Below are 71325 nucleotides of genomic sequence, written 5' to 3'. Positions count from 1 at the left end.
AACTACTTGCAATTGGAATACAAAAGCCCTCTGGCAAAATTTAAGTATAAAAGTGTAGTCATAGTTCTTGTTTACAGAGATAGTTGTAGAAGCAAGAAAGAGAAACAACAGCCTCAGGCACTGACAACAAGTTCTTTCCATCTGGAAACGCTATGCACATAAGGTAAGCTGCTTTACAAGGTAAGCAGAGGAACAGATTTACCATGGTTGTACAAACACACAACAAAAGATCACCAGAGGATATACATGGGGAAATAAATAATAAGTGCATAAATGTCTAAGTGTATTTTTTGTATGAGAAGAAATCAGAGCATTTGGCAATGGCTAGTATTAAAACTAGGGAAAAAGATTCACCATCTTCCTACACTGAAGAGAAAACAGAACACAGATCCAGACCCAGTGGACTGCCTCCTGTTCAGTAGAAATATTTGTAGAGTTGTATCCTTTATGTGCCTTTAAATTCTGTGAAATTCTTCCTCTTCCTTTAATACATCATTCAAGCTTGGTAGCAGAGAACAGACCTTTCAACAAACAGCACACTTTCCTTTCTGCATAAATTAGGCTCATCTGGCTGGACAATCTTCATCCAGGGGCTGAAAAAACTGGTTTTGTAAATATTCGCACTCCACTATCAGTCAGAATCTCTGCTTTCCCCAGTTCTCTAAAATCATGTCACATCCTATTGAAGTGTTAAGTAGAAAGACAGAAAAATGCAAATTGCTGTTCACATTGAATGACAGTTTAGAGGGTTTGTGTAGCACAATTCAGAAGCTCTACATTATTTCACTGCTTGCACGTCTATCCTCTGCTACTGACTGCTCCAACTACAGTGCCACACACTCCTTCTCAGAAAACAACTACATCATAATTTGTTACTTGAACTCCTTTTTTCATAGCAGAGTACTTCCACAAATTTCCTCCCAACTAGTTCCTCTAATAAAGAATCTATTTCCCTTTTAATGTCCAGCCCTTTGTATGTTATACGTACAATTATTACATTATATTCTGTGGTTTAAAAATTAATCATTTCGATACATCAACAAGGAAAAATACTATTTTGTCCTTTGTACAAAAAGAAGCCTTTCTGAAGAATGCCTGTGCAGATCTGATAATGCTCCTAGAACAGAAAACACATCACATCTACCCAGCAAGAACAACAGTTTCTCAGCTGCCCCTCTCTGTTGTTTCTCCTCTTGCTGACAGTAACCCCTCTGCTGACACTGTTCACTTTCCCTAAATTGCTATCTGTATTACCAGAACTGGCTTCCCTTTTTTCTGTATGTGCTCCCTCTCCACAAAGCTCTCCCAGTCACCACCTTCAACCTGGTCTCATGAAAATGATTTTATATAAGTAATTCTGTACTCTACATTCAGTACATTCTCCAGCTTACATTTGCCTATGCTGTTTATCTGGCAGACCAAACATCTTGGAATATAAAATGTAACCCAAAGGCCTTCCATATATGATTCTCTGTATTTTCTTGCTGTGATGATTTACCCTGGAACTGCCAAACTAAAGATCAGCTCAGACTATGTATTCACTACTGACCAAAAAGCTTTTCTCTGAATTTTCTTTCTAAGAAACAAAGAACCAGAATAGCACTGAGATTCTGACACTATGCTGCAACAAACATGACTCTATCAGTTGGCATGAAATGTAGATGAATGGTTTGAAATTGATGCTGAACTGGAAGTGTGTATTACACACCAGCTTTAAGCCATATGAACCAGTCAAGTAATAATTTTCAGCTATATTTACAGCAGAACTGAGTTTTAGTTCAAGTGCTTCAGATGGCCAGAGGCCCATAGAGATGCCAAACTCCTGCCTTTTTGTTCCAGCTGGATGGCCTTGCAGGGCACTGAGCAGACTCTGTCAGTGGCAGCACAGCCGTGCTGTACAGCAAGCTTCACACCACAAGAACTATTTCTTCAGCCTATCTATTTTGACATATACTGGGCTAATTTAGGTGGATTTATCATTAATTAACACTACAATGAATACAGCAAAGTCAAACAAAGTTCAACTGCCTACAAATAAAATATAAAATAAGGCACTGAATATGTTCACTGCTAACCAACTGAAGATTCATTCCCAGTGTCTATTTTTCAGGCAGTTGAAAAAACATTCAAGGAAGTGATTACATGAAACAATAATGAAAATATATTCAGAGCAGTTGATGAAATAGTTCCAGAGAAGCTTTATGTTGTATGTCTAGAAAGAATGTATAAGGTTTTGTCTTAAAGTCTCAGTAATGAAACAAAAACCTTGGGAGAAGGATTGTCATATATTTGTAAATAAATAACCTGCCACTGTAAGGTGAAAAAAGGCATTTTATAAGAGGAAAGGAAAACATTATAAATGCTGAGATCATACTTCTAGATCTTGTTTCAGCAGCATCCCATGGCATACATGATAAGCTTAACCAAACAGTGACTACATTTTAATTTAATTTCTACAGTTCTTAGCAGAATTCTCAAGACAGTGGAATAATCAGAACATAGGAGGGTGAGCAGTCCAGAGCCTCCCCACAGGAGATCCCTCACCCTGCATTTTAATCACTCAGGAATGTAAGAATAGGTAATACTATATGAAATACATATATAAAATCACTTGAATCCATTATAATGCTGTCTGCTTAAGATGATTCCACACTTCTTTACTTCTAAATCTTTCACGAACTCTATCTGGTATTATCAGCAAAGCTGAAAGGGGCAAATAAAGCAGGGGAGAGAAGCATAAAAAAGGCCATACCATTAACTCAGATATAATGAATAGTCACTTATGGCACTTTAAACCATTCTTAAAATTCATGGAAACTTTGCTGATGTGAAGTTTCTCTCCTACACAGTCTTCTCTGAATTACTCTTCAGTGGGATTTCCTCTGTGATCAGCAGCTCTAATAACCAGGCACTGCAGAAGGTGGTCACAGTGATGCCTGACAGACTGTACAGATGAGAGGATTTGCAATACTGGAAAGGGGTAGGAGACCATTAGTCTCTTTTCCATAACCTTTCTGTCCTTTTGCTCCCTATGGGATGATTTTGCAGTGGCATAATGCAGGGTTTGTACACCCCATTATATGAGTCTGGAAGGAGCTCATGGGCTGTTGGGTACCTAATCAGCCTCTCCCAGAGGCAAACAAGAGACTTCAAAGGAGGAACAAAAAAGGAAGAGCCCTGCTTAATTAGTGCTTAGCTGAGAGGAGCAGACTTGGGGGAAGACACAAGGAGAACTGATTCCTGTCAGAGTCCCCTGGTAGAGAGCAAGGCCTGGCAAAAGCTGTTCCCTTCTTTGGCTGCCAATGCTCAGCTTCACCTTCCCTGAGCCACAGCACCACAGACACTGCCATGAGTCAGCAGTTCAGAGAAAAGAACAAAGAATCTGCTGTCAAAACACCCTAGAAGCAAACATAAATGGAACACTTCTGTATGTCCAGGTCTAATTTTATATACACTAAAAGAAATAGAGGTTGTCCTATCTTAAGCCGAGGGTTACATCCATGCTGTCCAACAGGTGTCCCAGGGCTGCATGGAGCAGCAGAATAAAGCTGCAAAAGGCTTTTAAACATTAATTTTGTGAACTTTCGTGCCTTTTATTATAAAAGACATTAAAAGATTGGGTTTTGTCATAACAGATGTTTTTAGGTCTTTTTCTTTCTTACATTTTACCTAAGAAATATCAGAAACCAAATCTGGTTTTTGGTGACTTGCCTGTGAGAGTGGACAATGTTCCAGGGCAAACTTATGTTCATAAGGAGCTCATAAATTATACTAAATATATAGGAACAAATGAATCCTGAATTTCTCTTACAGAACTCCTACTTCCCAGAATTGTGAACCACATGTGACACTTGGCATGTTATCAATATATTATTCAAAACAATAAATTTTAAAAAACTAGGAAAATTAAAAGGATAACCAAGAAAACTTTCAATGGATTTTTATACCTCTGCCTTGTCTTTAGCAGAAATGGATTATGAGAAAACACTGTTACAGAAGAATTTTTTTCTAAAAGATTTCACTGTCAAACCAGCCAGATATTTTCTGCTTAACTGTTTTATGTATGCATGTGTATACATGAATATATTTAAATAAAACCATTTTCTCCTTTTCCTTGGTATGATTAATTTTAATTTTAAATGTTCTTTCTCAATTCAATTTTTCTCTCTCCAACTGCATCTTGGATCAAAGTTGGGATAACTAGGTACACAGGTATTAACAGAATATACCATTTGAGTGTAGAGACCTCCAACATGAATATTTTCTCTTAGAAACATTTTAATTTCTGGCTTGCATCTTGCTGTGTTGGAAACAAAGTAGATTGATTTCTCACAATACCCAGGAGAACTCCAGGCATTGACAGCTGAGGAAAGGGACACAGAAGCTTTGGAGACATTAAAATAATAGAGACAAGAGTTTAAAAACAGCATTTATACAAACTGCTTCACATCCTATATTATGAAACCTTCTCACGTCTAGAGGCTACCACTTTGTTTTCAAAGACCAAATGAAGTGCACAGTCAGATTTATTATATGCTTCAAAAAAAGAGATATGTTCTCTGAATAAGGAATCCATGCTCTAATGCACAGCAAAACCAATGTACAATTTTCCTATTTCACATTATTCATACTGAATATCATAGAGGTGCACAAGCATTTCCATGCAGGTTAATTTATAGACAGGGAAATAAAACTCATGTTAATAACAGAAATCTGTAAAAGCTCAAGTTCTTAGAACAGAGGTTTTAAAAGCAAGCAGAATTTAGAGTGGCTGCTCAGGGAAAAAATGTTAAGGATGGATAAACTCTGGTGACAGTGTCTGTTTATTCTTTATCTTAAGATAAAGAAGATAAAGGCCTTAAAATGGGCTTTAGAGGGACACAATATATAATGTGACAAGTGAAAGAGCAATCCTAAGTGTGCAAGACCACAGGTTTCCTACTCTAGGAAAGCACATGGTTTGAAGGCATGCAAGTGGCTCTGCCATCTGGGCACAAATAACCTTGTGTGCCTCAATTTCCACTGCTGCAAAACTAACAGTGTTTGGGTGCTGCTTTTGGTTGGGATCACTAAAACCCCATGGTTCCACAATATAGTTTAGTGGGCATGGTGGTATTGGGTTAACACCAGACTTGATTATCTTGGAGGTATTTTCTAACCTTGATGATTCTATAGAGTTAATTTTCTTTATAGAAAGCCACTATATATGTGGTTTGGATTTGTGCTGAGAACAGTGTTGATAATTCAGGGCTGTTTTTGTTATCACAAGCAGCACTCACACAGAGCCAAGGGCTTTCCTGCTCCTCACCCACCCCAGCAGCAAGAGGCTCCCAAGGAGCTGGGAGGGGACACAGCCAGGACAGCTGACCCCAGCTGAGCCAGGGATATCCCATAATATGGCACCAGCTCAGCATGGAAATCTGGGCAGGAGGAGGAAGGGGGCACGTTTGCAGTGATGGTGTTTGCCTTCCCCAGTCACTGTCACAGGTGATGGAGCCCTGCTGTGCTGGGCATGGCTGAGCCCCTGCCTGCCATGGGGAGTGGGCAATGAGGCCCTTGGTTTGCCTCCCCTGTTAAACTGCCTTTATCCCAACACACTCAGTTTTCTCATCTTTATCCTTTTGATTCTCTCCTCCAATGAGTGGCCCTATGGGGCTGAGTTGCAAGCTGGGTTTAAACCATGGCAACTTATAAAATTATCTAGCAGAGGGTCCTGAGAATTTAGAGGTGATATCAGACAACACTGGTACAGACATAAGATGCATCATTCTGTTACTATTTACTTAACACATGGGACACAGATCAATAAGCAAAGATGTGAAGTGTTACTGTAATACTTTCTCATTATTTACTAGAAGCCATCTCTCCTTTACATTCAAAGTAATCCATATTTCTCAAGGATAATAGAAATTCTTAATTACAAAATGATGATTTAGTCAGTGCACCTGCCTTCTAAGCATAAAATACCTTCTTTACAAAGTATGTGCCTCTTTTGTGATTTCAAAGAACCCTGCAAATGTAGAGGAGTGTGAAGATCAACAGTCAGCAAACAGTTAAAAAGCTTTCTGATGATGAATGGCCCCCTTTGAAGTGGTCTACTTCAATATTGTTATTTCTGGAATTTCAAGCATGAACTCTATGAGCAGCCAGACTACACATTTCTATTCAGTGGCAATAAAAGTCAGCTAATTTGGTACCAACTACAACAGGATATTATCGTTTATGTATGGTTCTTATCTCATAGTTAAGGACAAATCTGCCAAATTCCACAAGATATTTCCTTATTAAAGGGAAGTTTAGAAATGGAGGAGCTAGTGTTAGAGTGCAGATCTCTAATTTTTTTCCATTGAAATGAAAACTTCACCCTTGGAAAATACACTTCAGTACTGAATATATTCATTAGCTTTCTGCATTTGATCCTAATTTGATGACAAAGAATTAAAAGGATGTCATATTATAGTAAATGCAGTTTTGACAATGGGTTCACTCATCCATTGTACTAAGTCAAAAAAAGTTCTTGTATTAAAACGGCTTAAAATTTTCAAAGAATCATCTCAAAAGGTGATTAATTTACATCTTAGCTTAAGAAAAAAACTCCTGTCACATTCATTTTCATTTTATTCCTTAAAAAATAGTCAAAACATATTTGCACATTGCAACACCAGTGAGTACTCCCCTGAAAAATGACAGTGCATAAATTACAAAGCAGGCTTTTTACAGCAAACACAGATCTGTGCACAAGTTAGAATAACATTCTCTTAATCCCTAAAGCAGAGCAGCGATAAATGCATCTTTAATATATTAAAAAGCTGTTACTTTTGCCTTTTTTTAAACCAAACTGCAGCGCTATGAGCTTAAACTTCTCTCATTGCATTGCTCCAGGCAGTGGATCTCTGAGCACACATGCTTTCATCCTGTGAATGTAGGTGAGAGAATAAACCAACGCCTGTTTGCCTGCCTTCAGCATAAAGGCATTTGTAGCTAGACAAGAACCTGTGAGATATCAATCATGCTAATGAAACCTGACTGCTCTAAAAAGGGCTGGCTGAGAGCTTGGCTTTCATTTGATAAATAAACATCTAAAGTTGTTATCTGCTGCAAATGCTTTCACTTGGGGTCCAACAGGAACTTTCTTGTTGTAACACTAATATTTAAAGTAACACTAGAATGCCCTGTATGTTAACTGACTCATAGTATTTGTCTGTAATAACTATATTAATATTAATTTCAGAAACTTCTATGCATTGAAAATATAAGCTTCTATAAATCTGACAGAAAAATATAGGTATACTTCAGTGCCTGAATAAAACTTCCCAACAGTTGTTTCAATTTCCTACCACACAGTCTAACTAGAAACTAATTAACATCAATAAGAAATCTTACATCTCTTAATATGTACCTATGTTTTGGTGAAAATGTAGTTGGATTATAAAACAGTAAAATAACAAAGTGATATTAGTGAGAAAACTACTGATGCACTCCATCCCTTGTACCTACTCAACATGCTGTATTTATATGGCAGTCAGCTCCCAAATAGATGGCACCAGAAGATGAAAATAGTTGCTTGTCACAGCATGCAAAGAAAAGGGAATTTTCTTTATCTTTACACACAGTGCTTTGAAGCTGTCCTGGTCCCGAGGTATCTCTCAATTAAATATCACTATTTCCCCTCTCTTCCCATCAAAAAAAAAAAAAAAAAAAAAAAAGATTGCAAACCCTTTTATTATGCCTAGGGGGATGGATGAAAAATTACAAACATTGCCAAATGTGTAACTAGAAAAACTGCCTTGAAGTGGGTGGGGGTGTTTAGATCTTGGCAGCTGCTGTGTAACCAAAAGCTTTTACAAAAGCTAAAGTAATTTAAGTATTTTCAGAGAGGCTCACTGATTCTGGTAGTTATTTTCCTGCAGACACCATAAGTGGATCAGCTTTTCACACAGCATTCACAGGGGCTGTCATCCAGAGTGAGTGCTCTGTCTGTCCTCTCAACAGGACCAACCCACAAAAGGACAGCATTTTAGAAACAATGCAAAATACATCCTTTAGAAAGCATGAAATGTAGCTAAGAACTGAAACTCTGCCTGTTTGTTTGCTAATTTCTTTAAGTCCTGTTAACCCAAGAAATCAGTAAGGTCTAGAAAGGTACCTTCTGTGGCTGACAGGGATACTCAGCACATCTTTACTGATGTTTCTAAGGGAAGCCATAGGCATTGAACACACTAAGATTTTTTTTTTTTCAGCTGCCTTTTGCTTAGAAAGCTGAAATTTCATGTCAACTCCTCACTTTCTCAGTTTTGAGGAACTAGAGGCCCAAGATGGTGTCCTCACACTATTATGCCTTGGGTGATACAATAATGGCTGGAAAAAGCCTCAACACTCAGCATCAGCATATGCAGAGAGCAAGAGTAGGGTTTCATGCTAGAATGGGATTTTGAAATTTTCTGGTTTTAACCTGTAATTCAAAAGAACTACAGAATGTGGAAGTCATCTGCATCTGGGCAGAAGTTGAACAGCACACCTGTATACACAGCCTGTGAAGAACTGCTAAGCATCAAGCAGGCTCAAGTTTTTGTTTAAAAGCCAAAGAGCAAATACAAAATGCTTGAGCACAATCAAGCAACAAGTGTTTTTTAAAAACACAGATTATGAATCTTTTCCTGATTTAATAATTCTGTATTTATAAATCATATATTCAATTGGTCAGGTGTCTTCTGAGATTCATATTGAGTCACAGACCAACATGCAATCAAATGAAGTTTTAAAAAAAAAATCACTATTTTTTACATATGATATGAAATGCACAACAACTCCCAAGGAGAATGCCACAACATAAGCAGAACACCCATATAACTTTTTTTCCATGCGCACAGAGACCTATGATTAAAGTCTGAGCTCCCATGGTTTTGATGCATACAAATATGTGTTACACACACTGTCTCAGCAGGCACTCATTATGTAGTCACAGCAAAGAAAAGTAAATGCCTCACTGAATCAGAAGGAAGAAGGAGATTTTTCACCAGTTCTGTTGAAAGGCAGCAACAACAACTTAAAGAAAAGAGGAATTATTGCATTTCCCCTTTTTACTCATTATTTGGGATAAAACAGTTTACTTGTGTAAATAGCTAAAACAGTAATTCAGCTAAAAATCATTTCCAGAAGCTATAAGCCTCAAAAATTCCTTACCATTCAAAGAGTAACTAAACAAGTATACAAGACTAACTAGGCAATGTAAAACCTGAGTAAATTATTAATTTAAGCCAAAAATAACAACCTGCCCTTTAACATTTTGGGGATAAATTTTATCTGTTCAGTTACTCAGATGTGCAGTCAGTGAAAGCAAGAGTTACTCCAGGAGATGTGGTCTAGTTCTTAACAGTATTTTTCTTCCATGGTGGATGTCAATTAACCCAAAGGTTTCAGACAGATTAAATAATACAGATTAATATTCAAAGTAGTCTAAAAATATATTACAGTGATTTCCTATGGTTGGGACTGTATATCACAATTTAGCATCCACTAAACTCTTAGTGGATACTAAATAAAAGTATAGAAGGCAAACTCTTCTATAAGTGAACGTCATTTATCTATACCTGATGGAAGAATTTATTTTTAAGAATGCAAATGCTGACTACATATTTAAATTAATGAAGCATGCGATATAGGTCAAGGATGAACTGGAGAGAATTTTTTTTTAGTAGTTTTAATGCTATCTGCAGCAGTTTTCACACATTCTTAAATTAGTCTGTAGGCATTTTGAAGGTTAAAGAACAGTGAACTTTGAGAACATAATCATGAAGTTCAATGTGAGGAACAACTTAAATCATATGCTGGAAGGGAGGCATTTCAATTTTGCCAGAGGCAAGGTAAAAAGCTCAAAAACAACTGTGTTAAACGGAAACTTGCTACATAAAAATACAGGTAAGAAAGAAATAGTAAGACTAAAGTTGAAAACTACACATTTCTCATATTTCTTTCCTGCAGTGGTTCTCCTGCTCAAGCTTTACAACCTACAGACTGAAAGACAAAGGGTGCAGTGACTGTAGAAATTAAAAAAGTATTTATCAATAAGGAAAACAACTGTAAAGTATGGAGTGGCATTTTGAAAATGTATCTCTGGGAGATCAAATGCTTCTCAGCACATCAGGAATGTCATCTACACCTATTATTACACACTGATTATTTCATAAATTCTTCCGCTTCCATCTTAACACTACTAGAGGTTCATAGTTTTCACCAAGACAAATACTGCCACAGAAACACAGCAGCTGGAACTGCACTGCTGGGTCATTGAGGCAAATTCTGAAACTCCAGCTACTAAGTTTTAGACAGCTGGATGGCCAGGCTTCAGCTCAGCTTATATTAAGTGTACAGCCAGTGTGATACCACAGGTGCCTACAATAAAGTATGTACTCTAAACATGGGCACTAAGTCAAGCATTTAAATAACTTCACTAGCAGTTTTAGGGCAACCTTTTTAACAGATGCAGAGTTAGAAAATATCAAGCATTTATCTTTCCCCTCTAGCCTTTTCTTCTTTGTAGTGGTTGAAATTCTGCCACTCTGCTGCTAACAGGATTTGCACAGCCAATGTTGCACCCAAGATCTCAGGCAAAAAAATCTCTCACCCATCAGAACTGTGGGGTTTTGCTGACTATTTTTGATGGTTTAAATTTTCTGTTGAATTTTAAACCCAAGTCTTCCTCTTATTAAAAATATCATTGCATAATTATTTCCCATTTTTAGCGATGTAAATTCAGAATTATTTCCTATCATCAGCTGCTACTGATCTGTCTTGCTAAATGCACTCCTACTTCAGATAATTTATTAAGAGAATACCAAATAGAGTCTGTCCCTCTTTCCACAGAAACATCTAAACTTCTAATTTAACATTTAAATGCTAAGATTACCAGCTCATGATCTGCAAATCACAATGACAAACAGGCTTTAAAATTATTTAAAGTACATTTTACAAGATAGCCCACTTTGACTTGTGAGATAGGTAACCTAAAAAGTGTTTTCTGTGTTTCCAAAGGATGTAAAACAAGATGATTGTCATTCTTTGAAGCTGTCACAAAGAACATACAGGAAATGCCAGCAATATACTATAATTAAACAAATATGAGCAAGTAAATCTCAATAGTGAGTGTATAAGACCAACAGTATTTCCTTGTTGCTGCAATTAAACCTTCTAGCAAGGTTACCATTCTTCAACTGAAGGTCTCTTCAATAAGAAACTCAGCCAACAAATTATTAAAACACTGTACCTGATTTGCATACAGTATGAGGGTAATGAGAGCAGTATCAGTCACTTTTTCCTTTCCACCCTTACAGGCACAAACAGCACTGGAAGTATCAGTCAGATTTAGACCACATGTTGATGCCACAAATGCCACCAACAAATACTTCCTTATAAAATCCCTAACATTAACTGGCTGCTATGAGCAGCTCCAGATCTTCAACTGTGGGCCATATGTGCAGGATGTGTTAATACAAAAAAACTTCCACTTAGTCTGTTGAACCAGCAAGTTTTGATTACTATTACAGCTGGATCTTTATGTACTAATTAGTTTCACAAATTCAACGTTGGCACATTACAGAAGAGTCCTACCTAGAGCAAACAACAAAAGTCACAGAACAATTAAGTTTGTTTGTTGGGGCTTTTTACTGCTGGACTCATCACAATCACTTTTTCTTCATTTCTGATAAGTCCATAGTCTTTGAATAGATTATTTTGATTAATTTCAGAAGTAATCCCAAGAATTTGTTAAACTTTAATAATCTGACACACTATTTTACATGTTACAAATGCTACACACAAATATTGGTATATGGCAACACACATCACTGCTTATTGAGCTGCTGCTCTGAGCCCAGAGCACTGACAGTGTCTCAAGGGTGTGTCACTTGAGGAGCCAGATGAGACAGAGACCCTCTGTCTGATCAGAAGCCCTTGTGCAGGTGTTCCGCCCTCACATCTCACTTCCAAAGACAGGACAAGAACAAGGCACAGGCACAGAACACAAAAGCACAGCTTTGGTTCCTTGGAAATGCACTCAACAAGCAAATCCTGCTTCAAACCCCCAAGATCTTATGTGCTTGAGGCACTGCATTGGGAAGATGCGCTCTAAAACCTTCTTTTCCCAAGCCCCATGCATTCTCACCTCCCTTGGGATAAAAGGCAGGTCATCATTTCCGGAATAAAGGCACTTGTCCTGCAGTGCCCTCCCTTTCTATCTGTCTATTAGGATAGACCATCTCAGACCTAACAGGAGTGTTGAAAATATGTTCATTAGTGCTCACATGACAGTTTCATAATTAGGTTACAAAGGAGATCTAAGGACTGCGAAAGGTAACATCATTAACATCATTTTTTTAGTTTGATCTAATTTCTGTTATCTCCTTTCTTGTGGTTAGTCACCAGGTTCTAGCCCCAAAACTGTTCTGCTGAGCCCTATCTACCTTTTTTGCTCTGTTTCAAAATAATCCATTTCAGCTCAGGTTTAGACTGCCACCATCAGCATTGCCAATACCCTGCTGTGCAGCTACAGCAATGATTTATTATTCAGTGACAACAATGCAGCAGAAGTGCTGGTGTTATGATTCTTCATATATATTATGAGTTCAATCAAATAATCTGCTGAAGATCTTTTTGTTTCTCTGATGTACAAAGACATTCTCTACAGATAACACAGGAGATCACATAGTAGAAGTATGAATCTCAGTAGGAAACTAGTATACTTTATTTCAAACCTGTCAACATTCTTCACGTATCTCCAAAAAAATTATTCATTGCACCTTCCTCCCACAAATTCTCCAAATTAAATCTGCTTAATACAGGAATGGGTGGGGAAACAAAACAAAGCACATTCAGAAAAGCATGTTAAGTTTTCTCCCATCTCACTACTTCTTTCACTTTTAATAACATAGTGTGCTGAGCTAAGGACAACATTCCAATAGAGGTACATAAATATTTGCATACAGTGATAAAAACATTTTCCCTGTGATTCTGAAAAAAAAAAATGCAAATTCAGGGCTCATTATTAACAAGCTGAAGATTACTAATTAATGATTTTACTTACAAAGAGTAATGTTTAAAAACAAACAGCTACATTCATAATTAACAGGAATAAAAAATATATGGATGAATCAATCATTTGTTGCTTTTACATATTGGCTAAAAATTGATGTGCTGCAGAATTACAGTTTGGAGTGGGGAAGCATCCACTCTGTGAAAAAACCTCAGTATTCATCAGCTGTTTCTTTATTCTCTTGTTTCTGAAGCTGCAGAGGAAATTACTACCTGTCTGTGGTAACTGGCCATTAAAACCGAAAGAACCCAAATTAGCTAAAATAACTGCTATCTTACTAAAATGGAAGCAGGCATTTAACAACATAAATAAAACAGAACTACAGCAACAAGTTCCTTCAGATGTCCAGTTTCTTTATGCAGAACACACAGTATGGGTGATGATGTTTCTGGTGGCTTGTGATGTATTGTACAACCATTTTAAACAGTGATACAATATGTCATAGACAATAAATTAGTAAATACTGTAGTGGCTTCACAGTCCTGCTCTTTCTCATCAACATGATTCCATAGTTCCTAAGGTTAAAAACTGTCATGACTTTAGATTTTAAGCACTCAGCATAGAAATAATTTATATGTGGGAATCTAAAGTTGCAAGACTTTATTACACTGCACTTGCCCTGTGCTATTTTCACAGGCAGTAACAACACTGAAGGCTCTACTGTCTTCAGCACTGCCAAAACTGATACATCAGACTTCAAGAAAGTTTAAATATTTATATCCAGAACTGTTCTTTTCAGGCTTTGCACAGATTTAACAGTATTTAGTTTTAACTCTAGTAATTTCTGTGAACACTTTAAATTTGCATGCCAGATGTTTAAATGCCACAGAGGATTATTATTGCAAATTTACTTATATAGATCCATCCCTCATGTATGTTGATGTTAACAAGAAAGTAAAGACACTTCTAGAGGAGGCAACACCTTCTGACCAGACTCATAGCAGGAGACTTGTTGATTCTGAGTTCTGTATATGACCAACTTACTAATTTCACAGACTTACATCTGGATCCTCATCAATGAACATATAAATTAAAAATGTTCAATTTTTCATAGGCTAAACTTTAGAATGGTAGAACCAGTTTTAATCATCACATATCAAACCAAACAGTTCTATAATTGACTTTTATACATTTTTTTGAATCATCACAATCATAAACATGCACAGCAACTCTATACAGACATCTATATACATATTTTAAGTTTCCCCTTTATTGCAAATATTTTTAGACAAAAAGAACAGAAAAACAACCTGTATCAGGTAGGAGCAATATCTTCCCTGAATTCTTTCATCATTTTCTTCCCAGTAAGACAACTAATCATTTATTGGAACCTGCTCTAAAACAGACTATACAGACACTAATATTCCACATCAACCAAACAAAAATTACCTCAAAAGTCCTCAAAGCACAAGTAAAAAAACTTTCCCACCAAAAAGACGAGAAGAAACAGAACTAAACTGACCACTGATGTGGACCCACTTCTCTCAGGGAAGATAGCTCAGAGAGGAAGATAATTCAGAAGAAAACTGCATTTTCCATTTTGATTAGTGTTTTATCAATAGTCAAAAAGTTATGTTTTAGTCATAAAAGAACATACAGAACCAGTCAATTGCTTTTGCATATGAATTCTTTTTCTTACAAATCTTGTCAGGAGTATCTTTTGTGGTTAATTCAAAATGGTGAGGCAATTCAGTTTCTCTTCTTTCTTAAAGTGTCTCCTGATTAGATGAAACTAAAAAGTACTTAGCCAAACATAGCAGAATTTGTGGAAGAACTCCCAAGCATTTTAACTGTACATATAAAGTACATTTTACAAAGGAAACAAAGGGAGTCATTAATATTTTAGTTTAGTAGTGCAAACATTCTGTTACTTATCTATTAGAAATAGCTCCTTAGGATTTTTTAAAATTTGCAGTAACACCTTGCATCTGAAAACAGATTAAAACCCCAAATAAATATAAAGCTAGACAGACAGCATCAATTACAGAATTAAAGACATCTACTCCCTTTAGAGCAAGAGTGCAATTTAATTTTTAAAAAGTTTTCAGCATTTCAGAGGGCATGAACCCTGGTTGAGGGCTTATGGCCATAAAAAGGTGTTGATCAGTCTTATCTTTTAAAATGTTTTATGCAGCCACATACAGCAGAGTTGCCTGTGGATTGGACATAATAATCAGCAGGAGAAGGAGAGCTCATTACTGCAAGCTCTCCTTCCCCTGCAGATTACCTCAGCGTGAAGCCACGTATCTCAATCAAAAAAGATTGCTATGGAGAGCTACACAAGATGTTTCTAAATCAGCTAGCTTGGGGCTCAGCCTATAGCTGCAACCTTCTTTTAACCTTCAGAAAAGCAGAAGAACCTGGATGGTCTCAAATATTAGCCATCTGCAAGTTTAGAAATAAATCACTTAGCAGATAGAAGTGCCCAGCAGGCCTGACTGTTTCATGCTCACACAACTGGTGCCCAGTGCAAACACGTGGAAAATTCAGCAGCAAGATCTACTGGAAAAGGGACAGGGCAGGACACTGCACATGTGGGGGGCAGTAGGGGCCTAGGGGTGTCTAGCACATTGTAGAGTACTGAGAAGAATACTTAATGCTTTGGCCTGTTGTCTATACCTGTTTAAAATATTTCTCAGAGACAAGAAAACTTTGCTGTAAAGTCACCAACAATCTATGATTATGACTATTTATAATGCCCAAGTTTTTGACAAGGCTAATGATGTCAGTGTTGTGTTACAAACCAGAAATGTGCTCTATTTGCAGAGTGTGAGGGCAAGGTGTGTGTAAAAAAATAAGAGAAAACACAGTACTGCAACAAATCTGTTAATAAAGGGAATCATCTAAAGGAACTGGAGACATGTTTACTGAACCAAGCTTAAGACAGCCATCATTTCTTATGATAAGTGCAAAGAAATACAAAACAGCATGGCAAAATATTGGTATTGTTTTAACTATAATGTTAGAATCAGAGACTGAGTAAAATGAAGGCAAAGGGAGCAAAATGTAGAAGGCTGGTCTAAGTCCTTATGATGGAATTACTGCCAAAAGAATACAGCTGCAGCATCACATTTCACATTGTCTGATCTTCTAAAATGCAGTGTATGTTCAAATGTCAACACAGTACAGAGTCTCATGAATGTCAGCTATTAAAATAGTGACCATTCAATACAAATAATTGTACTGAATTGTATTTCATGCGTTATTAACAGCTGAAATTTCAGTTTTGACCCCCAGTTTCCTGGAACATACTGCCCCACATCAGTCCCCACTTTGGAAATGAACTGTAGCTGATCAAGTCCCTTGACCTGATTTTGACACAAGATATCCCAGCCCCTATTGCTGGGTACTGAACCCTGTAAAATCAGCTGCTAAGTGAATGTGACAAGGAGCACAGCAATGCTTGCCTATCTAGATGAGATCAGGGCTGAGTCCTTATAAATGATGTACCAGGCATTGTTTTAGCTCCACAGAATGCAGTAACACATTCTGTAATGGGAATTATGTAGTTTTTGTTCTATAAAATTAAATTTAGGGACACCCTAAGAAAAGCTAATATAGACACACTGAAATGAAGGAGAGGTTATGGAAGCACAGACACAAGTGGCAGAATTTCCTGTTGGTGAGATTGTATGTGAGGTATTATAATTTGGGATGGGTGTTAGCATGTGAAAGCCACAGTGACCAGAAAACAATAAAGTGCATCTAAGATGCCAAGCATAAGCTGATCATCTGCTAAGATCAGAATGAACTTTCTTTTTCATATTCACTTTGTACATTATCTTTGAATGTACACTTTGAACCATTATCTTCAATCCTGAGAAAACCTACTAGAGTCCCTTTACCACTCATCACACAAAAGGCTGAACAATACACAAGGACTGCTAATTACAGAGCCTTATTTACATGCTACTAGAAATTGTCAAGTCTTCTGGTGAGTGTTCCAATATATGGGACAAGGTTTCTACAAACCAAGTAACACTACTTTGTGAGAGGAGATTTTCAACATATTAATTCACCTTTGGTAGTAGCACACATATCTTCTGCTATTTATATTTTATTTAGAGTTGTTATACTTGAGATTTTAAGTACCCTGGAGATTTTTCCTCAGATCAAGGAAAAAAAAAAATCTATTTTATTTATGTGATGAAACACACGACACAAAATCATGCCATAATGTACATGAATGAAAACAAAGCTGCTTACACAACCTGAGAACATTCTGACCTATATTTTCCCCAAAAGAAATAACCCCCACATAAAATACAATTATACAGTGGAAAAATACCAAAAGCAAATACCAAAACCCCCCTGAAAGCTTATTACTCACTTACAACTCTAAACAGATTCAACAGGTTCTTGTACTAACCATGCACGTCTAGTAAGATGGAAACAGCTTAAAGTAAAAAAAGCATTTAAAGTAATAACCTTGTAAAAACTACAGTGAACTTAAATTCACATAATCTATTAATTTCTCTTCTTATTATGATTTTATATAAAGGAATGACTCTATATGGAACATTTTGAACAACATAGGGGAAATATCCAGGGGAAAATGGGATAATGAAGCAGAGATTTCAGAAAATGGTAATAAGTAAAACTAAGTCTAAACAGTTAAATTCTATCTGCCATAAAATACTTCAAAATACACAAAATTCACTGAAGGTATATTTAAAGTATATGCCAGAACTGGCTCTCATAAAAGTTATCATCAGAAAAGAAACATTTAACCCTGCAGCTACAGAATACTGAGGTTACTGTAAGGTTTTCCCAATAAATATCCATTATTCACAAAATCGAAGACTTGAGAAAAAAAAAAAACAACATTATTAGTCCTACCTTCTGCTCTATGAAGTTCCTCCGCCCTTCTAAGCATGGGATCCACCCATCTCTCTCAGTGTAATTCCAGATCACTTTACTCTTTCCACCTGTGAGTTCCTGGAATTGTTAAAGTAGCTTTGAGATTTCTCATGCTTAAAAAATGTGTTTTAACAGTAAAAGACAAAAGAAAGGTCATCATTACTTTTCCCCTTTGTAAATAGTACCATTTTTTCTTTTCCTTCTCTAACACTTTTATTTTTCCTCTTGTCTGTCTGTCCTAACTCCTTTTGGTCAACATTCTCTCCTCACTTTTGTTCTCTCAAATGCTGCGTGCATGGCAAAACTCCCCAAATACTTGTTGTATTTACCACCCTCAGCTGACAGTATGGCTTTACAGGAGAGATGAATCTCCCGTGATTTTTATTTGGGCAGAGACATATCTATAATTTTTTATCTTCTGTACCTGCAGAAATTCAACTCTTCAACCTGCAGCATCAGTAGCCATCTTTAGTATCACTGCCTGCCTTAATAAGGTCACTTTGATTTGTATACCTTGGAAATTACCATGTAAAACCACGTGTTCACTGCTTTTTTCACCCTATATATATAGGCTGCCCATTAAAACTGAACACATCCAGCAGGACTATACTATTCTAACCCTCTCCTTTTCCAAGTTCCCTTTTTCTGGAAGGTCTCTGAATTTTACTGTGCTTGCTAGATCCCCACACTTTGTTTCCTGTTGCCAGGGCTCACAGCGGGACCAGCACACACAAAACCTGTTGTCAAACGGTAACTGCATTGTTCAAAACGCCGGTATTGGAAGGACAAAGCCTCGATGCAAAACGCCACTGAACACACCAGGGCACAGGTAAGGCTGTCCTCAGAGAGCAGGGCTGGATGAGAGCACTTTGGGAAATTCTGTCCCAAACAAACCAGTGCCCAGAGAGAGCAGGGAGGTGAGAGCCACTGAATTTTCACGTGCTGAATTATTTTAGTTATGACCAGAGGCGCGGGAGCCCCGCACGGCCGGGCTGCAGAGCCGCACGGGCTCCCCGCGGTGCTCCGGGCCTGGAGGGCACCGAGCGCGGCACCGAGCGCATCCCCGAGCCCGGCAGCGCCGCACCGGGCACCGGAGAGCCCCGAGCAGCGCACACGGAGCTGCCGCCTCCCCTCAGCACCCACCGCCAGGCCCCGCCGCTCCGGATCGCCGGGGAGCAGGCCCGAACCCCATCCCTCCTCTCGGGACAGCCGAAAAGCCGCAGGGACAGCGCGGCCGCGCTCCTTTCAGCGCAGCTGGCTCCGGCCCGCGGGGCCACCGCCTCCCGGCCCGCCCCGCCCCGCTCCCGCCACCCACCGTGCGGGCGGGCCGGCGGAGCGGCGGGGCCCGCGGAGCAGGTAGGCGGCGGCCCTGGGGCCTCCATGGTCGCGCGGCGGCGGAGCGCTCCCCGCGGGAGCCCGCGCAGGGCGACCGGGCCGGGCCGGGCCGAGCTGTGGGGAAGCGGCTGCGGCCGTGATGCGGCGGCCAGGAGCGGGCTGTGCCCGCCCGCGGGGAAAGCGCCTGCGGCCGTGTGGCATGGCCGGCACCGGGGCCGTACCCGGCCGCGGGGGCGGTTGTTCGGGCGGCCCGGCCCGAGCCCGGAGCGAGGCGCGGGCAGAGCGGGACCCGCGGGCCGGACCCGCCCCGGGGAGGCCGCGCTGCTCCCTCCGCGCCGCTCCGCGGCTGCAGGGCCGCCAGCTTGTCAGGGACATCGGCCGCTGCTGGAGGCTGATCCCCGGGCCTCTGTGTGTTTACAGGAAATAAGCGGCCTCTAATGCCAGGAGCACGATGAAATTCGGTTGCCTTTCCTTCCGACAGCCCTACGCAGGGTTGCTTCTAAACCAAGTCAAAACAGTAGAGACCCGCTGGCGTCCTTTGCTAGCAGGCTACAAGAACTGCACCATTGCTATTCATATAGCTGTTAAGGACTGGGAAGATGAAACATGGAGAGAAATTCTTCTGAATAGGTTCGGCATGACACCAAAACAGCTGCAAGATTTGTTGGATGAAGGGGAAAAATTTGGCAGAGGAGTTATTGCAGGTAAGTATCCTTGGGTTATATTTTGTAAACAAACTTTCATTCCCTTAACAGTCACTGAAATATACATCTGCTCTATGTGTTTGCACTCATGACATTGAAAGAGTGGAGCATGAGTTGTGATGGGAGAGGTCTATTTCAATTCTGTATGTTTCAGCACAATACGCGTCAGTTTCACACTTCTTGCATTTTGAGCTTAGGAACTCTTGCTGAACCATTGTGCAGTACTCGTGGTCAAGTGAATTCTTGATGTTGCAGCACTGTGCATGCCATTTTAAAGTATACATAAATAATTACATAAATAAACCCTATTTCAGTTTTACAAGCCCCCTGTGTTGCTTTTGGTATTTGGGTGGTGAAGAAGTTTGTTTCTGTAACACAGTGAAGAGGCAGTGATGTTTCAGTGCATAAATTGTGCTGACATAGAGCAGATGTGCACTGTACACTTAAAGAGTTTTTAGTGCTCATTTTGTACTATTTTGTTGTAGGTATCTTTGTTACACCATCTTTCACTGTCATTTGAATACTTTTAGCTATTCCTGCACAACAAATTAATTCTACCACATACACTGAACGTTGTGGTTCTGCAGTGCTAAAAACCATAGGTTCTACATAATATGTAGGTTTGCAGCCTTAACATCAATTGCATGCTTAATTGTGGTGTAGGTAGGAATTTCAAAATAGTTCAATGATTTAAAAATGTTAATAGAATAGTGGCTTGAGAGGAGCAGAGAGAGTTTTATGCTTTACTGAAGCTGGTCCAAGGCAAATGTAGCTCAGGAGTTTTGGTAGCAGCTGTGTCTCCTTAGATGAGGCTGCTTTTCAAGGAGTTCTGCAGCACTGGGTTGTGGTGATTTTAACTGTTCCGTCCTCCTTTTCCTCACCCACCTGAGCTGAGTCACATGGACTTTTGCACACTCTGACTGTGCCCTTCAGGTAACAAACTGGCTGTTCTGTGGCCTCAGGGAGGGCTACCTGTGGAAAACTTTTCTCTAGGAGATCAAACTGTCAACTAATCTTGTGTTTTAATTGTCATATACAGGATTAATTGACGTTGGAGAGACATCACTATATCCAGAAAACCTGCCTCCTGAAGACATTCTGGAGCTGGAAAACAAAGCTGTCCTCAGTAATCTAAAACAGAAATACTTGACTGTTGTTTCAAATCCCAGATGGCTCCTGGAACCAATTCCTGCCAGAGGGAGAACAGGGGTGTGGCAGGTGGACATCCCAGAAGAGCTGATCCCTTCAGAATTGTAACTGTTGCCCCTTACTATTATTTTTTCCTGCCTTTTAAGATGCTGATTGGTGAATTACATCAGCATCCTGTCTAGGATTCTATTCCAAAACTATTTGAAATGGCAAATACATTTGAAGAACTCCTTTTTGAGGTAAAACAAACAAGATGTGTCTTTATGACTATTACATGAAATTGTTTTTCTAGACTTTTCCTGTATAAACAACTAAGTAAATGCCATTTTTAAATGTAGTTATGCATTGTGCCAATTTAAATGTAAATTAAAATTATTTTTTGATACATGCATCTCTGATTATAAGAAAATGGTGCTTAAAAGCAGGCTGCCACACTTTCTAGGACAGCTGTCCCAGACCACTCCTTGTCCTGCCTTAAGGATAGATTCTTTTCATTCACATCTAAGGCACACAAGATGTGCATGTGATGAATACAGCTCTGTGACCTGACAGACATTGCAGAAGGGCCAGTTTGAGCAGGTGCTTGTACAACATGAAATCAAGCAAGTATTAATTTTTTTCCTCTTATTTAAGATGAAAAATACTAGTTGTCTTTGAAAATATAATACTGAATTTAAAACTAGTGTGAAGAATTGTAAATAATAGCCACTAAGCTTTGGCACTCTCAGTTTTTTAAAATTCACACCCTACATTACAGTGAAAACCCTTTTGATTTTCTGGAGCAAGGCCACACCTAGAACAGGACACAAGTGGCAGAGTCTCAGTATTCAGACACTTTGCTGGAGCACTTGGGAACCTGTTCCCTTGGACTATAGCACTTGTGCCAGAGCTGTGGCCCTGGGCCAGTGCCTGCAGCTCCAGCTCTGAACCCCACATGGAGCTGGGCTGTGACCTGGAGACAGACTGAGCTTCCAGGGGTGGGAAGTGACTGCAGGGCAGGGCTGGGTGAAGGTCCCTGAGCAGTTCCTGGCCCCATCCAGGCCCTGCTGTGCCTCAGCTGAAGGGGAGCTGCAGAGGCTGCAGCTCCCCCTGTTTGAGCAGCAGCAGATGGAGCTCTGTGGGCAGCACTGCCTGAGGGGCTGCCTTGGCACTGTGCTTGGCAGCTGAGACCTTCCCAGTGCAGAGCTGTGCCTCTTCTCCCTTGCCCCTGCTGTGCATGGACTGCTCTCCTCCTGGGACGTGGTTTCTCATGCAAGCTCAGCCTCTGGTTTTCTTCTCCATGGTAGTGCAGGCAAATTGATGTCCAGTGACAATCCCACTGATGTTTGACTTGTTGAACCAGAATATAATAAAATGTATATAAATTATATATGTAAAATAAGACTGCAACAAAATTTCAGCTGTGGCATGGGACAGTGCTGGGTTGGGTTTCAGGCAGTAGCTGGTCCAGGCAAGAAAGGGAAGCTCTGGAGCATCAGAAATGGAAGTGCTGCATCCAGGTCTTACAGGCATACACCTTGAACACATGCAGAAATGTCCACCACTCTCCCTACTCTTCCTGTCATGCTAACATTAAAGAAATGAGACTCATGGTATTTAACCTATCTAAAAGTGGGTTACCTAAACACAGACAGCAGCAACAAGGTTTTGGGAGTATGAGACATCTGGTTTTATAAACTACAGGACTACACATTTTGTACACTCCATTTCTCCAAAGCACCTGTAAATCCAAGGCACACTGTCAAAGCAGGTCTTTCTTCAGACAAGAAAATGCTATGCCAACACCAGTAAGATCCTATCTTGAAAAGTTTAATCATTTACAGTAATCAACACAAAGTTGGTAACAAAGACCAAGCTATGATATTTATACCAGCTAACCAACAGCTGTGAAACCTACCACAAATGTTTCTGGCACAGACCACACAATGTGAGAAACAGCTTATTAAACAGCCAGTCTAATGGGAGAATGGTACATGCTGCTCAAGAAGAATCAAAACATGAAACTGGAAAAGCAACAAAAACAACATGTAACTCCCAAGCCAGCACAAAAGTTGAAATACTTACATGAATATTTACACAGCTAACTCAAAAGCATCATGTAAGTCACCATACATTCTACTTCCCCTCCCAAAAAAGGGTTTCAAGTGTTGCCTCAGAAGTGCAACACTTTTGTGCCTCTGTGATGATTGCAGCTGAACAGAGAAAGAAGTAAAGAGGTACTATGCTAAGGCATCCCAAAGCATTTAAAAGAGACATGAAAACAAGTGTATATTTAGGACCTAAAAGACACCTGGAATAGCATAGGCATTTCATACAGGGTTTTTAAAAAAATACTTTTAGATAATACTTATACTGTACACAACAGGACTTTTAAACAATATATTACACTGCTAAAAATGTTCATATAAATACTATACAGGCAAGCGTGCAACCAACCTGTTAGGAAGGTTCACAAATTAGACAACCACACGTTTCTGGAAAAGCACTCAGATTATCTTCAACATTTCTGATTTGTGTAATCCAAGCCACTGATTCAGCAATACCTATTTTAAAGGAATTGGGACAAGGCATGAGATGAAATACATCTGTCTGCTGATGACCAGTTCAAGTTTAATATGCTACTGTCATCTTAATCTGGCATATCAATGTTTAACTTGGGAGGTGGAATCACATATTTTCCAGGACTCTGGGTAATGACCACTCCAGTCTTTTTTCGGAACATTGGTGCAATTTTTGGTGGTTCAGGCAGTGGTGTTTCTTCTGTCTCCTCATTATCTTCATGATGAAGATCATAAGAGATATTTCCATATTCTCGCAAGAATGGGAAAATTTCAAGCAGGAACTGGCAAAAGTCTTTGCGAATTCCAAACCACCCTAAAAGAAACAAAATCATTTTACATTATTAAAAGAATGAACACACAATTAAGTAGACAGACTATTGAAGGTCTCTTGATTTTTTGCATATAAATAAGATTTGTTAATGCTGCTTCTGAGCGTTCCTTATGCCTATCATAACATTACAATTCAGGTTATACACACACAGACACAGTTCCATGTCTGCACATGCATGCCTGTGTGTATATCCATCTGCATAAATTACAGCTACACCACCCCTGCAAGAATCCATTTCCTTTCACACATTACACAGTGTGGGGTCACACCAGTACAGAGAAGAAACACAAAGACTTTGCACCTCAACCAAAGTAAACAGTGCCACAGGGGAGGACCCTGTAAGCACTGAAATCTTATTACAACTGCCTGAAAATAGTAGTAACAGAAAAGTCCTTTCTGAAAATACAAATCTTAATAAAAGACGTTGATTTTTAATCTGTTTCCAGGATTCTGAAATACTTACAGTGATTGCCTCCTTTTTGTCCAAATGTTGTTGCCATTAATGTTATCAGTGAAAGCCAGAGAGGAACAAATATGGGTATGAAAGAAAAAGAATTATGCCCATCCAGTCTGTGTACTAGCAAGATCTAAATGGAAAAAATTATACAATGTCAGTTTAATTGCAATACTCACTTTCAAACTGCTTAAAGCATATGCTGATCTGAAATCTTTACCTTCACACATCTGTGAGAAAAAGTGGCCTTCACAGAAGCATGTAGTTATAGTTCCAGTGTGATGCAAATTTTACTCAAGAAACATTAAAGGAACATAGAATTCTTGTTTGTGTTTCATCTTTGCTGTTAATATTTTATTCCAAAACAAAGAGCAGCATTCTAATTTCAGTAAGTTCAAAAATCATCATTCATTTCTTACTGAAAAAAGAACAAGACACATCAAACTCATTATGGCCTTTTGTACCTCAAATGTGAGCAGTGGAACTACAATTGTCATCCAGCTGACAGCCATGGTTATGTGTGTCCTCCTCTGCTCAGCGATCACATCCATGGAGCGCAGGAACAGCACAGACCACACGATGTAGTAGAGCACCACCAGGCACAGGAAGGACATCAAGATCCACAGAGGGACACAGACAACCTGAAAGAAGGACACATTTGATTTGTTTCAGCTGTAGGATTTTTTTTTTTAAAGTGAGCCTACATATTAAGCCTAAACAAGAAAATGAAGTCTTTAACGAATATAATATCTAACAGAAGGACATCAAGCTCATGTGTGTTGTTTCAAGACACAATCAGTTCAGGGCAGGGGTTCTCAGCTTTCTAAACCCCATAAGGTGAAACCATTTAAAATTAAGGCAATGTAGTTCAACTTAGGTAGGACTTCTGTGATTTTGTGTGGGCTCAAACTGTACTTGATTTTTAGTAAGTACTTCCACACTGGATACCTTACTTTAAAGAGTTTCAATCCTTTCTCAAGTTTTTTTTTTTACAATAGAAAGATTGTCAGTTTTATGGCAGAAACCCAGACACAGAAACAGCACTTTTGTTCTAAAGGCACTTGGGACAGGACATCTCAGCAGTTTTGACAAAGACTACTTGCACAGTAAGTGGATTTACATTCATGGTAACACAACAAATAGAAGTAGTTATTTACCAATTCTCTACCTCACCAATCATTGTCATGGCTTGTTTAGTGTTCCCACTGGGAACTTTGGGTGAGGATTTCTCATTCAACTGCTGCTCAGAGATGAACTGCAGCTGATGGCACATTCCTCTGCCTCAGAGGATGATGTGCCCAAAGAACAGCCCCTGATTGCCATGACCACTGAATGGTGTGCCAGACCTTCAGTGAAGGATTGCTAAGTGAGCAAAAACGGGATCATGGACTGACCACATATTAACTGTTCCCTAGAATAAATATCTTTCTGAAATTCAGCATTTAAACAAAGATAAAAAGAAAACACTGGTTACATACAAGCCATGGCCATCTGATGATCTCATCTAGTCTGAGTGCAATAAATATGAACTGTAGAATATTGACTGAACACAAGATTTCCAGCTAGAAAAAGAAAAAAACATTAGTTAACTCTTAGTATGATAAACTTACTTCCAGGATAACCAATGAACCTGTCAAAGCACTTCTCTGACCTCATTCTTATCACTGAAATATGAAAACTCATTTGCATTTACATTTTCTATTACTAAACATCCCTAAATTTCTGTGGAATAACCAAGTAACGTAGAGTTGGCTGTTTTCAAGATCATCCTCTTACAGTGATTAGAGAAATAAGAAAAGCCAAACTAATCAGAAAGAAAAAAGCAAAGCATCAGAAAACAGCTGTACTTTCCATACAAGAAATACTGCTAGAATTAAATAGTAAAAAGACCTTCAACTTAAAATTCTGGAATATTTCGTAGTTTCAATAATAGGCAAAACTACCAACAGTCCAAATTAAAAGTCTAATTAAAATTAAAAGTTCTGTCTAGGGAAAAAAAGAAATACATGGAATATTGGAATATGACATCCAAATTCAAATCATTTACTGTATAATTGAGAGATATTTTAAATGACACTGAGGACATGGGTTTTGTGGCAATAGAGAAAAGCAATACTTCCCATTAAAATGTTAATGAAAGGTTTTCATGAGTTCTGCTTGCCACTATGAGAAACAGCCCTTCATTATACTTTGTTTTTTTTTTAAAAAAAGTCTGTGTCTAGCTTGAACAAAGTGAGACAATGAAACACCATCACACTTGGCAAGATTCTGCTTCCAAAGTTTATGGGCAGCCCTACAATGGATAGGGTTTTCAGAGACCACAGAATTATTATCTGAAAGGTCTAACTGAAGCTTTTGAATGCAAGCTAGAAACATTACTCATTTTAATAAAAAACATGCAGTTATGTAAGGCCTCTTTCAAATGTAAGATTTCTCTGAAGGCAGACACTACATGTACTTTTCACTAACACACATGATTGTGTAGACTGTGATCTGGATAAATGCCTTTGAAAGTTACAGTCCAGGGAGTCAAAAATCCAACAGGCAGCAGGCACTTGCCAGCTTCAGGGACCACAACAAAGTCTCCACTGTTCAACTATAAATTACTTTAAAAAGATTGAAAAAGTACACTTAAAATAATTGTGTACCACTGGCTTTCTTAAAAGAATAAACCACCAACACCCCCCTCGCCTTAAGCATAAGACCAAACAACCAGAAAGCTGCAAGAGCAAAGAGAGAAAAATATAAAAATCAGAGGATCAATTGCTGTAAATAGCCTATAGAATCAAGTTAACATATGAGACCTATATGGCAAGTGCACAGATATTTGCAGTGGCTCACAACTTAATGAATTCAACGTGCTTTAAATAAATAGTGCTTTACTGACTATAAAATAGTGTAACACATAAAAGGAAGCTTTTTCTGAGCCCACCATGACACAGAGACAAAAATCCCAGCATGTGCTTACTGATCACCTAATCAGATGCAGAACAGGAATGAGCAGATAATGTATTTCAGATTAAATACTTATGAAAATAATAACAGATTAACAACTGCTTTGATTACTCAAGTCAAAAATTGATGTCCTGTATTAAAGGCAGACCCTCATGTTTCTAGCAAATGAAAGGGAAATAATGAAATCTTCACAGAGTAAAAAGAAGAGAAAGTAAAACAGCACTAGGTGAAGATGACTAAGAGTAAAAAAAGAAATAAAAATGGGTTGAGGCAGCTGTTGCCTTTTATGGATTCCACTTTCTTCTGCCAGCACTTAGCAGCTGTGCAGTTATCTGTAAATCAATGGGCAATCAAGCATCATCCAGTAGATGGCAAGCACTTCCACAGAAATTTTACTTTTAGCAATGCTTAACTGGTAATAAAACCCTGCAAAATAAATTTCTATTGGCAAATGGCAAAATGAACTTAGGATATCAGTTTACCAGCATCATAACAATCACTTACCAAAAATGTTTCTCTCTAGTGAAAAACTCATCTTATGCTAATGTTAGAGAAATAGCCCCTTGAAATTAAAACACCTGAAAAAGCTGAGTCTCATCTAAAAATCAGATTTTAAATTGTCACAGGGTAGTTTGAGGACATAGCAAAATGAAAAACTCCTTAAAAAAATGCAGTAAGAATTCTAAACTTATACCAAAATGTCACAATTGCGGGAGCACCTTGAGAATCCTTCCAAGGTTCCTCCAAAACCAAAGGGAGTTACAGATAAGATAAAAGGCAGAAAATAAAACCCTAATGGCCCTGCCTACCATTCACATTCCCAAATTAAAGATTAAACATATAGACTGTGACATTAAGACATTTTCATAACATTAAGACATTAAGCCCTGATTACATGGGGCTCTGGAAATTCAATTCTGCCTAGAGACAGTGCTTGCAATCAGTGGAAATTTTGCTATTGTTTCCATGTAAGTGTTTGGTATTGATCTATACTGCAGAGTTCCTGGTGACTTATTTTAACACAAAATAATAAAAAAGCAGGTTCAAAACATGCTGCAATTTGGTAGTTGAAAAAAACTACATGATACTAGAAAAAGTTCTATTATTCCTGAGCCTGATTTCACTCCCATTTGCAGGTGAGCGCATTTACAGGTGAGTGCAATTAACTGGACTGATGTAGCCTTCTGAATTGTGCTTTCCTAAGAGACAAACTGCCCCAGAACTGATCCCAAGGCCTGCAGTGCCGTGAAGTGAAGCCTCACCTCCAGGGACCTGTCGTGTCGGAATCCCCACACACAAGCTGCAACTGAGACTGGAGACACAAAGAACAGGGGCATGAACACCAGAAGCCAGAAATGGGTTCCTCTTTCAATCCTGTCACACACCAGGACTTCAAACATCAGCAGGAGCAGGTGGATGCCTACTGCAATTAGCATTGCTTTGAACTCCACACAGGTTTCTCCTTCTGCTCTGAAAAGAGGATAAGGAAGAATTTACTTGCCTAAGAAAGCACATTACCCTGCAAACATCCCAGAACATTTCCTTGAGCTTCAGATATATATTTGATAAAAATATAAAAGCACTTGTTTTTAATAAGCATATACATTATACCCATTAAACTCCACTGCTGATGACCTAATAGGATTTCTTTCCTCTAAAGCTGCACGTTTGAAGTATTTTACTCAAAGGGTGCAGTGGGATTTTTACAATTTGAAAAATTTTTAAGGATTCCATAGCTGGGCAGATAAAACAGGATTTCTTTGCTAGTATATCAACAGTCAGTTATCATGCAGGCTGTTAGAAAATAAGCTGAATTTAAAATGATCTGTTTGATTTCTGCACCAGCATTCATTGAATCAACATCTTTCCCCAGAATTTCTTTATTTATCCAAGCCAGAATATTGGAACAGATATTTTCTGGTACTAAAAGTAAAATGACAACATACAGAGCTTCTCCCTACACCACTAGACCCATTTCTAGATGGGGCAAACAAGACCTGAACCACACAAAAATGTGTGTGTATCAGGAAATCTGTGCCCCAAGATTTTTCATTTAATATTCACCACAGACAGAAAAGACATTTATTGCACTTCATTTAAGGTCATTTTTCTTTTGCCCTGGAATCGTGAAATTCACATTCTACTCAAATTACCACACACCTCAACACTGGTGTATTTAAGGCTGTGAAAGTTGTTCTGTCCCAGACTGACAGGACGTTCCCTGTTGTGCCAAACAAACACCGGTCACCTACCGGTACTGAGGGTTCCGGGCCCACACTCCTGTTCCCACCGAGGCACCCACAATCACCATCAGCTTCCACAGCCATATTGGAGCAAACACAGCCCAGTAACTCCACTGGATTTTGTCATCCAGACGCAGAGAGAGCAACACAGAGAAGAGCAGCAGGCAGGCATAAATAAGGAATTTGCTATTGAACAAACAAAGAAAACACCCCAGTCAGGAATCAAGGCAGGCAACTTCACATTAACTTTATAGAGGACAACAAAATCAGTCACAGCTGAAATTTCATTGGGATACTTCCTAATAGAAAAGGTGTCAAGCTTCTTTGCAAATAATCAAATATTTCATCATAGATATAGCATATGTCATCTCTTTCACTTACAAAACCACTGCTTCAAGGAAACACAGAAAAAGCATTTCTGCATAGCAATCTCAGTGAATGGACTGAAATAAATAGTTCCCTTCCACAAGGATCCAGTCAGGAACTCTGTTATTAGAGGCACACAAATATACCAGCTGTACGTGTTTTTAAAAAATGTGTTCTGTCATACAAATCAAATGAAGTAGCTTTTGATATTCAAAACTGAGTTATATAATTTATGAAATTTTATCCACACCAAGTTATTATGAATTGGGGCCAACTTCAGATAACTTTTTTCTTAATATTCACATTCCATTAAAAACCAGTATTATAGAAAAGAAAAACCCAACAGGTTAAATGTTTAGCAAAGTTACCTATTGTTCACTGAAGTTTCTCACTGGAATATCGAGGATGATGCTTACAAATTTAAAATAGCTACATTGATACAGTTTATAACAGAGTCAATTTAAGAATGAATAAACGTATCTGAATACTTGAACAGTGGCACAGCAACTGCTTGTACCACAGAAATCAGACAAAATAATTACACTGTAGGCAATTTCCTCAAAGGACAGGAAGAGAAAAGTCTCCCACCCATCCACCAGAAGCTCACTGACTGCTTTATAAAACACATAAATAGGTTTCAACACTGTTTCAGTGAAGTAATTGTATTTTAAAACATGGATAACCTAAGGAACAGAATAATGCAGCAACAATCAGGAATATTTTAATTTCTCCAACAGCACAACTCAAACTACCCACCTTCACTCACATCAAATAACAAAGCATTCATCAGATCAGAATTGCTATGTTTGATATCAAGCTGTTTTGTTTCTACTCAGAACAAGTGTCTCATCTGCACCTTATTAATGAAGAACAGATTTATTGTGTCAGCATCTCCCTGCATGCTTGATGAAACTATCCCAGGATAGGATGATTTAAACCGGTCACACCTCACAGCAACAAAGAGATGTCTCAGCTCCTCGGCTAGTCATCCTTTTCTGACATTCAATATTTGTGTCATTTGCACGCTCCCTGGCTCCTCAATAAACACAGCAGTGAAACATCCCTGCTCCCCGGGTGTTCCAGGCACACCAAAACGTAAAGACACCTGCAAAAGTGCAACATTCACTTGTTCATTCACCCAGCACCCAAACAAGCTGCAAGCACCGCTCTGCAGTAACTAAACTTTATAAGCTTCTAGAACTTCTGTTCCTACTTTGCCATTACTCTGACCACACATATTTCAATTGTGTGTTTCAGCATCTGTTACAATGCACTTCCTGGAGCTTTGGTTACCCTTTTGTTTGTCCAAACAACTGACTGAACACGGCTTGCTCTCACTGGCATCATGCAAAGCCTCTTCCACGTGCAAGGTTCTTCCAGGACTCTCAGCATCTCAAGCCACCTTGCAGGTCCTTAGTCTGTGGTCTTAAAATTAAAACCCGGTTAAATTTAACTAATTCTCTCGGTTTCTTTAAAAGTTACAAGTCTGTACTTGCTTGGAGAGCCAGCAGAGCCCCGGGCTGCAGTGTTAATGTAAAGGGAGCCGAAGGAAGCGCTCCCCTGTCCCGGTGCCTCCCGTTCAGCCCAGGGCTGCTCACACCTGGGACACGGAGCCTCCGCCGCTCGGTCACAGCCCGAGCTGGGGCGTGCGGGGCCAGAGCACCGCGGTGAACACTGGAGCACAGAAAGAGCTGGGAGCAATGTGAGAGTTACACAATAACAAAGCAGACGAGGGGAAGCGGGGCTGGAGAGCAGATGTGCAGCGCTCGCCCTCCCAGCCCGGACGGCGAAGCAGCCGCTGGGAGCCCGCACCGCCTCCCGGGGGATGGGAAGGTTGGATTCGATCATCTCGGAGGTTTTTTCCAGCCTGGCTGATTCAGTGATCCCGGGCAGGAAACCGGCTGGGAACGGCGTGTTCCAAACGCCGCCCGAGCTCGCGGTGCGGAAGGGCCACCCGAGGCCGAGCTCCGCTCCAAAGCTGCCGGGTCCCGCACCCAGCGCTGCTCCCGGCCGGACCCCGGGCTAACCCTGGCGGGCGGGCGCTGCCCGTGCCGCACTCACCTGGGGTTGAAGTCCTGGAAGAAGCCGCGCAGGTTCATCGCGGCCCCTCTACCAGGCGCTCATGGCGCGGCCCCGCCACCGCTCCAGGGCCTGGCCTGCCCGGGCCTCGCCGCCGCCCCGCGCATGCGCGCGGCCTCTGCCGGGAACCGGGCCGGCCCACACTGCCGGGCTTCGCATGGCGCCCTGCGCATGCGCATTAGGCAGGGAGGGGCCAAGGCAGAGGGCGGGATTGGTGGGCGGGGCTACGGTGGAACGGGCGGGGCTAAACTGGGCGGGGCGGCCCCACCCCGGCGCTTCCCCCTCTCGAAGAATTTTTTCCTCATTTCTATCCCAAATCGGGTTTTTGCCAATGTGAAGTCAGTCGTGCGGGTCGTGGTGCTGCATGACCTCGTACAAGCCCTTCTCCAGTTCCCTCAGAGCCCCTTAGGTACTGAAAGGTGCTCCAAAGTCTCCCTGGAGCCTCTCTTCCCCAAACTGAGCAGAATTTGGATGACAGTTGCAGAATCTCTGTGTAACTCTGGGACATTTCAGTGTCTGGGACAATGAAATCCCTGGGCATTTAGGGACAGCTCTACAAAACGTTTGTCATAATCCAGTATTCACTGAGAAATGTTCCAAGTACAAATTTGAAAAAACCCAAACAAGCTATGTATGTGCCTTCTTGGAGACAAAGAAAAGGCATAAAGAGAATCAAGGCAGACTTTAAGTGAAACAAATTGTGGTCAGAAAGGAGAGAACTGGGCTTTCAGTTGTTTGGGTTTTTTTGTTTGTCCATTTGTTTAAGTGAAATTAGCTGTTGGAACAAATGACCCTGAGAAACATGAGATTTTTCACTTTTAAATAAAGTCTGTATGGCTCTCTGGGAGATAGATGCTAATCTAACTCATGCTGATCAGTTTGACTGTAACAAGACTTAGGAAATTCTGTAGCAGATCAGGATAGTTTACACGATGACTCCATGCCAGGGCAGAATATCTGGTGGCAGATTTTTGAAGTGAAAATCCCCAGAGCTCCTCCCTGGGGGTTACATTGCAAGTGAAAAGCTAATAAAAACAAGCCAGAAAACCAAAAAACACCACAATCATATCTTAAGCTTTAGTTTTTGCAGAAAGATGAAATTGAGTAAATAATCCAAATCTCCCACCACCTGCCAGCAGGACTGGTGATTTTTACCAAAGAAGTTAGGTGTGCATGCAGGGTGGTTTGCTAAACACCACAGCTGCTCATAGCCTGTGACAGTACTCATTAGTTATTACTACAGATCAATAGTATGATGATGATTCCTCTGCAGATATTCACTGGCAGATTGTAGCCAACTGTAACTCCAGTGGCAAGAGCACAAACAGCAGACAGACATCCACACCAGGAGCTTTGCGCACAATAAATTCACCTGTGAAGCCAGGGCATGCCAAAGGCTACAAGAAAGCAAGGACATGTCAAGGAATGGCAGTGGGCAGGGTGTGAGGAGCCTGGGGAGAAATCAGGATAAGAAAGAAGCAAGAACACATAATGGAAAAATGTGGGGAAAGGATGAAGGCTGGACACTCTCCAGAAAGATGGAAAGGACCATGACAGGATTTGTGCCAGGGCACTACAAAAGCTTGTAAGGAACCAAAGAATTAACAGCCTTAAACAACTGGAAACTAGAACCTTGGTTTTCATTATGCTTTTGAAAAAGTTGAGCCTCATTGGTTTGGAAGAGAGAACAATTATGTGTAATGTATTTGTCCAAGGTAAAATACATCTACTGCAATGCATAAAGAAGCTACTAGACAAGGCCTGTAAGCAGCCAGATGCAATCATAAAACAAGTCAAAATATTAATAACAAGGAATTAGCTTGAGAACTTTTAATAATTCAGAAGGCTAATAAAGCAGCTTGGCATTTCTGAGAATATTCATGAAGTTCTGTAGAAGTAAATCAAGAAAGATTTGTTCTGCAGTTACAATGTTTGGCTGACTGCCCAGGCAGCAGAACAGTTCCTATGAGGTATGAAGAACTAGGAAAGAAACCCCTGGTTACAGAAATAAAAGCTCAGGGAACATAATTTGTACTGGTACCTCAAGAGAGCAGAGCGAAATTTTTTGGTTTGAAGTCAAATAATTGCGAATTTTAGGAGCTTTCTTAGATTTTTTTGGTGGTCTCAGATTTCCTGATGGATACGGTGAGATACTGCCTACACATGTGAGGGTGATGTTAAGGAGAGCTGGAGAGCAGAGAAAATCCAAGCTCTTGTCTAAACTTAAAGACTTAAAAGATTTATCTTAAGTTTACATTTTATAGTGATTTAAGGGTAGGAGGAGTAATTTAGGTGGCAGATAAAAGAAGCAGCAAGTGATCTGCTTTCTGTGAAGTCCTTGTGTCTACAGCTGATTGAGACTTGAATGCTGGGACCTGAAGTGAATCCCCTGAGACAGTTTATGTTGGAAACCAAACACAAATTTTGGTTTCACTCCATTTATCTATTTTCTCAAATTAGTTCAAGAAGAAATATAGAGTCTCATTTATAGTCACTGCCATTACTGCTTTTCTAAGCCATCTACATTCTGCTTAAAAAATATAAACTAGGAGCATCCCTATCCTTGACAGGCCAAAGTTAAATGCAGGAAATAAAACCTGAATCAGCCTTCTAATTTGAAAAGCTTGTTTTGCTGTTGACAGTCAGCCTTGACTCCTTCCTAACATACCATATAATTCATATGTCCCATTTGCTTTATAGACTTCTCCAAGTGCCACTGTTAGGTGACTAGAATGCTGCAGCATTAAAGGGAGGACAGCAGCTCAGCAATAACTGACTGATGTGGCTGACAGCAGCCATGAACTGTTTCTAGAATCATCTTTCATGGTCTATGACAGAACATCAAATTGTTTGCAAAAACAAATCTTCAGGTTTGAAAATCCCCATTTGAATTTCAGTTGATTTTGCTGTAGGCCTTCCTGTTAACATTTATTCACAGAATAAACAGAGTGTGACAAATAATTGACAAAGAAGAGATTGTTCAATCTATTATAATGTATTTACACCACCCAGTAATTTTGCACAGTTAAGAACAGTAATGATCTAATAAGTGATTAGACAGTAGTGATCTAATGTGTTATTGTCATTGGCATTGCACACAGCTTCTTGGTTCTGAAATGAGTTCAGTTTCAATGAAATTTTCAGTAATTCCTGCAATAATATTGTTTTGTGTCCTACTTGGGAGGTTAGAATGATTTAAAGCCTTTACCCTTGAACGTTTTGCTTCTGTCTGTTGGATGTTGTGCCTCTAAATCACTGTCCTGCAGCCTGAAACCTCTTTGTAGAGCTGTAGCAGTTCAGCAAGTTGCTGTTGATATTAATGCCAGCTATGACTGTGATGTGAAGCAAGTTACAATACTTAATCACCATGAATTTCATAGGCTGTTCTGCCAGCTGGATCTCAGAAAATGTATTCTTGTGCAGCTCTTTGGCCTGAGCAGGATTTGACACAATGACTTCATGTCACCTGCAGAAGATGTGTCTGTTTATAGTCGATGTTTCTGTCTTAAACTGTTCAGCTGGTTTTACTCATTGCTTGTTCTCCTGTTGAAAGGAAGGTCATTTAAGCAAGTAGTGTTCCATGCCTCTTTTCCTGTGCAGTCTGGGTGGTTTTTCTGCCTCACCACGGCTTCCAAGTTATTGATTTTTTTATGTTGCTCTACACACATTTTTTTCTTCCAATGTGCTTAGTAGCTGTTTAAGGTACAGCATGAAAAGAAGGCATTGGATCATTGTTCTATGAATAAATCCTATCAATTTCCTCATAGCAGTGATTTATCAGAGCAGATTCTTTTATTCAAGGCTGTCTTAATTATTTTTTAATTTCTTTCTTCTTAGTTCCTTCCTTCTTCATTTCCTTTAAGACTTCGATGGAGGATCAGATCATGCATATTGTCCTGGCAAAATTAACATATTGTTCTATTCTTAAAACCCATCCAGCACAAAACAAGACTTATTTGCAGTTGTTTACTTTCAGCCCAATCGAGCTACTTGTTCCAGATGAACACGAAGCTTCTAACTATTTACATGGCTCCTTTTTTTGAGTAAAGGCACCTGGAAATTTTACCTACAGCATTAATCAGATTAAGAACTTGAGTGCTGACACAGATCAGGTGTTCCAAGAATCTCAAGCATCTGTGTGCCTGGATAACACACACTTCAAATGCAACTTCTGTCCCTGACTCATCTGGGCTTCTCTCAGAAGCCAAGTGAGATAGAATGAGATAAATGCCTAAATACCTTCAAATTAAATAAGAGGTTTTGGATGCTGGACACAAGAGGTGAGTTCCAGTCAGGGTGCCTCACAGCACTGTAATAATTTGCAGCAGGGTTGCATGTGAGTTACAACACTGGCATCCTGATGTACTAACACTGTGCAACACAAACTTCAGCCAGAGATGCTAGACAAGGATAAATGAGGCTTCATCTTATCAGAAATTGGATATATCATAGCTCCTTTTGCAATGCATTCAGGGAAAAGCAGCATTGAGTTAAATATCAATATTATTGTGGCATATTTATGTGGCTCTTACAGAGATAAAACACTTAACCAGCTACTTGCTGCATTTTATTCTGTGACAAGGACTTACTTACATCTTACCACATTGAAAAGACACACAAAGATATCCAAAAATAATACAGCTCATTTAAGTCTCTGATGTTTCAGCCATCGAGTAAGAGATGAATTGTTAATGAAATTGGATGGGAGACAGGAAATGAAAGTGAACAGCACCAAAGGGAATTAGCTTTTTTTTTTTTACCTTTGCTTCAGGTCTGAGGTCTAGCAAGATGACATTTTGGAATCATCTAGGATCTATCCAATTTAAACATAAGTGAAAATCAGAAAGCTTCAGCTCAGTGGTCCAAAGAGGAGTGTTGGATTACCTCCTCTCACAAAGGATGACTTCAGTAAGAGGACAGCATGAGGTGATTAATCTTCCCTGGGCTTTCAGCTTTACAAGTCTACCAACTCTTTGGTTTTTAACTTGGACTGTAGTGAACATGTGTATATCTTTCGAGGAAAAATAAAAACAACCTAAAAAAATAAGTATTTTAAAGTATAAGTATTCTCACACAGCCAAGCTGTGCAAAGCAGCTTTCAACAAGAAGATCACATGCTGCTTTCCCCCAGATATTCCTGCAGTAAGGTGGAGTTGTCTAGTGAAGCATCATCTTGGGTATGGTTTTGCTGCTGAAGGTGAAAAGTGTTCTGCGAAGGAGTCAAGGAATTTGAGGAGAAGAAAAATGAGCTTCCCTAAGGCAACTGAATTTTACCTTGTGTCTATATGAGTACAAGCCTGGCTTCACTGATCCTTTTTCCCCTTTGCATTTCTTACCCACAGGGTGTCTGTGATGGAGATCCTGGGAGCTACTTCACCCACACCTGCAGCAGGGATGAGTACCTGCGCTCATTCAAACCTGTATTACAGGATTGTGTAACAGCAGGAAGTTTGGAAAATCGAGTTCTAGATGGACAAAATAAGTGGGACAAAATCTGTTTGTCTCCCATTTCTCTCTGTTCTGTAATTCCATCCTTTTATCAAAGGGATGAAATACTCTTAGTGGAGAGATGAACACTTCTGTGCTCCATTCAGACAGCACGATAGCTTAGCTCCAGTTGCCTCCCACTCCCTCCAAAGGCAGATGGGAGCACTGCCCCAGAGAGGATAACCAGATCACTATTCACTTCTTAGCAGCTTGGTTCTGTGCCTCTCTTGCAATTGCTGGGAGCTGCAGAAAATTTTGCTCAGCTGAGGCTGGAGTTTCTGCTGAGCATGTGAAAAGTGGTTTCTATTTATTTATTTTTAAAAGAAGGTTCATAAGATTATCACCTTCGTGGAAGGTGACAGCAAGGTCCATACTTATTTTTGGTTCCTAATGCTTGTAAAGTTATAATTTATATTTGGCTTGACATTTTAAGACATGCAGGTGCTTTGTCTTTATTTTACTCCTCTAGTTTGTTTTTTTTTTTTCATTTCTTGTGGATATTTGCAGTTTTCATACCCTGCTACCTTCTCTCTGCAAATCTGTTTTCCAAAGCTTATTGCCACTACGTACCATCTCATGGTACCTATGCAAGTCCTTTGCATAAAAAGTGATCAGAGATATTATTCACTTGAACTAACACATTCTAGAACACATTTGTCCCTTTGTGGGTTTTACCTGAACCTTCTGAACTGTAGAATACTATTAACAAATTATAGGGAAAAGAGTGTTTGGAAAGGATGTTTGAGCTGTTCATCAAACAGCTCCTCCAAAACGCCTTTGAATGTCACTGACTAGGAAAATGATGGTATCAGAACAGACAGGTTACTTTGCTGAAGTGTCATGCTTAAAAGAGTGAGCTCAGCATGGGGCCTTTTAGATTCAGTACTACACTTATTATGGTAGGAGATCAAGGATGCAGGTTAGACAGAAATAATCTCTGATTTTTTGCTGCTTTTGCATTTATAAAAGAATAAAGTGTAGAATAATTATTTTAGTAACCAGACACAAGCTATTCTATCCTGTAGTTGTACAGAATAGCACCAATTCCTGAATTCACTGTGGATTATATCTTGGTATGTTACATATTGATTTGGGAAATTATTCCTGTGCTGCTTCTCAAGAACCAGAGAACCCAGCTTCCCATGGGGCTGGCTGTGTACTGGGGTCATCCCTGGCCTGTTGATGGGGTGCTCTGGGAGGTGTTGGCCATTTTCAGCACAGGAAGCAGTGTTACTCATGAGTAGGTGCAGATCACTTTGTATCTTACAAATCAGTGTTTGGAACATACTAATGTAGTAACAGAACCAGTGTCCTACTGTGCACGAAGTAAACTCAGAGCAGTGCAGGAAATGTCTATAGTGGTTGTGAGAAAAATGGTTTTGTACTTCTGAATCTTTTGCCTCACAGCTCTGTTCACTAAGGTGAACTGTGAAGAAAGAAGATAGTAGAGAAAGGAAGAATTTGATCTTACCAAAAAGACACTGTTACACACTACTACAATTGTTAGTTCTGTGTCTGTTGTTCTTACTACAGTGGTTCTAGTCAAGCATAATACAATGTGTCATTAAAACAATCCTCATTAACAAGTCCTTGCTAATTTCTAAAAGGCTTTATCATAACCTTGAGCATTTTTTTTTCTCTCTTGCTCTGCTTAGGAACAGATCTCTGTTTATCATCCCCTGTGCTTCCACCTGCAGGACATTTGCTCTGCATCCCACAGTTTGCACATGTGAGAGGCAGAACTTGCCCCTTCACAGGAATCACTCCTCTCATGCTTTGTAAGTGGAATTACACTCAGAAAACATTGCCTGAGTCAGAGCAAAGTAGTAATGTACTTTGGTGTCCTTGTCAAATTACTAATTGCATGGTTTTAAAGTTTGAAATTGAGAGTTGCTTAACAGAAGGTGACCTCCCTGTTAGCAATACCTGAATACTGATGAGCTTATTCATTTCCCCTCTAAGGCAGCTGTAGAAAGGGGAAGAGATGGTGTACAGGAAAAAGAGGGAATAGATTTCACCATTAAAAATAAATGGGGGACAGGTTATTTTGGGGTTTTAAACAATTGCAATGTTGTTATTATGCAGAGGATGCCATTCAAAATACCCTCTACATCTGCAGAAACTATTAATCCTGAATAACAAACAAAACAGAATTTTTAGATGTTTAAATAATACACCAGCCCTTGCCAGCTATCCATATTAAAGAATTCAGTAGACATACATGACATCTTGTTTACACAGGCTTTACTGTTTGGGGGCCTTATCTTATTATTGTACTCACCGTGTAAATTGAGAAATTCTCTGTGTCAGGGCTTATGTGCATGGAAATTATTTCTGCACTGTGCATGGAAATTATTTCTGCACTGTGCTGCCTGCCCTCACTAAGCACTTGGGACAGTGTGATTTCTTTGAGCAGTAGTTGTAGGCACATTTCCTGAAATGGGAGTGGGAGGGTCAGGAAGAACTCCAGTTCCTCCATCCACCCAGCTGCTCTCTGGCCCACACATCAGAGCTGGAGCTGCCACTGTCTAATTTGCCACGTTTATAGGCCCAAGCAGGAAATGTGAGAAACCAGCACTGAGGTGTGCTTTTAATCCACTGCTTCTGGTGGTGATAGCAGCATCTGCCTTAGCTGCTGTCCAGCACTCAGAAGCCTAAATACTATTTTAGAAAGAGCTCTGATGTCCTTGGGAAAACTCCTGGTGTGAGATCACTGACCTGGGCCTGGGGAGGGAGGGAGCATGCTGCAGGTGAAGGGATCTACATGACTCACTTCAGCTGTAGAGAAATGACTGTATACGAAATGAAGGCTTATAATGAGTATATTTGGATCAGGAATGTTAATAATTAAAGTCTCCAATATATTTCCTAATGCATAGCTTTGCAATTCAGGCTGCAAGGATGGGCTACAATGATACCATCTCATCATATGAATGTTAACAAACAAAAAGTCTATGCAGATGCCTCTCATACAATGTTTGTACCTTACCCTTGAGTGCTAATGTTCACAGTTGGCTTAAAAAGTATGATTGGTTTGATTCTGAAAGTACAGCTATGGAATTCTTCAAAGATAAAAATGCTGTTTAGGGATATATCAACATTATTTCTCAGGGGTTCATGTTTGCTATTAGTATGTCACTTCATCCCAGTATGTGCCAGAGGAGGATACAGATATTAATGCAGGTGTTAATACTTTTAACAGATCTCTCTCTCATTTCCTTCATGGCAGCTTGTACAGAAATTAATTTCGTCGGTCCATAAAATGAAAAGGAAAACAGTGCTTTTTTGATAAGAATCAATTTAGGGATAAATAAATTTGCCAACCAGAAGCTTCCTGTAGTGATTAGTCACTTTCTATAATGCATGAGAATTAAATGATAATCGCTTTGTGATTACTTATATTGATTCACTGAAAACTGCTTTGCTCTTTTGGTGTTTGAGTAAATTGACCACATTTCACCATTTGTGAAAACCTGGTTTCTTAGAATTACTGAGTGATGCATAAAAATTCCTTAGACTTGCTTTTGTGCCAAATGCCACTGCTGGTGGCACTGGAGAACATGTGCAAGGGCAGGTTTGACATGTGAACAGTCAAGATGTCCTTACCAGGCAGAGCTCAACACCAGGGCTATTATATATTGCCTGATCATATGCACAGAGTCTCAAAACACACTTCCTGGTCAGAGGAAACTTTATTGGAGAGTCTACCAGGCATGGAAATGATACTTTAGAAGATCTGCTGTGGGTCTGATAGTACAGCCATTTCTTACTGAGTCCTATGAATAGGATTTTTCCCACTAAAAATATTGCCGTGCTGAATTTTTACCATGGCTTAATGTGTTTCATAGAAAATAGCTGATTTTAAGATATTTAGCTGTTATGTTGGTGGCCTCACCAACATAATTAACACTTGTGCAAGCACTCTGGTAGACCCCCAAAATTTTTGGTATGTGCTTTGGCATATTGCTAAGCTAAAAATGGATTTGAACCTCAGTGGTGGTGGTAGGTGGAGAAGGCTGACATTGACCCTGGGACTCCAGCAGAGTGACTAAGGAGCAGTGCTGTACAGGGTATCGCCACTTCAGCCAAGGTTTGGGTTTAACCCTTCCTGTGACACTCCCAGCTCATCACACTGAATCCAGCAGTGGTTTAGTCCAGGAGCTGAACAACAGGCTGCTCAAAGGCCCATACATCCGGGGTGGAGGGGACAGCTGAGCTGTGAGACCAGTTTGGCCAAGGTCTGTGATTTCAGTGTCTGCAATTATTCACTGGCAGCATCCCAACTTGCTTTTTAGCACCAGAACTTGTGTGCTGTTTGAAAAAGACTTTTCCTCTGTAATTTGTTCTTCTATTGGACTGAACTTAATAAGATTGCTATATATTCATGTTAGGTAAACCAGGAAATTCATATCAAGTAGCACTTAGTGTATTTGCATTTGAAAGAGGCAAGCATTATGGTAATTAAATGCATGTGCAATAGTGAAATAATTCCTTAGCTTTTTGCATAAAAATTCTCCAAATGAAGAGAAGTGTCACTTGGGGATGCAATGTTCAATAAATTTCCAGCAGCTGATCTATGTTAGGAGAGTTGCTGATACCTGTGAGATATACTGCTTATACACAACATTAATTCCAAAATATGCAAACATCAAATATACTGAATAATATTCATGAGCTGATTGCATGTCATGTGCTCAGTAGTAGCTGAACTTGTAGTAACAGTGTTCTTCATTTGATTCAAGCTTTTCCAGCGTGTGCAGGAAGGAAGTGTAAGATCCACACCAAAATAAACTTCACTGTAATAGTTAAGAGGAAGTACACGTGCTTGAATATGTATGCACACACTGTGTAGTACACAATGTACTGCACTTCTGAGTCACACATCTCACTGAACAATAGCATTGAGACAGACCACTGGAGCCATCATTCCTGCTGATCTTATGGTGAGTGCACACACAGCGTATTTGAGGCCTCAGGTATGAATCTTTACAGAGCAGAAAAGCAGATTATTTTTGATCCTGTTCTTTGTGACAAAAAAGTGACAAAAGAGAGCATTTTTGTCTCAGAACTGTTACTTTTTAATAGAAAGAGCAACCAATGCAGTCCTGAGACACTGAAAGAATCAAATTATATATTCCCATTAGTGATGCATTAGTTTTCTGTAAATGGGGCTTTTTTCTCAAGTTGTTTTTGGGCTTTTTTAGTAGTCTGGTCCCAAAGACAATGATATTTACCAGTACAATTCACTATTAAACTTTCATTTGTATTCAAAGGTGCACCTATCGCTTGCTAAAATAGAAAAACACACAAACCCAAGTGTTTCATTATCATAGTGGTTCCCACATCCAAGTGAGTTCATGTTGACTATTTTCAATATTGGTATACTTGTCATCAGTTTACCTGTGTTTCAAATGTGTAAGACAACACAGTTACAGTCTTTCGATTCTTTTAATCTTCCTGTGAGCTGTTTTATTATGCATCTTTGATAATCTTTCAGTTACTGATAGGGAAGTGTTTTGTGTAGTTAACAGCGAGTCTATTATATACAGGGATACTGGCAATAAATCTATTGTTTCCACTGCAATTAAAGATATAAACCATGAAAAATTGCTGAGCTTTTAATAAAACTAGTTCTTAATGAACCATTAAGTGTCACGGGGAGCTGTTTAGTTCATGTAACTTTTCACACATTGGCGACTCCCTGGCTCTGCAGAGTGCGCACCCGCACAAATGAACAGAGACCAAACAGAGTGTTAAATGATTCACAAATAGCACTGAAGTATTCAGACAGCTTCTCTCAATACTAAACCGTGATTTCCGCATTCCCCGATGTTATTTCCACCAGAAAGAAATAAGGTTGAGAATGCCACTGACATTCCCTTTCCACGGGAGAAGAGAGTCGGCAGGAACCGCAGGAGCAACGCTGCGCCCTGAGCAGCCCCGCACAGTGCGGGCTGGATCCCGCTGCGGGCCCAGCCGGGCCCCGCACCGCTCCGGCCGGGCCGGGCCCAGCTCCACAACGCGGGGCCGCGGCGCCCCCGTGCGGGGAAGGGGAAGCGCCGCTCCCGCCCTGGTTCGGGCTCCGGCGATGGCTCCAGACACCGCCCCCGGGCCGCCTCCGCCCGGCCCCGCCGCCTCGCTGGGCCATGGCGGCGGCGCGGCTCTGCCTGAGCCTGGTCCTGTGCCTGCTGCGGCTGCCCCGGGATGCCTTCGCGGCCGGCCCGGCGGCGGCGGGGCCCGGAGCTGGGCGCGGGCCCGGGGGTTCGTTCTGGCGGCGGCGCCTGGGCTGGGGGGAGCGGGAGCGGCCGGCGGGAGCTCGGGGCCGAGGGGTTCGGTGTGTCCCCTGGGGCTCAGTGTGTCCCGAGGGGTTCGGTGTGTCCCCAGGGGCTCAGTGTGTCTCGAGGGGTTCGGTGTGTCCCCGGAGGCTCGATGTGTCCCGGGGGCCCGGTGCGTCCCCGGAGGCTCGATGTGTCCCTAGGTCTCGGTGTGTCCCCACGGTCTCGCTGTGTCCGCGGGGAGGTTCCGGCTTCGAGCGGGTCCTGCGCCCGTCGAGTCCCCAGTACAGTCCGCCGTCTTGAGAGGGCGTCCTAAAAAGACGTCTGTCATCAATTAAAGAAAAATATTTTTATCTGTTGGGAGCAGAATTATACAGGACTGCAGTGTTGTTTGCTGTGGTTTAACACCCTTCTCAAAGCTTGCAGGCCGTAGAATTCGGTAGTAGTTATACCTATAAAATACCTCTTTATTTTGCACCACCCTGCTTTAGCCAGCTGCAAGGACTTGCTGTCTGCAGCACCTGGAGAAAACACCATGGGTGCAAGCAAGGAAATGGAGAGGGAACAAAAACCACTATATTTCTGTCTAGGCCAAATAAGAATTTCTGTCTTTGTAGAATTAATCCCGTTGTTTACATTCCGTTACAAATAAATTCTTGCTCATGTTATTTAATTATACTTTTGTCCTCAAATGTGTTTAAGGGTTAAAAACTAATAAGTCAGCATAAAGGAACCGCTCAGGTTAATTTATTTCTAATTCTGTTTCTTCACAGATGGCATGAATGTCTTGTTTATAATTGTGGATGATCTGCGTCCTGTGTTGGGCTGTTATGGAGATAAGCTTGTGAAATCTCCCAACATTGATCAACTTGCCTCCCAAAGTATGGTGTTCAGCAATGCGTATGCCCAGGTGAGATAAATGACTTAAACATGTTTTCTCTATGCAAAATAATTACTGGTTTTATCACAGTAGGTGTTAGGCAGGCCACTGGAAAAAGCAAGTATTTATTAACTTGAAATACTTTCAGCAGAAAATAAATGATTGGGCTGAACTGCAGTGTGTGAACCTATCTTTACTAAGGCGAGAAAAATAAAAACAGGGCATTTAAATTATGGTATTTGTGTAGCCCTTGGAGGAGTAGATTGCCACTCAGTTTTCACTGTTTGCAGCCAAGTGCTGCTTATAAATGGCATTTTACTAAATTAAAATTCTGTTTTTCTGCTTACAAAAGATTATGTTTTAATTTTAATTTTTTTAATCTTTTGAGGGAATCACTTCTATAGACTGCTGTAAAGGAGCAGTTTGTGTGGTAAGCATCACTCTAAAATAGAGAACTGAAAACGTCACTAATTGCTCTTCCTTGAATACTCTGTATAGGACGTCTATGTTCCTAAGTTCCTCTCTGCTGAGGAATTAGAACTTTGGGTCTAATTCCAGCCCAAGGCAGTAACTCTTGGGTTTTGTCAGTCTGAAGCAGAATTGACCAGACTTTTGGAGCATAACCCAGACCTCCTGTGTTTGTCCTTTCCTTATTCTTAAGGCAGTCCAGATCAACTGGACTTTTGGCTTTTATCAGCACAGTCCACCTGCCACTGCTGCTTAATTCTGTGTGATGTGAGCAACCAGATTTCAAAAGCACTGCCTTTATGGAACTTGACTTGCATTTTTAAAAGCTTGCAGTTTGGAATTGATATGCTTAATAAGGATGCTGTTCATTCCAGCCTGAGGTGATGTGAAACTCATTCCCTGTGATTCCCGAGTTTTCAGATGGTTGTTACACATCTATTGATGCCTTGAGAGGCTCCCATGGAACAGAGGCTAGGCAGTGTTGAAGGAATAAAGTAGGGGTTTATTAAAAGGCATTCAAAGGATACACCTTGGGCAGTACAAGAGCCCAGGTGAGGCTACACTCAAGATGAATGATGGGGCACGAGTTTTCACACTTTTATAAGTTTTGGTCCATTTACATACTGGGGTTAATTGTCCAATTACAGCTTTAGGTTATGAAGTCCCATCCTCCCAGATTGCTCTCCTCAATTCAGCGTTGTTTATTCTTTTTGGGCCTGGAGCTGCAAGGGTGTCCTTGGTTCTCAGGCTGTAAAAAGATTGTTTTGTCTGACTGTGAAGAGAGCTTGCTAACGCTTACATGAAGTTCAGAGTTACATACTAATGCAGTACAGAATGTGAAAAGTATGAAAACTAAAACTTAAGGCATCACTATGCCTGAGTCAGTTCATGCATGTGTTTTGGTTTTTGTTCCAAATGTCTCTCCTTGGCTGCCTTTCTCCCCAGCAAGCCCTGTGTGCTCCCAGCAGAGTTTCATTCCTCACTGGCCGCAGGCCTGACACCACCCGGCTCTACGACTTCTACTCCTACTGGAGAGTCCATGCAGGAAACTATTCCACCATGCCCCAGTATTTCAAGGAAAATGGCTACGTGACCCTGTCTGTGGGGAAAGTTTTTCATCCTGGTATGGTTTGAATTGTCATTTGCTTAACATAGAAAGGCTTGATGTGTATAGTCTCACAAACTTACATGAGTATTGATGTGTGATTCTCGTCTAGGTTGAGAACCTAAGCCAGATTTTACAGTGGTTGTCATTAAGTCTTAAGGCATTAGAGATGAATTTATTAGATGACTTTTATCTAATGGATGTTTTCACATCTTGTCTAGAAATTGTGGGAATAAATATCTAACATTCTAAAAATACATCTGGAGGTTAGGTATCTGCTGAAAATGAAATTACTTGTTGGCTTAGTTCTGCCTGTACATGCTTCATGTTTCCTAATAGGCTGTGAGTCTGGATTAGGACATGTAGAATGTATGACTAATGCTGCAAGTTCAGTAGGAAATTAGTTCACTAGTTAAAAAGCAATAACACTACTGAGCTGAAAAATCTTGTAATACTGATCCTCTTTTTGACAGTTCTTTATCCTAGAAATAAACTTGTGTAGATAGTTTAAGTATGTGTTTCAGTTTATAGTAAAGCTAATCAAGGATGTGCATGAAGACTGTTATTAATCCTGGGTGGTTTATTATTTATTTTGCTTTGGTTTGGTTTGGTTTTTGATTTTTGGGGTTTTTTTGTTGGTGTTCCCTGAACTAAGGTTCTTCAACAGGCTTGACTCTCCCACAATAGTGCAAGGTATATTTTGGGGAGAAATATCTTTTTGACTTTTATTTCTTGGTTATCTTTTCCTCAGTTGTCAAAGATTCATTTGAAACATTTCTTCATTTAGCATATTTAAAAAAAAAACAATTGAAGATAAGTTAAACTGTGTCTGAGCTCTTCCTGGTTCAGTGAACTATTAGAGCATTTTTAATTTCTTTATCTATTCCAGGGGTTTCATCCAATTACAGTGATGACTATCCCTACAGTTGGTCCATTCCACCCTTTCATCCTTCAGCTGAAAAGCATGAGAATGATAAGGTAAGTGTGATTTGTGGCACTCTAACAGAGAAGGGTGTTCAAGATAGAACCAAGTTCTTTGTATCAAGGACAGGCTGTGCCCTCTGGGCTGCACCCTTGGGCAGGAAAACGAGTAACCACTTCAACGCTTTGTTTCTGTGCTTTCCAAAAGAAGGCCTGGATTATCAGATGTGTGTTTTGTCAAGCAATGTGCAGATGTTTTAAGTATTTCTGAATTGGTATTTAAATACTTCAGCTATTGAGATATAAGCAAGAATGGTTCTTATTTGTGTCTAGTTCATGAATTCCTTTATCTGAAAAGTGTGGTTGTCAACTTGCACCTGCAACTGATCTAGCTTTGCTTTAGTTAGTGATAAAACATTGTCAGTAGTCTTGGTAAAGTTAATGTGATAAATAGCTCAGGACTAAGTGAGAAGGGGCCATAAGTAAAATAATGTTTAAACAACCTGAAACTTTATAATCTGATCCAGTTTTCTAGAATGTTTGTTACTCTTAAGTCTGACACAAGAGATCTGGTTTATCTTTGTGCAAACATTGCATTAGCATTGTGTGCTGGAGTCTGCACACTGCCCAGCAGGAGCTGCAGTCATGGGGGTACAGCCTTGGCAGTGCTTTGGCCTTGGGTTTACTGCTGGAAGAAGGCTGGTTTTAACAACAGCAGCATTTGCATCCATGACATAAAGAGAAGTAGGTTGATTTAGCAACCTTCCCAAACACCCTGCTGAGGCCACCTTTCCCTGGCCATTGGTTAGTCTGATTTATCTCTCTTCACTGATTACACATCAGCCACTGCTGCCATTTGCTCAGAAACTGAGTCAGTAGCTTCCAGGCAGCTTTCTCTGAACTCTTGGGATCAGAAGGAACTGAAATGTGTGTAAATATAGGAGAACCAAATGCTGCTGCTTCTCAATTAGATCAGAGATTCTGTTCATCATGGAAGCTGTGGGCTTTTGCTCCATGTGACTACATTTGATCTTCTACCCAGCTTTAGAGAGGATTTCTGCATTTTCATAGGCACGAAAGTTGCATTCTTTAGTTGGTAGAAACAAATTGATTTTGAAGTTACAGAACAGAGGATTTTGTCTTTGTATTTACCAGAAGTTACTGAACTATTTTTTTTTCTTTTACGAAGACTTGCAGGGGAAAAGATGGAAAACTTCATGCAAACTTGGTGTGTCCAGTGAATGTGACAGAAATGCCTGAAGGGACTCTGCCTGATATTCAGAGCACTGAGGAGGCCATACACTTACTGAATGTCATGAAAACCACCAGGCAAAAGTTCTTCCTGGCTGTTGGTTACCACAAACCACACATCCCACTGAGGTACCCACAGGTGAGGAGACTGGAACCTGCAGGAAAAGGAGCTTAGACAAATGTTGCTTTTGTTTTTAAAAGCTGTTCCCACAAATGCTTTATTGCTGTTTCCTGAAAGCAAGCTGCAAACCAGCCTTGATTTAGCGTAACTTCAGGAGTCACCTGTGATGTATTTCAGAACAGTTAATGGGAATGAATTGTGACTCCTCAGCCAAAAGCCAGGCTTCTGCCACCGTGGTGGTGACTGCTATTGCATGGAGAGGGGCTTCAGCTTGATGGAGTGTGACATAATGAGGCCTTACAAGATCTTGTATTTCATTCTCTGTTTGACTTTGTGGCAAAACTATGATTTCAAAGGGGTGTTGGATCTTTTATTGCAGTGTTGTTTTGAGATACAGGAAGCTGGGTTTAGGGATTTACTAACTCAGTATTTTTCAGGAATTGGTTGGGGAATGTCTGGTATTGCTGTGTTTCACACTCTGGCAGAAGGGGAGTGAAGCCTTGTAAACTGTAATGTTAAAGGGTCCTGAAAGGGAAAGTGGTTGCTGTTTAAACACAAAATTCACAGTATATGTTGGAGGTGAGGACAGTCTTTCTATGTGTTTTGTCTTGTAAAGGAATTTCTCAAGTTGTACCCCTTGGAAAATATCACATTAGCCCCAGATCCCTGGGTGCCTAAGAAGCTGCCTTCTGTGGCATACAACCCCTGGATGGATATCAGGCAGAGGGATGATGTGGAAGCATTAAATGTTAGTTTCCCTTATGGACCACTTCCAGATGATTTCCAGGTAAGCTGTCAATACAGTGCTCTGAAGTATTTGAGTAATACTGCTCAAACTGCCTTCACTTGTTCAATGCAAGGGAGGAGTCAGCTGCTATTGGATGCTCCCAGTTATTCAGCACCTGCCCATTTGCAGTTATGAATTCCCTGCCTTGTATACTGTCACCTCTAGCTCTGTAGGCAAACCCTCACTGTCACTGCATGTGAGGGAATGAATGTAGCAGCTACCAATGCTGTGTTTGTGTTCATTATCTGAGTCTGTTCATAGTGTATCTTCTTTTGGAAGATTTTCCTTTACTCTCCAGTGCTTATGCCAAAATTAGATGCATTGGCTAGACTAAGAGATGCAGAATGGGTTGGTTTGCAGTGTTTTGGTTGAAAGCACTTCTGGGAGGTGGAATTTTCCAGCTGCCCCCTCCCAGTTTATTTTTTCTGGGACATAAATTGGGCTCCAGTCAATTAAAATTCAAGTAGAGTGTTTTAGTTCTTTTCCACAGCCACCCCCTGATCTGCTTTATGTGTCTGGGGAAGAACTTTTTTTCCTCTCCTGTTTTCTTGACCTGCAGCGGCAGATCCGTCAGAGTTACTATGCAGCAGTTTCCTACCTGGATGTGCAAGTTGGCCTGCTTCTGAGTGCTTTGGATGATGCAGAGCTCTCAAATAACACAATAGTAGTTTTTACTGCTGATCATGGTAAGCATTTAAATCTTTCTTGAGGTTACTGTTAAGAACTTCATTGTGCTGCTCATTGCTGGCTTATTAATCCAGTGTGTGTTTCTGGAGTGTCAAGCAGAGCTGCCACACCTTGTCCCTCTGGCTTGTCTGAGCCAGATTGAGGGGACTGGCTCTGGCTTCTGTGGCTGCACAGTTCTGTCCCCACAGGCACCTTTAATCAGGTTGAGGATTTGCTGGTGAGGGATGAGGCTGCCTGCCAGGACACAGGGCTGAGCTTGCTGTGTAGCCACCCCCTAGCCAAGGAGTGACTCTTGCTGGGAACTGTGCTCTAGGAGTACAGCCACCACTCCTCCCCCCTTAGCATTTGTGGAAAGCCATCTGGTACAGTGGGTGACAGGCTTTCTCATTAACTGCTCAAGTGTGTTTTCTTTCACTTGTCATTGCTGCTTGCAGAGCATCTAAACTGATAGGGATATGGTTCCCTCTCATAACTGAGATCCTGCACACTCTGGAGCCTTGTGGTAAAAAACTTAATTTGAGCTGTGGGACAAATGTCTCAAGCATTTAATGCTTGTTTCAATACTCTAATATTCATTAAAATAACCCTGTCATGATGCATTTGATTGTGGGATGGCTTAGCTGATTTAAACCAGTTAGGAGGTGAATTAACTACATCAATTTAAAGTCACATATATAGTTAAATTGGGTTGACTTCTGTGAGCATGTGTGTATAAAAAGCTTTTACAAGTTGCAGAACAATGGGATTAATACTTTTGGTACTAAAGTGACTCTAGATGTTCCTTTTGACTTGTTTGTAAACTGAATTTTTCTTTTCCTTGCTTTGGATAACTGTAAACAGTTGGTGTTTCCAGTACCATGGCTGGCAAAGTGATCAAGAAAAAACATGTGTTAATATAGCTGTCACAGAGTTCCTTTGTCTTCCCCCAAAGTGAAGTTGGCAGTGTATCTGCCTGGAAGGAAGTCATGTTGGCATCTCTTTCAAGAGGAAGAGGAGAGCTGAAAAGTTTTGTCTCTATTGCTTCCTCAGGGGTAGCATCCTGATATGGCAGTCTGGCATAGAGAGCAGCCTTGGCTCCGAGGGATGTTCAGCTACAGTGTTAACAGGAGCATTGGAGAGCTGGCAGCTGCCCAGAACTTAAATGAATGCTTTGTGGAATTGATCTGGAGGCACTTGCAGGCATTGACACACCCCAGTTCCTCTTTTCTGCTGTTTTAATGCTGATTTCCTAATTCTAATCTAGAGAATCTAAAAATAAGGAAAAGTGTAATTGTTTCCTTTATGAAAGAGTATCAAGTTGCAAGATTTAAGTGGCTGTTGAAATAGTTTTCATATTAGAGAAAAGCCTTGTTACATCTAAATACAGATTATTTACCTTTTAATATGACCTTTATAACATACTAGTGGCCTCAACAGTCAGAGTCAATATACAATGAAGAAGAAATCAGTACTAGATCACAAACCAATGTCTGCTCTGACTTGTGTTCTTTGTCACCTAGGATGGTCCCTGGGAGAACATGGTGAATGGGCAAAGTACAGCAATTTTGATGTTGCTACCCGAGTGCCACTGATGTTTTATGTCCCAGGAATGACAACTTCCCCTGTCAGTCAAGGAGCAAGAGTCTTCCCCTACCTTGACCCTTTTAGCCATATTGGAGGCTCATCACCTCAAGGTAAATTTCCAGCGCTTATTTTTTGTTTGCAGTGGTTGTGTGTCTCTAGACACCTTGAGAATTTACTTTGTCTTTGTGAAGAGCACTTTTTCAAACTAATGGATATGATTATCTCTAAGGCTAATGGAGAAACATAAATGCACAAGTTTTCTTGTTAAAAGTACATCATAAGTGCATGGACTGGCATCTTCACAGCTAACTGCCACTCCTTAATTACCTTGATTTTGGTACCCCCAGAAATCCTGTACAGAACACTTTGAATAAAATACCAGCTGAATTATTAGAAAATCATAAAACTTTGAATAAAACACCAGCTGAATTATTAGAAAAGGCTGTTGTCCAACTACCCTGTTCCATAACTTATATTTTGGTATTATTTCTTCTAGGGCAAAGTAAAAAAGTGGTGGAGCTGGTGTCTCTGTTTCCAACACTTGCAGAGCTTGCTGGCCTGCAGATCCCTCCTGCATGCCCGAAGATGTCAGTTGGTGTTGTGCTGTGCACTGAGGGGAGAAGCATTGCCCACTATTTGAACATCTCTGAAGGAGAGGTGGAGCAAGGCAAGGAAGGGTGTGATGGCACTGAGAGGTGTTCCAATGAAGAGCCTGTTGCTCTCAGCCAGTACCCCCGGCCTGCAGACACTCCCCAGTGGAACTCTGACAAGCCAAGGCTGAAGGACATCAGGATCATGGGTTATTCCATGCGTGCCATTGACTACAGGTACACCCTGTGGGTTCAGTTTGACCCCAGCAACTTCAGTGCTGACTTCAGGAATGTCCATGCAGGGGAGTTGTACATGATGGGCAATGACCCAAACCAGGATTATAATGTCTATAACAATACTTCACATGGTTGGTTTTTCAAAAAAATTACTGACTTGCTAAAGCACTAGGGTTCAGAAACTTGTTTGTGCCTGTTCTTGCAACTGAATTAATGCTTCCTTCTTTTGTATAGAATCTTTCTGTTGTACAGAAAACATTTGGATTGAATAAAAATCCTGTCTGTATCAAAACAAGCTATTGCCTTTGTCTTGTTGCAGCCCTTACTGCACTGAAGGAGTCAGAGGGGACTTCTGTAGCTGTTTTCAAACACAAGCTTGTAACACTTCTGAAAAGGCCACACAGAGCATCAGGCACATACTGTGAAACATCTCAGTGGTCTTCTGTAGCAAGTGAAGAATTAAATTTCACTATCTGTGCTGAAGCTGTTGGTGTGAGAGGTGGAAAACCAGAATCTTACATGTTTGAGTGGCTGTGTGGAGAATGTGAGTCATGACACAAGTCCTGTCCCCTTTAGCCAGGAGACTTGGGGCTGGAGTGGTCGAGCAGACACTTGATAGTGGGAAAGGCTGACGTGTTTGCCCTCATTAGCCTTACCTCTTACTATTGCCCAAAGAGAAACTTCATGTGCTCTATCCAAAATTTAATTATTTTAAATAAAAGCTTTAATATGGAATTCATACTTCTTATGATACAGCAGAAGAATCTGAATTTTTAATTAGTTAATGTGTGTGAAAGAATGTTTTCATCACTGAAAACACTAAATAATACTGGGGGTTAAGGTAACACCAACATGCTCTTCTGTGGATTTTCCTGAGGAATGGTCTAATGAGCCTCCACAGGTGAGAGGAGATGGAAACCTTCAGCTTTTGGAGCTGGCTCATTGGAGAACTGCTCAGTGGAGTTGAGGTTGTCACATCCAGTGACAGACCTGGATGTTTGCCTTCCTAGGTGCTAATGGGCTTGGCATTCTCTGTTTTGGACTAGGAGAACTAAAAGCCTCCCATTTAAATTTTTAATGTGGCATTTAGCAACATAGGATGCAGAGCATTAGTTGTCCTGAGCTGTGCTGTAGATAATGTCCAGATGGCCAGATGCATTAAGGTAAATATGTTTGGGAGCTTGTATCTGAGAAAAACGGTTTTGCTGAGTATTTTATGTAAGTGCTGTCTGTACTTTGTGCTCGCAGCCACAAGGTACATGGTGCTTCAGTGTGAGGGCAGTAATTTGTGTTGTTTTCTATCAGCCTGCTGGATTTCTGCAGTTCTGCCTTGGTAATTGAGAGTCTTAGAATTTGTACCATAAAAAACAAGAGCTTGTTCAGATGGTATTAGCTCCTGCTACCTTCCTTAATGAACTGCTCCAATTCCTACAAAAAGCCAGCCATTACTTGTCTTCCTCAGATAAATTGACTTTAATATCCTGGAAAAGCCATAGATATAACTTTATTTCATTAAAATCCATGTGACAGTCTTATTCCTAATTAATGTAGGGATACCCACCATGCCTCTGATTCTCTGTTAGAAGACAGTGGTTATTTGGTACCTTAAACTCAATTACAAGAATGTATTTCTTATGAACTCATCATTTGTTTTACTCAGCCCGAGATCCTGTGTGTTCTGCAGCATTATTATTCCAGGTAAAAATGTATTTTTCCCTCATTTATCCATATATACTTATATCCTCAGCTGGTGTGAAGCACTTCAGTTGCATGTAGCAGATTCAATGTAGCTATACCAATTTCACACTGCTGAAGGTGTGTTTTACTGAGAGCAGTGCCAGGCACAGATTTGGAGACTGCAGCTAGAGCTAATTATATCTCTGACACACTTTCCTTCAAAGGAAAATCAAATATTGGGGAAGTTATTTTGGGGAATGTATTGAAGCGTTAAGGATTAATCTAAATCTCTGGTATGCTGGGTCAGTAATACAATGTGCATTTAAAATTGTTCTGGCAAATGGGTATTATCTGAGACTTGGCTATGTGAGCTTTGTGTTTTGTTCTCCTACTAATACATCTGCAAAAAAAAAAAAACCCCACAGTTTTTGGGGGATGTAAAATTATAGAGTTTAGATAAATTATTTAGGATTTTATTTGCATGGAAACATTTCTGTGCATACCCTGCCCTAAGCCTTCCATCACTTCAGGCAATTTAATTTTTCAAGTGGAGATAAAAGTCTTGGTGCTAGGTGATGAGTATTTTTTTCCTCAAGTCATTCTCTTTATATTGAAAGGGAAAAGCTGCCCTTGACCTTTCTTAATCAAAATCCAGTAATCTTTTGGGGAGACATGAAACAGAATTGTCTCTGACAGCCAGTGAATCAAGATGTATCTGCAAGCTCAGGGCAAGGACGTTCCTGAGGAATTGCAGAAGTCCCTGAGCAGGGTTCTACAGAGCACCTGCAGAGCTGGGCCCTTCTGCCTGCTGCTGAGGTGGGGCAGGGTGTTTCTGGGGAGGAAAGAGGCACAGCAGTAAAAATCCTCTGCCCTGGTAAGTGCTATGCTAGTTTTGTTATGGAACTGGGTGAGCAAGGGGAAAATGCAGCAGTGACAAACAGAGAATGCCCATTTTTTCAAGCAAACCAAAACACTGCAGCTGCTGGAGAACCTGAGCTGTGGGTCTTGCTGGGCTGAGCAACCTCCACTGAAGAACAAAAGAGCTTAACAGGAGCAATAAAAGTAAAGTGCTCTTGTGAGCAGCGCTGTCTCTAGAGGGAAGAGGTTGCAAGCCAAGCATCAGGAAATAAATGAGATGCCAGTGTTGACCCTGTTTCTCAGGATGGCACCAGAACAGCTGGAAGAACAGCAGGATGCTGCCTCAGCAGGAATTGTTACCTGTGGTACATGGATGGAGAGCCTCCCCTGGGGACTGCAGAGTAGCCTCTGTAAGCACTTGGCACAAAGCAGAGTCAATAAACACAGCTCTGTTAATAAGCTAATGTACAGCAGTGATTAAGCAATGGAATTAAGATTTTGGTCCCTAAACAGCTGTACATCAGTCAGTCATAACTCATGATGTTTTTTCAAGTGTACAGATGCACAGAACCCTAAAACTTTTTGAAGGAAAGTGAAATATACACTATGTACAAAGCAGAAGCAATGGGAATCTAAAAAAGAGATGGAGGCGGCTGTGTTTGGGTATTCTTTGTAGCACCACAGGAATGTTTATGGCATGCTGTTTGCAAAGCAAAGATTTGGGTCTAATTTCAGGCATGCTGTGCACACTGGAGTAGATGGAAATGCTGTAGCTCCACACTGTGCTGTGCAACAGATTGGAATCCTCCCTTTGGCCTGTGCTTGCTGGGGAAAATGGGGTAACATTTTGGATTAATGTGAGAGTTGCAAGTGTGTTTGCGTGCTGAGGCAGGCAAAGGCAGCTGAGAGTCCTAGCTATTGGTCAGATGTTACCTAATTAATCACCATTGCATGTTAATTATGTATTAGTGACTTGCTGCTGTGTTGCCTTGGTCAAGTGGAGTCCCCTGCTGGAACGAGTGTTCCACAGCATGAAGGATGGGATGTGGGTGTGATGGTTCAGTATCAGGGATGTTTCTGAATTCCTGTTGCTAATGTACATTTTCTGTGATAGGCAGCAATATCACCAGTGGCAAAAGAACCATAATGTCATGGCTGGCACCCAGACTTGCAGGGCACTGTGCACAGCTCATGTTTCATATACTTGGGAAGTGCCTGGTAGGTGCAGCTGAGTTCCTTTGTTGAATGTATAATTCTTTCTTTTTTTTCCCTCCAGTGGTTACTTAGCATTCAAATGTGAAACGCTACATAAAGAATGAAATTGCCCTCCTGGTAACTAGGTTTTCCAGCACTTTACAGTTTTCTAGGCTATAGAACTTCTTGCTTTACACATCAGAAACTCCCAACCAAGTTGACTCTGTGTCAAAACTTTTTATGTCTCTGTGTTTGACTTCCTAGCTAATGAAAATTATCTTCAGATCTGCATGGGTGGATCTTGACTCCAATATTCTTCTCTGCCTAAATGTACAGGTCTCCTTTTAAAGTCTGTGGGAGCTCTGCTTATGAAAGAAGATAGACTACCAATGTCAAGATCTACCATATGAAGCAGCAAAAAGAGCTTTTTGCCCTCTATCTGTAAAACTTGTCTCAGTGCTGAGTAGCAGAAGAACATTTCTATGCAGCAGTGTGTGAAGGCACCAGCTATAATGGAGCTTTGACTAAGCAGGAGGAAATGGCAAAGTCTGAGATGTTTCTGTAGGGGCAGCTGGACAGAGAGCAGGATAATAGAGAAGTAGGAGAGAAAGGAACAGTAACATGCAATGAACAGTGAAATCAGATGTAAGTGATGACCTGAAAGATTAGGATCAAGCAAGAAAACAGAACAGAAATCTAAAGAGAACAAGATTGGGAGGGGAAATATTTATAACTCTGGTTTTAGTTTCTGCAGACACTTAGGGGAACTCAGATCTTCCTCTTTCTGCTCTAATTTTCTCCTGTGTTTTAAATTTAAAATCTATGAGCTTTGCAAATGTGTTTGCACAAGTTCTTTGAATTTATCTCTGAAGCACTTTTGAAAATCTGCTTTAGTATCTTGTGACTTCTGTCCCAATGTCAAATCTGGCATTATCCATGCATTAAAACACTTGCCCTTTTCTTTTGCTCCCAATGCCACAGTAGACTTTATTCTACTTTATTGTACTTTCTAGTATGTATACATATTTACACTTGTTCTGGAGGTTCCCTGTGTGCTGTGAGACTGAGGAGCAGTTACCTTAGGTTACAAACCCACCCTGGTTTGTGCTCCATGGCCACCCTGCACTGGATGTCTGGCAGGGCTTGGGGTTGGACTCTGCTGAGGCTGCTGGGTAAAGTGGGGACAAATGGCATCAGCAGTCATGCTGCAGTGTTGGGCTGCAAGTGTGGCTGCACATCTCACCAACAAAGTCCTGCTTGTGCACCTTCTGCAGACGTTATAAGAACTGCCTGAATATTATCTGACTGCAACCTTTTTCTTTTTGTCAAGGAAGTGTTGATTTGATTAAATCAAACTGTCTTATGTAGAGATATTGCTTTGGTGACAGCTATATTGAAAAGTTTTGCTTTGATAAGATCAAGGACCTTTGCTTCAATTTTATTTCAATTTTTATTATATTGCATAATTTTGACATAATTTAAAAGGGTATTATAACAAATGAGAATGTAATTACTTTGTAAGAATAATAAAGTCAAAACAAAAAATTTTGATCTCTGAAGGAGAGTGTTCATCTGCATCAAAATGAAGCCACTCTGTTCACAAGTGTCAATTCAAGTTTCTGAACCAGATTTTTTTTTGTGATTTTTGTCTTGTGGGAAAACTTTGAAGTTTTGGCAGCAAGAAAGTGATGGAAAATCCCAATTCATGTATCTCCTTATGGTATTAAAATGCCAATTCTAATCTGGCTTCACGAATAATTACTCACATTAGCAGAGTGCTGAGGGCTGGAATGGGGTTCAGGCCATTTCTGTGTGCAGTGCTCTGTGCAGAGTGGGCCAGGAGCTGGGCTGGATGTTCCCTGTGCTCCCTTCCAGCTCAGGCATTGTGTGTTTCTCATTCTTCTCTGAGGAGTGAAGCAGCAGCTTTTTGTTCCAATTCCATCTCACTGCCACCCAGCTCTCCTGCAGTGCCTCACAGCTCACCCCTGCGGCTGTCAGACACTTCTCTGCTTCCAGGAAAGCCAGGCTGCACAGCCTCTGCACAGCCAAAAAATCCTTCCCCTGGCAAGAGATCTGTGGTGACTTTTCAGCAGAGCTTTTTTTTTTTTTCCCCCAACAAATTGCCTAATAAGAGGGCAAATATTAATCACATGTCTGGAAAAAGTTTGTTTTGATCTCTGAGTCTGCTATTCCAGCTTTAAAGAACAGAGCCTTTTCTGAAACATTTTCCTGGTAATAGAATTAGGACATAATTCCTAGAAGACAAATCTTGGCAGGTATGAAGTGTATAATACCTGTCCTTGACTGAACTTACAGCCTAGCCTAATACTTCCCACATTTTCCTGGTTTCAAAGTGAGTTTGATCTTGTGCTGAAGGAAATGATTCTCTTTACTTGTGCCCTCTTGAATATTTCACAGTAAGAAGGATGTGATCCATTACTTCAGGAGCTCTCATTATGTGCAGCTGTGGGATACTCATCTTTTTCCTTTATCTGCTCTGCTGGAAAACTTGGATACCTTGTTTTACTAAACAAAATCAAGATCAGGGAAGGTAAAAATAGATTGACTTATTGGACTTGATAGAATAATAATTTTCTTGTCACCAGCTTTATCTTTGCTGAAATAAGATTAGCAGATATTAAAGCTATTTATTTTGGAGGTATAGCATTCTGGTCAGGGAAGCTGTGATGAGTTTTTCTTTAAAAGGATCTTTATATTTTACAGACTTGCAAATTTTCATTTGTTTTGAGGGTTGTTTGTTTCTGTAACTGCTACTCTTGCCTGCAATTGCTCTTTTCCAAGAAAATACTTGGTGGAAACACATCTTCTGTATTTGTTCCATTTTGCTCAGTTAAAGCAACAGTGTTCTTTCTGATATAAAGCCACGCAAATGAGATTTGAATATTTCACTGCCTTAATAAGAGATGGTTTGTCTAAGGATTCTAAGATTCACTTTGTGAAAGAAATAAGCATGAGCCTTCATTTACCTTTATCAAATACAGTGAGGGCTGACCAGGTGAAGCATTAAGCCATGCACTTCAGTTCATTCCTAGTCAGCAAAACACTGACATGTGTTGGCTGAGTTTGTGTTTAAAATGCTCTGATGGGCCACAAGTCTGTGGCACAGTCATGCCAGTGCCACCAAAGAGCCAGGGGGTGAGGAGGCCTGCCTGAGTGGGGGACTGAGTGCTGATCAGCAGGGTTGCATTTCTGCTAGGAAAAACTCTCTTGGTGCTCTGTGTTTTCAGGTCAGTTGTTCACTTTTGAGGAATGTGTTGGGAAATTTGGCAGGGGTTTGGGTGCACAGGATGGGATTTCTGTGCAAGTTAGGCTTCATAAGGCTCCCACATCTATTTCCCTTCAAACTTGCTCATAGTTTTTAGATTAAAAGAAGACCCAGGTCTCGATTTCTCAAAATTTCCGGTATCCTTGATTCCAGATCAGTAGTACTTCACTTTTCCTGAGAGGTTTAAATGAGTCACAAGACATTAAAGCTAAAAACTAGGAAATGCAAACACACAATGTTCTACATAAACTCTCCCCCACAAACCCGGTGTAAACCTTCCCTGTGCCTGCAGAGAGTGCCCAGCTCTGCTGTGCATCGCTCCTCTGGATCCCACAGCTGGGAAGGGCAGGATTCCCTGGCTGTGCCCAGCTTGTTTAGGGCTTAGGGGCAGAATTCCCTGGCTGTGCCCAGCTTTGTTGGGGTTTAGGGGCAGGATTTAGGGTTTAGGGGCAGGATTCCCTGTCTGTGCCCGGCTTTGTCAGGGTTTAGGGGCAGGATTCCCTGGCTGTGCCCAGCTTTGTCGGGGTTGAACGAGCTCTTCCTTCCATGCCATCTGCAATGTGGGAGCGGCTCTGCTCTGTAATTCCAGAGCTTCTCGACTAGAGGTCAGTAACACATCATAGAACAGCAGCCTGAAAAGCAGACACTCTGGGATATGAGCCGCCACTAAACATTTCATTTTGCATTTGAAATAGAGGCTTGTGATTTGGTTAATCAGTAGCAGCTATAAGTCATAAAGCTATGGGATAAGAGTAGTGGAGTGCTTCTATTCTCTGTTTTTAAATTTATTTTTTTGTTATTAGAAGTATGTTGTAAGTAGTGCTTCCAAATTTTAAACAATAAGAAAAATTATCACCCTTTTAATATCACTTGGTCTTATGTAGTTTGTTGGACATTTTGACTTGATGTTTAATTTAGAAAATAAATCTGATTTTCAGAAATTCTTATTGCTAATTCTTTATATGACTGTATATATATATAGTCACTTTAGCTGCATTGGCATTTTCTCCTGGCAGGGCTAGCTAATTAGCTTGGAAGAGAAAACCAGTGTCTGAAGCAGAGGTGGTTAAAAGTAGATTATAGATAGGCTCAGAGTCCAATTTGTTGTGTCTTTACAGCTTCAAATGTAGAATAGATCTGTCACTATTTAATAAAGGACTGGTTTAGGAATGCATAAAGGTAAAAGATTTGTTTGTTTCAATTTACTTTAAAAATAACCTTTATTGTTCTGTAATAATTCCATTCTGTTTTTTTTCCTTGCTGAACTGTTTGTACTCAGTGGTAGAGGAATTGGTCATCTGGACAATTAAAAGCAATTTATGGAGTATCTCTTTCTCATCCAGACACATTTCTTTAGAGCACAGCCTTGAGCTGTGCTGCCATTTTAATAGCAAGCTGGTCAAATACATACTCTGAATTATTTCTTCATAAAAGGAGGCACAAAGGATTCTGTTTGTATTTTTTGAGTGCATCCTATCCTGAAAATACTCATTTCCTTTATCATGACTAGTGCCACTACTGAGTGGTTTTGCTCAGGCATTCAGTTCAGCTGTGTTCATGACTGTGATTAGTGCATTTGTCTCCAGCTAAAATGCTGATTCCTGTTTGAATCCTGCACCCCTAGGAGATGTGCTCTAAGTCTTTATGAAGGAGACATCTCTGTTTCCAGTGTTTTTGTTTCAGTTGTTTTTTTCCCTGCAGACAGAAACCTAGACAAAGGCATTTCGATAGTCTTGTTACTCAAGTCCTATTTCCTCCCCTCATACCACTTTTGCACTTGCATGATACATTATACTTTATGCTACAGTTGGAAGGAGTGGAACCAAACATAGTATTCCAAAAAAGTACTATCTGTACAGATAAGCTCATAGGGAACCTGTTGAATAGTGAGAATACAAAGCCATGTTTGCATTAAAAAACTCCCAGTGTATCTTGAACGAAAAGTTTAAAGAAATAAAACCAGGTGAGTGGGGCTCCTGTTGTGAACTGAAAACACAGGTACCTCTTGGGCTGGAGCAGCAAAATACATTAGTCTAGCAGTGGCTGATTTTAAGAAATGATTATGCCTTGGAAATGTTATGTGCACGACATGAAGATGAGTTTGAGGGATGGTATTTAGCTTTCTAAGGATGTTATTAATAATAGTTAAATTTAGAATGGGGCTCAGGCTGTAAAGATGTGTCCTTTCCCTCATTTCTCTTCTAAGGCAGTCTTGGGGCTGCACAGCACCTTCACTGCAGTGGCCAGCTTGCCCTTCCATGATCTTTATGTCCTGGGCAGTGACCCTGACCCACTTGGTGCAATACCAGCACCTCCCTGTTTAGCACCAGCAAAAAGATCTTCACAGGCAGCAGTCACTGACTGGGGGCTGAATGGTTTAAGTGCTTTTAAAAACTCAGGGCAGCCATCTCTTCAGGTCTGGCATCCCTGTTTCTTGAGCTTGAACATTGGCAGAGTGCTCCCTCCAGCCTGCCAGCTCCAGAGTGAAAGGTGACAGGCCATCATCATCATCATCATCATCATCATCATCATTATCATCATCTGTTACACCCTGTCATTCCATGGGGTTTAAAGTGGAACCCTGAGCTGTGGGGTACAATCCAGGACTCTCACAAGTTTGGTTATTGAATGAGTTGGGGGAAATGAAATGTAATGGAAATTCTGCTTTTTTTATCCTCTTCATAAAGTAAATCAAGTTCTCTGCTTGTGTGACTGCATGAAAGGCACTGGGATTGCAGATTTGCATTGTTTCACTCAAATGATAGAGGCAGATTTCTAGTTTAAGTGGTGCTCTGGTTTGGGCTTTTTCCTAGAAAATGTTCAGTGTTTCAGATGTCCCTTTTGCAGTGCCAGACACTGTACAAACCATGGAGGGGGGAGGTCTGAGCTGTGGTTGAGCCAGCTGCCAGCAGCAGGACAGTCCCACCTACGAGCTGCTGTTCACCATTTTTGGTTCATGTCTGATTCCCTGGAAACCTGTTCAGCTTGATAACCCACCAAGAAACACTTCTTTCTTCCCCTTCCTCCTGTTGCTTTGGCTCACCAGTAAGTCAGAGTAGGAGCAGAGCTGGAGCAGGAAGGAGTGAGTGGCCTGAGACACATCTCCTGCCTTGCAGGACTTCGCACCTATGTGAAAAAGAGAAATGCAATTGCTTGTCCTTTCCTAGTAATGTGTCTGAACTTTTCCAGGGGCTTGGCAAGGAGTGTGGTGGCTGTGTGGAGGCAGCAGTGCAATTGGGAGGTGCATTAGTATTTTCTTGCCAGGGTGAAGGTGGTAGCCTGGCCAGAATTTAGAAGGTGGAGACTGGATAAGCTATTCATACAGTGATACTATCACTTTCCAAAGTGGGCAGTATCAAGATCCAAAACCAGACTTTTTTTTGTCAGGTATAAAAGACCATTTAAACACTGCTGCTTTAGCATATTACTAGTGGCTTGGACAACAATGGAAAAAAAAAAAGAATAATATTCCCATTGGAACATGTTGCTTTATCCTGTGTTGTTCTGAAGATTAGTTTTTGTACAGGATGGTTTTTACCATTATGGATGTATCGTTTAATCAGAAAATGATAAAGTTGTATATTAGCAGACAACTAAGCCAAAGTTTGCTTTAGGGTGAATGAGTTGTTCCAGCTCCAGGTGGAATCTGTAGGTTGGAACTTAGCAGATTTCTTCTCCTTCTCCCTGAAACTCTACAATCTGCTCTTACAATCCTCTGTCTTGGACTAACAAAGAAGGGTCTTTAGCTCTGTGGTAGTGCACTGTCTCAGAAAGCCCAGCTTTAGTCCTGTAATTGTCTTATCTCCACAGACTCATTTCATTATTGTTTACAGCTTTTGAGAGCAGGCTTATTGCCAATGTGAAAGCAAAGAGCAAAACTCTCTCTGTGACAATTTTCATACATCTGGTATAATGATAAATATTTTATATTATTAATAATAAATAGCAGTTTTATAGAATTGGTTCCCTTTTATGGGCAATGGTAGGACAGCTGTCTAGCTTGTAGTTTTATAATTTGTCCTACAGGCAATTTTGTGCTTAAGGCATGTTGACTTCAATGGGGAATTCTGCTTCAAACCTGCTCACTCCATTTCCATTTCTATTTCCATGCAGGCAGGTGTAGGCATTTGTGTTCCCAGTGCCAGATCCCTGGGTGCCTCTGTGGAGAGGCTTTAGAGGATCAGTGGGATTTCCAGGTGTGTTCTGCATGGGAAAGGTGAACTTTCTAGGAACAATTACAATGATCCACAGTGTGAGAGAGCTGGAAAGTTACCTGCCCTCCCCTTAAGAATAGTTTTAATCTCTTCAGAATACCTTGTGTCTTTGGCATCAGGAATAGGATCACAGCTTGGATCAATGTTAATGAAATTGCAGCAACAACTCAAAAGTTTATCCAGAAAAGAAGCCACATCATGCTGATACTGTGGAAGTACAAAACCTCTATTTTTGGTTTCCTGATGTGTGCTGCAGACATGTCTAACCCCATCAGTGGTCCTGTGTTTTAGTGGGTTTTGCTGTGGGGAAGGGATTGCTGCCTCTGTCTGAAGGATGCCCTGATGCACCAGTCCCAGTCCCAGAGAGCAGCCCCTGGCAGTGAGAAAGGCTGATTGCATCGAGCAGAGCTCTCCAGGCCTTGTGAGCTGAGCTGAGCTCTGCCTGGCAGGTGAATCAGAAAGCTTGAGAGCAGTGAGGATCTGGAAGAGCTGCTGCCTTCCCCTAACAAGACCCTGACCAGTAAGTTTGCTTTAATACTTCCAACATTAATAGCAAAAATGCTGCCATTTACAGACTAGTTCTCAGACACAAACCAGAGACCAGGGATCCAGTAAAGTAAGTCTTAATGCCCAAGGCTATTGGGCCATTTTTTCACTCTTTCAAATAACCTTGCCTCTCATAAATCTGTTGCTCATTTAAAGCAAACTTTCTGCTTGCATCAGAAATTACTTCCAGCACTGGATATGAAGCATTCTGCAATATGTTTTAAAGTGAGGGCTGGATTCACTGCTTAAATAAAGAAAGCCAGTTTGCTTCAAACGGATCATTTATTGCTACCTTCATGCTGTATATTTATTGTGAGGATATTGTCACATTTCTTTCAGTTTTGAAAATGTAAGTTGGATTTTCTCTTTCAGGTTGCCATCTGGTGTATTGCGAACAGTCTCAGAGAGTAAGAGGCCATCTGTTAATACTTTTTCAGGAAGCTTTTTATAGAGCAGTGAAGTGGCAAATCTCAAAAACACGTTGTAATGACTTACAAGATCTCGGCTATGTGTACAAGTAAAGGCTGATATTTTATTCCTATCAACAATATAGCTATCAAGCTGGGGAGGAAAGGAAGAGAAGAAAGAGAACTTGCACACAAATGCACATGCATTTTAATGGCTCTATTGCATATATTACTTTTTCTATTTTTACATAAAATGTAAAGTGAGTTTCTGAAGCTCTGATTCAATTTATGCTCATGTACTTTAGCAAGACTGATTGCCTCTTTGAGAAGCTGTTTCCTTCTTTAACCATTAACAGAGATCAAATTACCCAGGATTTTGCCTAATAATACTAAGAATGTAGCTTGTGTTCCCATGGCATGTGATTTTGCATCTCTAGAGCTTGGTGCTCCCAAGATGCTGATATGTCTATTGCAAGATTCTGCCACGTAGGAAAGCCTCCAGTTCAGATCTGCCAACATTCTCTGGCCAGTATTTGGTGCATTTCTAAGGCAAAAGGTTATTTCCACATTCAGCTCTGCAAGTAGAGAGATTTTCAACCCAACTTTGATATGCCCACTCAGTCACTGATGGTGGCAGTGGAGGACATGACTGACAGAAGTGTTTCCTGAGGATTCTGGCTGTTGTAGGAGTGGGTACTGACATTATTGCGAGCCTCCCTGTGGGCTGTATATGTTGAGCCACTTTTTCCCACTCCCATGGACTTCCTCCATTATTTTGTGGCACAGCAGAAGCAAATAGAGCTGCATCATGTCCCAGCCTGTGCAGGGCTGAGGTTCTGGCCTGTGGGAGAGGAGACGTTGTTGCTTTCAGGATCAGGGGCTGTGAAAGCACTCAGAGAAGCATCAAATGACTGATTGCTTTGTGGGCCTGACATGCAGAGAAAGAAAGGCAAGTGCTGATTAGCTGGGCAGGTGACTGGAGTTTTGCTACCACGGCGCAAAGCAGCACATATTCAATGCCCTTTTAAGGGGGTTTTTGGGTGCTCAAATGAATCCTTCCTGAATATTGTGTTCCAGCTCTGCACCATCTGAAGTGTCCCAGTCAAACACATTTTTCTGTATTTTAATACTATATTAATTTTCTGTGCCTCGAGTTCTGCAGTAACAAGATTCTGTAGTGGTGTTCTTGGGCATCCCTCTGTGGAACAAGTCCTGCTTCAATTAAGTATAATAGTAAGATCTTTTTCTCTTCAATGCTTCCAAATTTGATAGTGAGACATCAAAAGTATCATCCAGGTGTCACTGATAATAAATGTCAATGCTGCTGCATGTCAAGGTCATAAAAACTTCCAGTAAGGGCTGTTCAGGCTGGCATTGTGCTTAAATACTATCATCATTTAAACAAAACTAGGCAGCTCTAAAAGGAAAGGCAGCATGAATATCACCATAAAATTAAGCCCACTAGCCAGTGGTGAGAGAATCTGAAGCCTGTATGTTGGAAGAGTTCTAAAAGCAATGCAGGATGGTTTTTCAGTGCTAAAACCCCTCAGAAATAGAGAAATAAGTGATCCCAGCTGGGTTCAATATAATGTGAGTCAATTGTGCATAATGGTATTGAGCAGTAGTCAGAGTATCTTCTAAAGGTTTTATTTATAAAAAAGAACTTTTCTTCCAAATTATTTTTAGAAACATTCCCTTTTATTTAATGAAGAGAAACTAATCTTTGTCTTTTTCCTATATTTTTTGTGCAAAAGAAAGATAAAGAAAGCACAATAAAAACTGGGGGAGGGCTTTTTTGTTGTCCAAAAAGATCCTGTCTCAGCCACAATTTTAGTTAAGAAGCATGCTTTCCCCCTCCATCTAATACTCATACTATGTTGTTGAATGATTATTAACCCCAGGTAACAGGCAGTCATAATTTTTAACCATATTATCTGAGAATGCTATTAGAAAGGCCTTGAATGCAGGGAAGCATTCACAGAAATTAGTTCTGATGTCTTTATTCTTGAATCTCAAAACAAGCCTAGGTGGTCCTGACTGGCAGCTGCCCTGGGCTTTAGCATCCTTCTTGCTTTGTTAAACAAGAGGAGCTGCCCAGAGGTCTCCTGAGATGTCAGGGAGTTAAGTGCTGCTGTGAAGATGTGCCCTGTGTCCTTCATCCATTCCATGTCTGTAAAGCCAGGTCAGCACACAGACAGAAAGCTCATGGCTGGAAATAGTTCCCCAGAGGTGGAGGCTTATACAAGTCCCCTAAAAATTACCTGCCAACACCTCAGCACTGAGAATTATGGCTTATTGGGTCACTGTGGAGCAGGTTACTGCACTCTGCCCAGGAGTGGATTGCATTAACATTACCAGTGCATCCCTGATGAATTTTGAGGTGCCCTAGCACATGGGGCACTGCATTTTGCCACCAGAACTGAGATGCCACATAAACATCTGTGTGCTACACCTGAGCTGAACTGGTGTGACCTGGAGCCCAGGCCCAGGAAGTGCCAAGAACAGAACTTTCCTGTGTTGGGGTTTGTTTTGTGTTGCTGTGCATCACATCTACGAGCTTGTGTGGATTTACTGGGGTAATGAAATATGAAAGATTGACTCTAGTCCTGTTTAGGGTTAAGAGTCTGTAAATCCACTGTGCTTGCAGAGACCAGGAATAATTTAAACATTTAAACTGCTCACATTCCTGCCTCCACAGTAGGGATGGGTATTTTGTTTTGAGGATTTTTTTCCTTATCTCAACTGCTGTACCATTTGGCTATCTGAAGCTTTTGCATGCTTCACAAACACCATCTGTTACAACCCAAGACACAAACACTGCAAGTGATTAGTAATATAAGGCAATGTTGCAGCTGTATGTGGTGTGGAAACCTGATAGAACCAGAACTTTCTTTGTAAGCCTGACATGCTGAATAGTGTGTTTGTGATTTGTCTAAGCTTTTGCATTTGTCAAATAAAGATTAACTTTCTGCTGCTGTGGGGACATGACAGAGTAAAAAACTAAACCATTACCCCCACCCAAAAATCCCCAACCAACAACAAAAAACCCCAACCCAAAACAGAAAGAAAGAAGAAAAGAAACCCCAATAAACCAAAAGAAACCCCAATAAAACCAAAACAAAGCCACAAGTGTTCCATTTAGGAAATATTCTTGGAGTAGTTACAGCATCTAGGATAGAGGGAGTCCCTAGCAGGAAAATGTTCCCAACTGCCACATGATAATACTGTATTAAATTAATCTTTTTGGGAATAGCCTGTATATTCAATGCTTTTTTAAAATCATAAACCACTTAAAATATACATATATTAAGGACTATTCAGCTGTTGTGGCCATGGGCAGATTGCAATAAATACCAATACCCTCCTTCTTGGATTGTCATTCAGTGTTCATGGCACAGATTGGTTCTCCCCAAGCTCCAGTATTGGTTTTTCTCTTTGTTTTGTCCTCCAGCCTTGACTGCAGAAACAGATGAAGAACTGCTTATGCTGGGGGTACCAAATTAGAGAGGAACACCCTGTGTGCTCATGGATGTACATGAGAATGAACAGGAAAGGAGAGCAAGGCTTAAATTTGACTGCCTGCAGGATAATTGTGTTACTGTGTGATATTCAAGGGCATGGTCCAGCTACAGAGACAGAAATTCTGAATTGGTGAGATGAGTCCCTTTTAATGTTGAATAAAAGAAACTGTTCAAATCAGTAATGGTAACTGTTGTGTTATTGCTGATCTTGCTCTCCATCATTAAGATATGCACGTGTCTTTGCCATCTCCAGGCATTTGGAAATATGACGGCAAAGTTGGAATCACTTTTATATTTCCTCTCTCTGCACTCAGATCCTCATCCTGTTCTCATATCACGTAGTGCTTGTTTTGAAAACAAAAAAGAGTTTAAGAGTTTTAATTCTAAAAGATTCTTTCATTTGTGTTAAACTAATAGATTAAATTTGGAAGAAGGTAGGTCCATGTTTTTTTCTCTAAATAGGAAGTGCACTATTGCCCTTAAACTTGTATTTTTTAAAAAGTATCTCTTGTCCTTGAAGAGAGGGCAAGAAGTGACACCCTTAAACTGAAGCTAAAACTTTCAGCTAGATATTAAGGAAAAAAACAAACCCTCACTGATGGAAAAGACAGCGAAAAAGGGAGAGACTCACAGGGAAATTATGATGTCTGCATCACTGGAGACCTTTAAGAGCAAATACCATATTTACAGTTCATCTCACCATGAATAGAAAGATGAACTAAATGGCCTTCTGGGGTGTCTTCCAGGACTATGATTTTGAAAGCTTGTGACCCAGGAGGCCTTTCCAGAGCTGTGCTGTCTGTAAGGAAGGTCAGGATAATCACAGAGATGCCCGGCTCAGGGGTGCAATCCTGAGCAGACCCCTGGGGCTCAGCTTGGGCAGGAAAAGCTTCATGTCCCCCAGTGGGCCCTGGATACAGGGCTGGCTGAGCAGGGAGGTACTTCATTTAGCTAGTGGGAAAAGCTCAAAAATGGGCAAATCTTAATTGCATTTCTCTGGAGTTATGCAGCAAGAAAGCAGCAGTGTCAGAGCAGTGTACAGTGAAGCTTGTCTGCATTGTGTTGTGCCTTGCTAAAATACAGAAGGTGATACTCTGATGGAGGAAACCAAACTTATTGTGCCTTTCCCTCTTCATGGCTGCAATCTGAAGTGTAGACTTGATATGGTGAAAAGATAAATCTACCTTTTCTTCTTTCCTGAGCAAGTCTTCAATCCCACAGAGTGTGCTGTGCTGGCTGGGTGTTTGCAGCTCCCCACCCAGGATCATCATGCTGGGGGAAGGCAATGAGGCTTTCCCACCTTGTGGGCAAACATGTCCTTGGAAAAGCAAAGGGGCGGCCTTGCCACAGGAGTGCTGAGGCCAGTGCTGTGACCTGCCTTTTATGGGGGGCTGGGTGGCAATGCAGGGAGCTGGCATTTTCATAATAGAAAATCTAGACAGTCTGTTCTGCTGCTTTGATAACTGATATTTAAATAACTGCAGCATATTCCAGAGCACTGAGCAGGCATGTGTTTGTGCCCTGCCAGTTGCCCTTTTCTGTGTATTATGAAGTGTAAGACAGCAGGATTGTGAGTGGCTGTGATTTAAATGACTAAATTTACTCTAGATTAAATGTTTGCCTTTCATGTTTGATTTCTCATTAACTGAGAATTTACAAAGTCAAGTACCCAGTCCTATTCTTATTTGTAAACTTGCAGCTTTCTATCTTAATGCCTAATAATAAGTTCTCCCCTCTGGTTGTTTAATGTATCACTTGTAATTCCGTTTTGACAAATCTCTCAGCAGTTCAGAAAACTCTTTGTTATAAGGAAATAAATATCCTGCTGACTCAATGGGAAAGAAATGCTTTTTGTCCTTTGAAAAATGTTGCAGCCCTGTAGATTGGTCAGTGTTACTTATCTGAATAGTGCTATTGTGGAGAGGAAAAGGATTCTTTATGGGCCAAAGAGCATTTGAGGGTACTGGAGTATGTAGGGCAAGGTTATCAAGGCTTTGCTTTGTTAATGTCTATTTTTGCTCTGAAAGATCATCTTACATGTGATATTTGTCTCTGTTAAATGCATTGCCTTTATTATTGTAGTAGCTTTTCTTTTTTAATTACAAAATGCTGACAAGATGTTTTGCAGTGACATATTATAACTACATTAACCAGGTGCATTAGGATCTGTGTGTATGGCAATTGATGCTTTCTCTTTGTCACTTACATAATGAACCTTCTGCCTGCACAGAATAAAATATTTATCTGGAATGCAGGCTAAAGCAAATGCTGAAGACTGGAGGAGGAAAAAACAGGCTGCCTGCAGTGAATAATTGTTATAATCTCATTGTCCTTTGCAAAGTTGTTAATTAAGGCCTTTACTAAGCAGACTGTGCTTGCAGGAGTCCCACAGAAGTCAAGTTGTTGTGCTCTTGTGCATCTGTTAGCTCACAGTGGTTTGAAAGTGCTTAATGCAAGGCTCCCCAAGTTTCATCCTCAGAGAGGCTCTGTCTTGGGGGGGGTGTCTTGTAATGTTCTCCCCTCTCTCTCCCCTTCACTTCTTCCTTCAAAATGAGAAAGAAAATAACACCTGAAGGAGGATGGAAGCTAATGTATAGAGCTTGGGCATCTCCATCATCAATATTGGCATGTAAGCCTGCCAGGCATGTGGGGTTGTTAGTTTATTTGCAGGTGCTCTCTGGAGTTTTCTCTGCAAGGAGCAACTGGTATAAATTGTGTGTACTTTGCCTACTCTAGTTCCAAATTCTTTTTGTTATTTAGTATTTCTATTTCTATAGCAACTAGAAAATCCACTTAGGGATTTTGGCCATTCCTGGTAGGCAGCAGTGTAAATAGTATAAGGAAATAATATTTTAGGTGAAGAGACCTGAGCAAAAAATGATCTATTGTTGTCATATTTTCTGTAGGTATTAATGGAAAGGAAAATTTTTGAAAACCAGAATGAATTAATTTTTAGATTGTTTCCTGTGTGGGGGGACAAAGGAAAGAAAGCAAAAAAAGGCCTGATTTTAAAAAGCAGCAAATGGAGAGGTTTGGTGCCGAGGGCTGATTAGAGGCAAGAACTGACATCTTGAGAGCAGATGAGAGGAAATGGGATGTGTCAGTAAATTATGAACAGCCTTAAAA

General features: G+C 40.5%; 3 protein-coding genes across 5 annotated transcripts; 2 read left to right on the top strand and 1 right to left on the bottom strand.

Moving 5' to 3' along the window:
* Positions 1-19284: 19284 nt before the first annotated feature.
* LOC128945876 (EOLA-like protein) lies at positions 19285-21269 on the top strand. 2 transcript variants are annotated; one of them, XM_054289773.1, is made up of 3 exons: positions 19285-19303; positions 19703-19986; positions 21026-21269. In XM_054289773.1, the coding sequence occupies exons 2-3, from the start codon at positions 19734-19736 to the stop codon at positions 21241-21243; spliced, it is 471 nt and encodes a 156-aa protein (XP_054145748.1). In that variant the 5' UTR covers positions 19285-19303; positions 19703-19733; the 3' UTR covers positions 21244-21269. The 2 variants fall into 2 exon arrangements, with proteins under 2 accessions (XP_054145748.1, XP_054145747.1); XM_054289772.1 differs by lacking the exon at positions 19285-19303 and having other exon boundaries at positions 19610-19986.
* Positions 21270-22928: 1659 nt separating this feature from the next.
* On the bottom strand, positions 22929-32230 carry TMEM185A (transmembrane protein 185A). Its single transcript, XM_054289556.1, has 7 exons — positions 32107-32230; positions 29689-29865; positions 28699-28906; positions 25960-26043; positions 24946-25122; positions 24491-24614; positions 22929-24009 (listed from the first exon to the last, which is right to left on the bottom strand). Exons 1-7 carry the CDS (start codon positions 32142-32144, stop codon positions 23765-23767), a joined length of 1053 nt encoding a protein of 350 aa, XP_054145531.1. The 5' UTR covers positions 32145-32230; the 3' UTR covers positions 22929-23764.
* Positions 32231-43757: 11527 nt separating this feature from the next.
* IDS (iduronate 2-sulfatase) lies at positions 43758-52770 on the top strand. Of its 2 annotated transcripts, none has more exons than XM_054289690.1 (9): positions 43758-43872; positions 44660-44796; positions 46180-46357; positions 47229-47317; positions 48450-48650; positions 49249-49419; positions 49979-50105; positions 51606-51779; positions 52166-52770. In XM_054289690.1, exons 1-9 carry the CDS (start codon positions 43758-43760, stop codon positions 52666-52668), a joined length of 1695 nt encoding a protein of 564 aa, XP_054145665.1. In that variant the 3' UTR covers positions 52669-52770. The 2 variants fall into 2 exon arrangements, with proteins under 2 accessions (XP_054145665.1, XP_054145666.1); XM_054289691.1 differs by lacking the exon at positions 43758-43872 and adding an exon at positions 44189-44208.
* Positions 52771-71325: the final 18555 nt, after the last annotated feature.

Source organism: Melozone crissalis, unplaced genomic scaffold (assembly GCF_028551555.1).
Source record: "Melozone crissalis strain CALT ecotype California unplaced genomic scaffold, PUWL_Pcris_2 ptg000068l_1, whole genome shotgun sequence".
NCBI lineage: Eukaryota > Metazoa > Chordata > Aves > Passeriformes > Passerellidae > Melozone > Melozone crissalis.
Note: the sequence above shows the minus strand (reverse complement) of the source record. Positions and strands in the feature narration are given on the sequence as shown.

Bases quoted from the DNA above. Each gene is read 5' to 3' on its own strand.
- IDS (XM_054289690.1), top strand. From the start codon at position 43,758: ATGGCGGCGGCGCGGCTCTGCCTGAGCCTGGTCCTGTGCCTGCTGCGG. The intron at 46,358-47,228 runs GTATGGTTTGAA...TATCTATTCCAG, and splicing joins GGGGAAAGTTTTTCATCCTG to GGGTTTCATCCAATTACAGT. The intron at 51,780-52,165 runs GTAAATTTCCAG...TATTTCTTCTAG, and splicing joins TGGAGGCTCATCACCTCAAG to GGCAAAGTAAAAAAGTGGTG.
- TMEM185A (XM_054289556.1), bottom strand. From the start codon at position 32,144: ATGAACCTGCGCGGCTTCTTCCAGGACTTCAACCCCAG. The intron at 28,907-29,688 runs GTAGGTGACCGG...TCCTCTTTTCAG, and splicing joins GCCCGGAACCCTCAGTACCG to AGCAGAAGGAGAAACCTGTG. The intron at 26,044-28,698 runs GTGAGGCTTCAC...TTCTTTTTCTAG, and splicing joins GACACGACAGGTCCCTGGAG to CTGGAAATCTTGTGTTCAGT.
- LOC128945876 (XM_054289773.1), top strand. From the start codon at position 19,734: ATGAAATTCGGTTGCCTTTCCTTCCGACAGCCCTACGCAGGGTTGCTT. The intron at 19,987-21,025 runs GTAAGTATCCTT...TGTCATATACAG, and splicing joins TGGCAGAGGAGTTATTGCAG to GATTAATTGACGTTGGAGAG.